The 72,089-nt window shown below is 38.3% G+C and overlaps 1 protein-coding gene across 2 annotated transcripts; it reads right to left on the bottom strand.

Annotated features, from left to right (window-relative positions):
- Positions 1-25,421: 25,421 nt before the first annotated feature.
- On the bottom strand, positions 25,422-68,294 carry CHMP4C (charged multivesicular body protein 4C). 2 transcript variants are annotated; one of them, XM_043975887.1, is made up of 5 exons: positions 67,903-68,294; positions 32,688-32,865; positions 30,454-30,568; positions 26,483-26,642; positions 25,422-26,256 (listed from the first exon to the last, which is right to left on the bottom strand). In XM_043975887.1, the coding sequence occupies exons 1-5, from the start codon at positions 68,090-68,092 to the stop codon at positions 26,195-26,197; spliced, it is 705 nt and encodes a 234-aa protein (XP_043831822.1). In that variant the 5' UTR covers positions 68,093-68,294; the 3' UTR covers positions 25,422-26,194. The 2 variants fall into 2 exon arrangements, with proteins under 2 accessions (XP_043831822.1, XP_043831823.1); XM_043975888.1 differs by lacking the exon at positions 67,903-68,294 and adding an exon at positions 67,696-67,890 and having other exon boundaries at positions 32,688-32,854.
- Between the last annotated feature and the right edge of the window lie 3,795 nt (positions 68,295-72,089).

Raw genomic sequence — 72,089 nt, 5'->3', positions numbered from 1 at the left:
CATTTAACATGATGCTATCAGATGCCTATGATAAATTGCCATATTCATCTAAATCCAAGTAGACATTTGTTTCAGAAAAGCCCAGCCCCCCAAGATGCCATTTCTAACATAGTTTTCTTGGGCTGAGCCATGACACAGATACCCAACAATGTACATAAATTTTTCCTTCCTGCTTATGTTGAACCTTCACTAGGAAGATTCCCAGAGGCTTAGGCCTGTAAGGGGCTAAAATCCTAGCTAGTCTGTCTAAAAATCTAATGAGTGGTCACCAATAAACTATATAGCAAGAGTATTTAAGTGTTTAAGTATTTATTAAAGAACATTAGGATCAGAGAGAAAGGTAAAAATCTAACTATTTCTAAGAGACCCCATCATCTGACATGCCATGTTGAGGTCAGGAACCAAAAGAGGAAGAACCCCTCTGCTAGCGTCTGCTTCCTACTTCATGTTCTCCTCCCAGAAATGGGAGGTTCCTCAAGTTGATTGACTGGTAGTTTTGATAGACAGTACCCATGAGCAAATGTCACTTCCTGACACCAAGGACCTGACTGCATGGCTTGCCCTCAAACTCTTTCTCCTCATGGCTGAGCTTTCCTACAGTACCTCTCCAGCAGGTGTCGTCATCCCAATCGTTACAGGCCCTTATTCCAGATACTGAATCACCGTCCTTCTTTGTGAAGTTGGGGTATACATCTTCTGCTCCTTGCATTCTGAAAGTATAGGCTGGCATAATTTGGCAAACATTTCATGTGACCTAGAAATCGTTATACATAGCAGATAATCCTTTCACTTAATAAGAAGGAAAGTATTGGTTAAACATATTTCTCCTATTTCTCATTTAATGTTTTGCTAAATGACAGAAGCTGTGAATTCTTTATCTTGTCAACCTTTTTTTCTTCTGGGCTACATTATAATCAATATGAAACACAGGGAAGCCTATTAGCAGGCAGACAAATAACCTGCCTGTGGACATTTTATGTGGTTGCATTTCTTTTCCCTTCCTGAACATTTTCTGATTTTGATGTCTGTCAAAATGGAGAGCATTTTACTCTTTTTTCCTCTCCTTTGATGTGAATCACTAGACATCTTTCAGGTGTAACAGACCCCTTGGTTTACACTAGCAATGTACCTTAAAAGACTTTGTGCTGATAACAGCACAAAGTGCTGGGACTCAGATCAAACAGTTTAGAGATCTTCTCTAAAAAATAAAAAAAGTTTGAGGAAGACAAAGGAATATTATAAGTTCTGATCTATAAGAATACCAAGGTGTTTTCACAGAACTTTGTGGAAACAAATGGCTTCTCCCAGGCTAGAGATCCTAATACATGACCACTTTTCTGGGAACAAGATAACCTCACTATTATGCAGAAGAGATACTGAAGCTAGATGTAGAGAGAATGCTAACAGAAGTTATGCAACAACAAAGCTTGATTTTTAGTGGGTTTCCACTGAAAGTTGAGTCAATTGTCTCATCTCCCTCTTTTCCTTTACTTACTCTCTCTTTTTTTGGGTCTCACTATCTCCACATTGCCCCAAAATGGAGTAGCGAAAGTCAGTCTCTCTGAGTCAATTTCCACCACTATGGATTTGCCTTTTGGCAAATTATTGACACTTCATTGCTCATTGATTTGACAGACTCACCATAAAAAAACCAAAGAAAATATTTTCACTTATGTCTCCAAAGACACAGTTTCCTAAAGAATTGAAAGCAGGACCCAAAAGTGCATGACAGAATCTCTATACTATGGTGACAGATGCCATGGAAAAACATGGATGAGAACAGATGTTTCACTCACATAATTGGCTCTTAATTCTATAAACAATAAAATATCTCTGATGTTTGGTACTTATTTATTCTTTCCCTCTTCGGGAAACAAGAAACAGTTCAGTCATTATTTTTTATTTCAATCTAACAATGCTTACTTAATAATATTCTAAACATTACGCTGATGTTAGCCTATCAGCAACTGGCCAGGAATGGATCTAGTGGAGGAAGGGTTAATCTAGAGGTTAGGAAAGTCATGATAATCAAAGTAGCTTATAAAGTTAAAAAAAACTTTAAAATGCTAAAAGATGGGCATAAATAGGAAGTTGTTGAGATTTCCCTACTTTCTTCTTTCAAGAAAAGGATAGAATCTTGCTCAAGTGCTGTCTTGGGTAGGGATAAAGCCTATGCGGGACAGACAGTCTATTTGTATGACCATTTGCAAATCAGTAGCTTGTAACCTGTAGAGTAATTACTTAAATACATGCATGGTGATATATTGAATTACTTCATCAGGTAATATGTCATCAATAGGAACCACAAATGGATAATAAACTAGACCCAGAATTCAATTGTTGTAGTGTGGGCTAGGTTGCATCGATAAATTATATAGCTTTTTTCAATTATTTCAAACAGCTCCTTGAATTCAAAGCACATCTTTTTAACATTAATAGCTTCCCAATCTTAGAAAAATAAATGTGTTAGTGACCCGGAAGTAAGTGGTGGATATAAGTAAGCTATTAGCATATTACTTTTTTGTTGTTTGTTTTGTTTTGCGGGGCATTGGGGTTAAGTGACTTGCCCAGGGTCACACAGCTAGTAAATGTTAAGTGTTTGAGGCTGGATTTGAACTCAGGTCCTCCTGAATTCAGGGCCTGTGCTCTATCCACTGTACCACCTAGCTGCCCCTATTTGTTATATTTCACACTCATGGTCCCTTCACCTCTGCAATGGAGTAGGGAAAGTATCTTCTTATAATTCTTCTTGAAGTCCAACCTTGTTCTTTCTAATTTTGCCACATTCGGTTTTTATCATTTTGTGGTGGTTGTTCTTTCCATTTACATTGATGTAGTAGGATTCCACCAGTTGTGGATGACCATGGATCAGCACCCTGAAGAGCCACAGGCCACAGTGTGGCTGTGCAGTCTGATACAGGAGCTGCAGCTCCTGTTTCACCGAGGACATCAGAAAACTGTGCTCTCTGTTGCTGATCAGTTCCTGCATCTCATTTGTTTTTCTTCCTCTCTAGCTTGAAGGCCCATCTCAGCTGCGTGAAAGCTGCTCCTGAACTCCATCAGGCGCCGTCCTTGGCCATCTCCTCCCAGCTGCCAATGTCTATTCCCAGAGCCCTCAAGTCTCACTTGCATACATCTCTGTAGTGAAGCTGGGGCTTTGGCCTGAGGCTAACTCGCCATAGAGTAGGTCTTTAGGAATGCGCCCGTCTTGCATGCGGTGCACATGACTGAGCCAGTGCAGCCGTCTTTGTTTCAGTAGACATTGCATATTATTTCCCTGGCTCTGCTTACTTTACTTTGCATCAGTCCAGAGAAGTCTTTCCATGCATCTGCATCCATCATGTTTGCTTTTTCATGTAGCGCAATAATTATTACATTATTACATTACATTACATTCACGTACTAGAACTTGTTTAGTTGTTCCTCAATCAAAGGGCATCTGCTTCACAGTTCTTTGCTACCAAAAAAAAATTGTTGCTGTAAATATGACTGTATGGTTGTTGTTCAGTCATTTCAGTCAAGTCTGACTCATCATGACTCCATTTGGGGTTTTCTTGGCAAAGACAATGGAATGATTTTCCATTTCCTTCTCCAGCTCATTTCACAGATGAGGAAACTGAGGCCGACAGGGTTAAGTGACTTGCCATGAGTCATATAGCTTTGTGCCTGAGGCCAGATTTTAACTCAGGTCCTCCTGATTCTAGGATCAGCACTCTATCGACTGAGCCATCTCACTACTCTAGATATAGCTTGTGGCATATTACTAATTATGACTTAAATGTAAAAATAATATAAAACAACTGAAAAGGAATTTAGCCAGTCATGTGCAAGAGAAGAATAACATATGGTCAGCCCAAATGTACTGGTGTCATGTTACAGACAACATGGTCCAAAGGATTGCAGTGGTCTGACAAAGGTAGAACACTCACGACTAGCTTTGCTTTTATAGACTTTATTTAAGAGTAAAGGGAGGGGCAGCTAGGTGGTGCAGTGGATAGAGCACCAGCCCTGGAGTCAGGAGTACCTGAGTTCAAATCCGGCCTCAGACACTTAACACTTACTAGCTGTGTGACCCTGGGCAAGTCACTTAACCCCAATTGCCTCACTAAAAAAAATAACAAAAAACAAAAAACAAAAAACAAAACAAACAAAAAAAGAGTAAAGGGAATTAACAGTTAACTCTTACAAGGTGATCATACACAGCAGAAGCAGAACCATGTGGACCCTCTGAAACCACAGGGCTCTGAACCTTGAAGATACAAAGGCCTGGACCAGGAACTTGGTCAACACAAGTCAAGACTTCTGATAAAGCAAAGAGGAGCAGAGAAAAAAAGGAGTTGTGTTCAGCTGAGCTAAATACTCTAAAACAAGAATTAAGTGGGAAGTGGACTTAGCTCCAACTCAGTCCAATACTAGTGATGCCTTCCACATAGAGTGTTCCTCTACCTTGAGTTCAAGTACCTGGACTATGCCAAGGCACTGGTGATATGTGCAGGCCAAGGGAAGCCAGGATGGCATTCAGCCTACTGCTTATACCTCCATTCACCAAATATTAAGAAAAACAGAAAAACTTAAATTCATCATAGAGAATATTAACCAAACAGAAGTCATGCAATAACAGAGCTTAATTTTCAGTGGAAAAAGCATATTCCCCACACTAAACTACTTGATGATTTTGCCAGTCACCAAGATGCAGAGAAGATGTTTGCAATGATATCTCGAAAAGCACAGGTGTCAATGTTTCTCAGTTCCTGAAAAATTGAAAGCAAGACCCAGAGGTACATGGCAGAATCACTGTACTATGGTGACAGATGCCATGGAAATATATACACGAGCCCAGGTGTCTTATTCGGGTAATTGGTTTTTAATTGTATAAATTTCCAGCATGCTGCATAACAACTCTATAGAGGCTTTATACAAAAATATAAATGGGTTGGGACCTATGAGAGAATCAGAGAATCTCAGAGTTAGAAGTTGCCTAAAAGGCCATATCATCCCAATGTACTTGAACAAGAATCTCCTTTGATACAAAGTAGAATAGAAATAAGAGGACCCTTGGAGAAGTGATCACTCAATTTTAGAATCCATAATCAAGAAGGAAAAAAAAATCCTAGACTCATCTGACATGGGCCCTAAATTATGGGAGAGTAGATTTCAAAAAAAGGTTCAGAAAAACAATGGGTAGGATTCAATAAACTAAAATTTGAGAGGGGATATTGGCCTCAAAGAAGGGGGAAAACTGTTGAGAATGAAGTTTTGAAGAAAAAAGAGATGCTATTCTGATGCAAGAGAAAAAGGGAGTTGCCAAAAGTGAACTATATGAATACACAAGAAATCCTCCAAAGAACTTAAAATTTTTCAAGATTTATACAGAAAATGGAAGCAAAGGCAGGAAACTGAGAATGAATACAAAAGCATGACACATCCTGTTAGATTAGCATCAAGATTGAAAAAGCTCAGGCTGATCTGAAACTGGGAAAGAAAGCTAAGAATATCCAAAGTTATTTTTTAAGCAATAGCCAGGAAAAGAGGACTATGAAAAAAGGGATAGGAGAACAATTACCAGGTTGGTGGGATAATGATAATACATAACAGAGAAAGGGAAGAGCTATTCAACTCTAATTTTGCTTCTGTTTTCTCTACCAAGGGGAGTGATCTTTGGATTCAAAAGGATAGAAAAATAGAATGGCTAATGAAAGGAGTTGATGGCCAAGATAAGTAAAGAAGACAATAAGAGTTCCAAAATGCCTCCTGAAGAGTTACATCACCAAGCCCAAATGAACTCTATCACTGATGAGTGCCATGATCTTTGAAGCATCATGTAGAAAACAAGGAGCTTACTCAATGTCTTAAAACAAAGGTTGTGGGGCAGCTAGGTGGTGCAGTGGATAGAGCACCGGCCCTGGAGTACCTGGTACCTGAGTTCAAATCCGGCCTCAGACACTTAACACTTACTAGCTGTGTGACCCTGGGCAAGTCACTTAACCCCAATTGCCTCGCTAAAAAGAAATAAATAAATAAAACCAAAAACAAACAAACAAAAATAAAAAAACAAAGGTTGTAAGACCAATTAGGACCCCATAGCAGAAACTGCCAAGTGAAAGTGGGTGGGGAGGCTCCCCCCACCCCGCCGTCCCTGAATTACTGAAAAAATTTATATGTTCTATGTAAGTGTCCTCTATTGCCCTTCTCTTCATCTCAAAACCCCTCAATATTATCTCCCATTCTTTCCTCCTTTCCCCGTCTCTGATAATGATATGACTCTTTTCCTTGCCAAGGTCAATCCTTCTACTTGTGTACAATCCCATCCCCTTCCATCTTGTCCAGTTCATTGCCCCCACAATCATCCTCCTTTCTCTCAAATGATCCATCTTTCCCTAATAACTGGTCCATTCCCTATTACCTTCAAACATGTCCAAATCTCCCCCATTCCTAAAAAATACACTATGCCTTACAATCCCCTTTTTATAATCAAATTTCTCTTCTCTCAGCCAAACTCCATAAAAAGTTGTTTATATCATTTCTCCTTCCTTCTGTTATGGGGAAATAGGGTAGGGGGTTTGGGATAGGGATAGAGGTTGGGGTTGGGGTCCTTAGGAATTCCTCTTTAAAGAATTACACGCTTGGGGCAGCTAGGTGGCGCAGTGGATAGAGCACTGGCCCTGGAGTCAGGAAGACCTGAGTTCAAATCCAGACTCAGACACTTGACACTAGCTGTGTGACCCTGGGCAAGTCACTTAACCCTCATTGCCCCACCAAAAAAACAAAACAAAACAACAACAAAGAATTACACGTTCTTGCACACAAATTCAATAGAATAAGATAATAGTTTATTTAGGGGCTAGGGAAGGGAAACCAAAAGAGAAATCCTTTGACTTCTTCTCATGGGGAGAAGGCATGGCTCTGAGATATCTATCTCCTCAACCCGGAGACAAGCAGATACTTTTATAGAGGTCCGATGGTGGTCCAATGAAGTGATCGTCTGACTGTGGAAAATTCCCCTATTGAGGGAGGACCATTCCCCACTGCTGGTGGCCGGGGGGAAGGGGGTGGGGGGGAAGTTGGGTGAGAGGTGGCTGTCGATCTCTCAAGCCATCTCTTTCCTCCTCCTGACACAAAGGCAGCAGTCACACCTAATCTTATCTCCCCAGGGGTGGGGGAGACTGGAATGAAGGGTGATGGTCCTGGAGCTAGCTCAGTCCTGATCAGGTTCCACTTATCTTTAGGTGTGTCTGTCCTTTGGTTTAGTTTCTCAAGGAGAAGATTCTTTGATGTACCCCAGAAAACCTCTGCGGTGCTAGGCCCATAACATTCTATACCGAAATCTGCCATAGTTTCCTGCAAATAAAAGACCTGTGGACTAGATTCCTTTCCCTTAATGAAGAGGGTAAAAATATCTAGATGTAATAACTCTACACTAAACAAATGATTCCAAGATAATATAGTGATTATACAGAGTTATGGGTATTGTCCTGCTAGCATAAAAGATGTGTTCAATGAGAGAGAACAAAACCAGGTGGGGAAATTCCAATTTCCTCTTTCTAGACTCTTTTCAACAAAGGTTTTGGCATTAGGTGTAGTTACATTTTAAAAAAAATTAAAACAAGTGTTTACAGTTGAGCTTTCAAAAATGCAAGATCAAACAACAAAGGGGAGGGAAGGAGTTATTTCAAGAAGTTTAAATGTTTGCAGCTGAATATTTAATTCCTATGAATTTTTTCCTGGGGATTTTCTTCCCTTGACTTCTCACTTTCAACTGTCTCTATTGATTTAATGTTCTCTCAAAACATAAAAAGCCAATATGAAGTCAGCACTTTAACACCCTGGATGTGTTTTTAAGATACAAGATGGTCACTTTGGTTTACCATTCATTTAGTATCCCACCAATGCAATTTATTTGTCCTTTTCAAGTATGTGGGGAAAGAATACTTCAAAAACTTTGGGATTTTCTAGCCATGCATGATCTCCTAATTTTTATCAGTGCTATTAAAGATAGAGACCAGATTTATTTACACATGCACACATACTCCCCCACCACTTCTACCACCACCACCAATATAACAACAACCAAATGAATGGAATTCAATTTTGCAACATTGCCACAAGTAAGAATAGCTCCATACTTGTATAGCTGTTTTCACTCACATCTGTTCTTTTGTAGAAAAAGTCTCATCTTTCACTGTGAATAAGAAAGAAAAAATTACTTATGTCACATTTTTATATCTTTCCTTTTGCAGCATGGATTGAACCCCATGGAAGATATATGGGGATGGACCTGCAGGAATCATTCCATAGAATGTGGATTGAGTTGCCCTGGACTCAAAAACATGTGCTTCCCTATAAGGACATGGAACAAGCCCTGGGTGGTTCCTTAATCACCCCAAAGGAATGACTTTGCACCCCCCCTCCTTTCTCTCTCCCCCATCAACCCTTCAGAAGGCAATACAATGACAACTCTAGGACATCTGGTGAAAATAGAAAGGAATGGTCTTCACCCAAACAACTTGGCAAATACTTAAACGTGACAATTAAAGCAGGGGTTCAACTAGACAAGCTTAAACCTGGCTTCAGGCTATCTTCTAATTCATTTTTCTTTGTCTGATCATGGGTGACTGAAGAGCAATGACAAGATGAGTATGCCCAACCTTGGAGGCAGTCTTTCAAGTTCCAGAGGTCAGTAGATCTTGGGTCAATCAATTAATAACCAATCAATAAGTATTTTTAAGAGCCTAGTATGTGCCAGGCACTGTGATAAGAGCTGCAATACAAGTATAAAGAGTTAAACAGGACCTATTCACAAGAAGTGATATTCTAATAGGGGAAGAAAACATGTGTGTATGTGTGTATACACATATACATATATGTATGTGTAGAACACATCATAATGCGCATATACATATATTATGTATAGATTGCATAAAATAAGAGAAAAATGCAAATATATACAAAATACTTATGTTGTTTTATATGGAAGGCATATGTCATGGAGGTTCTTTCTTCTTTTTAAGATACAGCTCAAGCACTATCTTCTAATTAAGCCTTTTTTGCTTTCACCAACGAATATTGCCCTCCACGGCCTTGCCCCAACCTATTTTTCCAGGGTGAGTGTCATGTATGAGGAAGAGAAAGGAAGCCAGTTTATATGGATCTCAGAGTGAAGGAGGGGTAGTAATGTCCCCCAGGACTGGAAAAATAGGTTGGGGCAAGGCCGTGGAGGGCTTTAAAAACTAAATAGATGGGGCAGCTAGGTGGCACAGTGGATAGAGCACCAGCCCTAGAGTCAGGAGTACCTGAGTTCAAATCTGGCCTCAGACACTTAACACTTACTAGCTGTGTGACCCTGGTCAAGTCACTTAACCCCAATTGCCACACTAAAGAAAAAAAAAGTAAAAACTATATAGAAGAATTTATATTTGAGACAACAGGAAGGCACTGCAGTTGATTAAATAGGGGAGTCACATGATTAGATCTATGTATAAGGAACATTATTTTGGCAGCAATGTGAGGACGGATTGGAGTTGTGAGTCTTGAGATAGAGAGACCACTTAGAAGGCTATTGCAATAATCCAAGATGGAAGCTAATCAGGGCCTGAAGTAGCAGTGTACTGATAAATGCTTAACAACCCCATGGAATATGCATAGGGATGGGCCTCCATGGAGTAGGTTGGAGATTCAAATTTGATCTAATAGACTAGGGTCTTGCAATCTCTGATAGGCAGGTATTGCATATGAGGTTGGTTGAAACTGACCTCCCATGTCCCCTAGAATATAAACTCCTTGAGAGTAAGTATTGTTTCACTCTATGTATGTAAATTCCCATCACCTAGCATAGGGCTTGGCACATAATAAGCACTTAATAAATACTTGATTCACTGATTAGCATCTATGTACTTAATATGTGATTGTTGAATGACATAATAGGTGCTTCATGTATGAATACTTGGCTGACTAACATAGTAGGCGCATAATTGACATAATTGATGATTGACATAATAGAGTTTAATAATGCTTGCTAAAAAAATAGTCATCTATGAATCCAGAAGACCCATAAGAAAGAATGATATCTCTCCTCCCTCCTGATGTATAGAATGAGACACATTGCTGGACACTGACAATATGGGATTTAAAAATAAATTTTTTTTCCTATGTTGTAAAGGTTTGGGTTTTTGCTCTTTTTTTTTTTTTTGGTTGTTTTAATCTCCACCCCTGTTGGGGGAGATGTGAGGAAGAAAAAAAAACTCAGTGCTTGAAAATTAAAAAGAATTACAAATAAAATTAATAATAAATGTTTGTTGATGGACTGACTGATATCTTTAGGAACCATCTTCAAGGACATTGGTGACTTCTGGCATAGACTGACTCAACATCATTCCAGGGACATCTTTTTTGTCCCTGGAATCCAGCCAAGGACACTGTAGAGGTATTTTTATAATCCAGTTGGAACAAGCCCTACTCCTTCCAGTCTGTGTGTGAGGAAAGGGGGAGAAGGAACAGTGAAGATCAGAGAAAGGGTCATGGAGGGATAGACACCTGGTCAGACTAGAGAGGAAGCTAAATGATGAGGCAAGCCTTGAAGCTCACTTCCCAAAGAACCTAATGTCCCCCCTAACAACAAACACTTCCATTCCTTCCACATTCACCCCATCTCCCCTGAATTTACACTTGAGGCTTACAGAGACTCCTAAGAAATACTTGGTCCTTACCCTCAGCAGAAAGCCATACAAAGCAACAGAGGAACTAAGATAGCCATCTTCCTAGCACTTTCTGTTTCTGACCCTGGGAGAGAAGTAGCCAACCCATTCATTCCCTGTCCTATAGAAGTTCCAGGTCCCAGATACTGTGAGAAGGTTAAGGAGGATATGTAAACATTCAGATACCTATGAAAAGTAACTGACCTTAACAAAATCTGGGCATTAATACATAACTTTGTGGAACAGGGAAGATGAATTTCCTCGTCCCTTTATTACCATGCAGAGCTCTCCTCCAACTTCTGTGATGGCTAGATTTCTGACATTTGGGGGTAAATAGAGGGATATTGTACCATGAGTTGGGCAGAGTACTTTGTATAGGGAGAATTAATTTTTGAGAATTGTTTCTTGGTCACAAGGAGATGAGAAAGGCTAAATATGCTCTCATACGGAATGTTATGTTTAAAATTGTCAGAAGCTTAAAGAAACATAATTAAATGTCTAGAAGTTGCTCTCTAAGTTATTGTCAGATACTAAGAAAAACTACCCTTCATCATTCCCCTGTTTGTGTGAACCACAAATGTTACACAATTCAATTCAATTCAAAAAACTGTATTGCTCCTCTACTAGGTGCCAAGCTATGGCTAGGCCCTGGTGACACAGAGATGAATAAAAGTTAGTACCTGCATTCTTGGAGTTTGCAGTCTAGCAGGTATCACTGTAGCTGCTTCATAGGCAATGTGACTATATATATATATATATATATATATATATATATATATATATATATATATATATATACACACACACACACACATACATACTATATATATACATACATACTATATATATATACACATACTATATATATATACACATACTATATATATATATATACACAAATATATACATATATGTGATATAGATAGATATAGAAACATGATCTTCCCATACCCAAAGGATGGTAGTGACAGTCTGAAGTAGATTGTACTTTCCTTGCCTAATGGATAGCATGTAGGATGGGAGTCAGGAAGACCTGGATTCAAATCCCACCACAGAAATTTACTAGCTATGTAACCCTAGGCAAACCATAACCTACTTATGCTTGTTTCCTCATCTGTAAAGTTCAGATAGCACTATCTTCCAGGATTTCTGGGAAAGATCAAATGAAATAATGTACATAATGTGCTATATAATCTTATGCCTTCAAACTTTGAAGTCTGAAGGTGAAAGTGCTATATAAATGTGACTTTACAGGAATTACTGTTCTCAGGACAAATTTTATTGAGCAGGAAAGGGTAGAGGGAGGAGGGTATGTATTTGACCACTCCTGTCAGGTAGACTGGAGAGAGAGGTCATGGGAATTAAAAAGTCTGAAGGTCAAAGAGCCAAGGGTGTTAGAAGAGGATAAGATTTGGGGTGGAGAAAACTGTGAGCCAGTACTGAATTTATTGGTGAGAAGGACAAGTGACCTAAGGTTCATAGTTGATAGTAACAAGAATTTGGGAAAAATGGAGTGAATATTTAAGGAAGAAATGATTGTTGACAGGTGACAGAAAGTGGCAGTGGGTAGCAAGGAGTTGGCATGTTCCCTTGCTGGATGGTCCTGGCCTTCACAGCACGTGACAGAAGGAGCAGGCAGCTTTGGAGAGTCTTCAGTGTTAGTGGGTAGCAGAGGATAGAAAGAAGGTGAGAAGGAGAGATATAGGATAAAGAGCAGTTTGTTAACAACAAAAGAGGAAAAAAAACAGAAGAGGACTCGAACTAGGCTTGAATTTACTATGGTAGGATTAAGAAAGTACCACCCACCCCACATACACCCCACCCCAACCCCTCCCATGACTGAAAAGGTGCTCACCTTGCCCAGAGTTGGCACCTAGAGCAAAGTCCTAGCTTGCCATGCCAGTTCTGGCTCAGCTTCCCAGTTAGTCCCACTTACTCATCCCCAGCTTAGTAAAAATTAACATAACATATGCCAGGGATGCTTTCTTATGTTGAAGTTAGTTAGAGAAATACTATATAACAACCAGGCAGGCATGCAAATACTCACCATTTGTCTTGTCCATGGCTGAATAACTGATTATTTAGTCATGCTTCTTCAAGGAAAACTTGAAACACTGCATTCGTCCAAATGAGCCCTAAGCTGGGCTAAATGTTTGGAGTGGATGATAATGGGGAAAAATGCTAGGTGTACCCTACTTACTGAAGTCCCATACCACTAGTACTCCATCAGGATGGTATTGAGGGTGAGAGAATCCCCAGGATCTTATTTAAATACATTTCTGCATCCTTGCAACCTGGCTTGCTAGTGCCATGGTGCATGAGCATGGCTTTTTGAGGTAAAAACCAGCCTTCCACATCCTGGACTGTTTCAGGCTCGGTTAAGCCTGGCAGTCCGTCTTGTTCCCTCAGTTTGTGTTCCTTGATAAAATACCATTTTCACTACTAAGGTTTTCAATTAATGAGACTCCAACTGCTATCAATTTCTCTTTAAAAAGTGCAGTTTACAACACAGATTTTAGTCAGCTTGCTTTCTTTTTTGATACACTCACTATATAGTGAGTTCAGAGCCCCACCTAGAGGGCAATGGGGTCCCTTTACACTTGCAGACTTCTTTCTAAAAAATGTGGAGAAAAATACCCAGAGATGTCAGATGTAACAAACTTAAGGTCCCCAAACCTGAGCTGTTATCATTTATATTTTATAGGTTTGGCTGACCTAAGCTGACTTTATTCCAAGGAGGCTTATCTTAAAGAGCTATTTTACTGCAGAATATTTGCTCCCTGAAGTGAGATGGATCCATGTGTTCCTCTGTACTATTTATCTCCCAAATGAATATTTCTTAAATGGTTTTCTGCTCCCCCCGCTCCCTCCCCTGCCCCCAGTTACTCACAGGATATCTTTGAGAATTTATTTCCTTTGCATCTTTAGGGAAGGAACGGGAAATAGGTTCTTGCCATATTGAGCAAGTATAGTGGCTTGAATCACTTGAGAGTCAAAAGAATCATGGGATTTTAGAAAAAGAGAACCTTAGCAATTATTTTAGCCAACTCATTCATTTTAAAAATGAGGAAACTAGGGGCAGCTATGTGGCGCAGTGGATAGAGCACCAGCCCTGGATTCAGGAGAACCTGGGTTCAAATCTGACCTCAGACACTTAACACTTACTAGCTGTGTGACCCTGGGCAAGTCACTTAACCCCAACTGCCACACCAAAAAAAAAAAATGAGGAAACTGAGGCCCAGAGAGATTAAGTGACTTGCCAAAGGCCATGCAGGTAATAAGTAGCAGAACTGTAATTGGAACTCATGACTTTCAACTCTGAATTCTTTGATTTAACTGCTCAAAAGAGAAGCAAATTAACACAAGGGAAAGGTGCTGGTTATAGAGTGCAAATCTCAGTAATATTACTAGTTAGTATGAGTGGTTTCTTTTTTTTTTTTTTAATCTTAAGAAAGTCATTTAATGTCTTTGGGCCTTAGTTTTCTTCTCTGTAAATTGAGGATGTTGGACTATATGGTCCCTTCCAGATATAACTACCATTTGTCTATATTTAAAATTTTTATAAGCTTTTCAGTCTGTTGCTAAACAATTGTCTTTTGGATTGTTTTTACTTTCACTTCTGTACTTAGATTTTACTCATTTTTGTGTTAGTTGAGGGATCCGTCAATGCAAGCCCAGCCCTTATGAGCATGGGCAGTGTGCTTAGCCTGATATAATCCCCCACAGAGCTTTTGCTTGAGCTGGATGGGGTGCACATTTAACTCAAAAGGGCACTGCTAGGTCATAGAAGCCCTCTCTCCTGCCTGACAACATTCAAGTGAGGAGTCAATAACTGCGGTAAGCCTCAAGATGGGGATACTCCTTATGAATGCTTTCATTAGCCAGTCCCCTAATTATATTAAAATAAACAGATTTGAACTAGATAAAATTTAAGTTGCCTACCTTCTCCATGATTCCATCTCATGACAATTTTCTTAAGAGAAATGAGTCTAGGGGCAGCTAGGTGGCACAGTGGATAAAGCAAGGCCCTGGAGGACCTAGAATAATGTTTTAAAATTCATTTTAAAGGAATTATTTTTAAATAAAGTTACAAAGATATTTTTAAAATAAGTTCACAGACTCTAATAAGTTTAACTGCCCAATTAAGTTTAAAATAAGTTCACAGACCCTAGGTTAAGAATCTCTGGTCTAGAGTAAGTTTAATGGGGTATGGGCAGCTAGGTGGCACAGTGGATAGAGCACTGGTCCTGAAGTTGGGAGGATCTGAGTTCAAATCTCATCTCAGACACTTATTAGCTGTATGGCCTTGGCCAAATCACTTAACCCCAATTGCCTTAAACATCTGGGGCCATCTCCAGTCATCCTATGTATCTCGCCACTGGATCCAAATGGCTCTGGAGGAAAGAATAAAGTTGGTGACCTTGCACAGCTCTCCCCCACTTCAATCCAATTCACTGAAAGTCATGACATCCCCCCCCACCCCAAAGTCATGGCCCTCTTCAAGAATGAAGGACAAACAACAACAATGGGATCCTTGACTAATAGAAAAAGGAAGGTTGTGTAAAGTTGTAAAAAGATGCTGCAGTTTTCCATATCATATAACCATTTTAGTGGAATGGAACTAATAGGTGTTCCAGCAGACAGAGTACTGGGCCTGAAATCAGGAAGACTCATCTTCCTGAGTTCAAACCTGGTCTCAGATACTTACTAGCTGTGTGACTCTCACCCCGTTTGCCTCAGTTTTCTCATTTGTAAAATGAGCCAGAGAAGGAAATGGCAAACCACTCTAGTATCTTTGGTAAGAAAACCCCAAATGGGGTCATGAAGAGTTGGACACATCTGAAAAACAACCAGGGCTAATAAGGTTTTCTGGCTTCTCACTTACTAAGAGCTACTCCAATAGTCCCTCCCTACTTCTCACCCAGCCCATACTAATCCTCCCCCCGTGCCCACCCCCAGCTATAAAATATGAATATTCTTCTGAAAGGGTTTGACGTGCATTGGATGGCACAAGGGAGCAGTGCCCCTCATGATTTCTGTGCTCTTGGTTATTCTGGGTTTGGCTGGGTGTGTGAGTAGAAAAAACAAGAAGAGAAACTTCCCTTAACAAGCCCTAAATATAATACAAATGCCCAAAGGAAAATAAGTAAGGTTGTTGAGGCTGCCAACAGTCCAGCCAGCCGGGAGCAATCTTTTGCTTTCTTGCTCACCCAACCTCACTTTGATCTCTTCTTTCTTCACCCTTTAACCTTCAGCCTATCCACATTCTAAATGAAGTTTTGGTCCACTGCAGTGGCATGGCCACACACACACACACACACACACACACACACACACACACACACACACACACACACCTTCCACTCCCCAAAGGTAGTTTGGTGGGGAGAGAGCAGAGCTCCTGTGTAACCTTTCCTCACCATTTGGAAATATGCTCCATCTGGGGGGAGGATTGTGAGGTGAGGGAGGGGGTATACTTCCCTCCTCTTCTTTGCTGATTGGCTTTGTCAAAACTCTATTTACTCAAATTGTCTGTTATGTATCTGTGATCTCAAAGCATCTGTGTCTCCGTATCTCTGTTATCTGTAATCTTAGTGATTTGGATTCCCCTCCAAGGATGCAGATTATAATCCATCTATGCCTGACCATCCTATGCAATTCTTTGTGTGTGTGTGTGTGTGTGTGTGTGTGTGTGTGTGTGTGTGTGTGTTTTAAGCGAGGCAATTGGGGTTAAGTGACTTGCCCAGGGTCACACAGCTAGTAAGTGTTAAGTGTCTGAGGCCGGATTTGAACTCAGGTACTCCTGACTCCAGGATTGGTGCTCTATCCATTGCGCCACCTAGCTGCCCCCATCCTATGCAATTCTTGACCCCATTTCCCAAAACTTTACCACATAATGTGCTTGATGCTTTCCTTGATTTCTCCTGACATTGGGAGGGTGACAGTGGATCTCTTAGACTATCCCCCTTTCACTCCTTGCTCCCACAATAGGAACATCTCATCTTCTTTTCTGGTCAAACATTTATTTGATGTAATCCTTTATTCTAGTTCTTTCAAATCCCCTGTTTGTTAGATGTTGGAGTCTGCTCACACCCATCATGTGTTGCTCCATTTCACTTTATGTGATACTCATTTTTAATTCTTCAGATATTGTAGTATTCCTTGACTTGCAACCATATAGCAATACAAACAGAATATTGTTATTAAAAAGATGAGCCTTTTTTTTCTGGAAGAAGTTTGAAACCATTAGAGGAGCTTTACCATTTCCTGGAGGCAATTCTCCTGTTTAATTCTGGGTCCAACTCACTGGTTACATGTACTGTATCTGTCTAAGATATATTAGGTATCCCAAAAGTCCTAAGACTTAATGCACTAAGATTTTTGGGACACCTTATATAAACCGGTAGGCAAACTCTATAAATTGCCCATCTAATTGCATGTCACAATCTGGACCACAGATAATTTTCATCCCCTTGTCTTTTTCTTGTACGGACTGCTATGCAAAATTCTTTTGAGAAGTTATGGATCAGTTTTAGGAGGCTATTCAATGTTCCATGGTTTTAGTCAACCTAAATAATATTCACTTACAAACACAAGCACCTGGAAGCAGTGACACTCCTCCATCACAAGAAGTCAATACTTTTGCCCCGCTGTTTTATACCCCACCTCATATTTAAGATCATAAGACTGACAAATAAGTTTCTCTCCGTGGTAAAATCTTTTAAGGAACCTTAAATGTTTCTGATGTATGAATGGAAAGCACCTTGTTGCAAGGTAGCATTTTTTTCTATCAAATAAAATACTTTTTAAAATAATCAACAAACAATAAGTATAGTGGGATTTTTGTGTTCTCTACATCAGCAGTATCAAACTGAAATACAAACAGGCTCATATGAACCCCTGTTGGCTGCCTTTGACTTAGAAAACCATATATACATTAATTTTATTCTATTGTATTTTATTTATGAGGTTAAATATTTCCCAATTACAACTTAATCTAACTCCTGAGGCACTCAAGGAACTGTCTTGATGACAGCAGATTTGACATCTCTGCTTTCTGTATTTAGTTAATAGTGAAATGGTAGACATAGTCTACTACTTTATACCATTGGAAAAAAACCTGCTGATTCTGTATTAGCATCCTCATCAAGGATAGTGTAGAGAATACTCTTATTAAAATGTCATAGGGGCAGCTAGGTGGCACAGTGGATAGAGCACCAGCCCTGGAGTCAGGAGTACCTAAGTTCAAATCCGGTTTCAGACACTTAACACTTGCTAGCTGTGTGACCCTGGGCAAGTCACTTAACCCCAATTGCCTCACCAAAAAAAAATGTCATATAAATGGAAAAGCAGGCATATATTCTGTAATTGCTGATATTCTTTGAAAGAAGGATACCTTTTCACTATTAACATGGTCAGAGATTTTTTTCTTTACTTTTGATAAGTTCCCATCCTACAAATTCCTTTTGAATTGGTCCCTCAGTGTCACCTCCAACACAGACCTTTTCTAATTGGGCCTTTTGTCCCATCTCTGTTCTTTTTAGTGCCTCTATAACCAACCATGTGTGGGACAGTGCAGTGACTCTACTGTCTTTGAAGGTGAAAGAGTTCTAACAATCTTTGCAAATGTCCTTAACTTTTCTTGTTTGATTTCTTCCTTCCATTTTCATTCTAAGACTCCCTCAAAATGTTTTAGATTAGTTGGGTCTCTGGCCATGCTTTCTATAAACTGACTTTACCCTTCAGTGCCTATTTATTATGCAATACTGCTCATACTTTTCATTTTTTAATAAGATTTTACAAATAAGTTTATGTAGTTCATAACTTCTAGACTTGCTTTTTCAACCCATACTCACACTAGTAGGTAGGGTTTCTGGAGTAAGACTATGCTCCTTCCTCAGAGTTACAGGGACAGCATAGAGGAGTTAAGCATTTTTTTCTAGTACAGTTTCTCATAAGTCCCACCCCCATCCAATGTGTTAGCCCTGTGGGGACCAATTTTTAATTGGGGAGTGCTAGCTAAGCAGCTTGCCACAATATTGGGGCAAGGAAGGAAACCGGCAGCCTCTCTCAAAACAGAACAAGATTTATTTTAACAAGAATGAACTTAAAAAACAAACAAACCACAAACAGGATCAGTAGGATCAAGGGAAAGGAAATAAAATGGGGAAAGGGAAATTATAATACCTGAAAAATACACAGCAGAACACCTGTCGCTTTCCAGCTTCTACCTAGAATGCCCAATTCTCCTCCTCCAAACCTAGAAACACCCCACACAGTCCCAGCCAATGGGATGGCCACTCTGACAGTCACATGACTGCCCTCACTAGGCTTCCAATCATAATTTTGCCAGGCCCATGTAGGCGTCAGTGGGTGGTGATGACGTGAGGTGCCCAGAGCCCTGGCAACGGCTACAACCAGTGGGTGGAGCACTGTGCTGTTTGCGGAGCCCCAGGCCAGTGCACACTGAGGCATAAAAACCTCAAATAACAATTAATTCTTTACAGCCTAATATGAATCACCAGTTACTATTTCTCCAAGACTATTGTTTTCCAATTAGTATAAATTAGCTTTTGCAAAGAGATATTTTCCTTAAAAGTATAGGAAGAACTGAAGCATAATAATTCCCCAAACTAGGAGCTATGTCCTCATCTCATTAAATCTGGGCATGAAATAGTAATCAACAACCATTAGATTTTTAGTTGATATTAATAGCTTAACTACACAAGTGCTTACATTTTCAGAGGCATATTATTTACCAAATATTGAATTATCACGTGGTTAAATCTTGTATTTGCCATAGGGGTTTATTCTCTTCAGTTGCAAAAAGAAGAGATTTTTCTTCCTGAAGATCCATTCTGGTGGAAAATAAATAACAATAATATCTAATATTTATATGGTACTTACTATGTGCCAGACATTTTTAAAATATTACCTCCTTTAATTCTCACAACAACTTGGAGAGGTAGGTGCAATTATTGTCCCCATCTTATGGAAAAAGGAACAGACAGAGGTTAAGTGACTTCCCCAAAGTTACACAGCTAGCAATTGTCTGAGCCCAAATTTGAACACAGGTCTTCTTGATTCCAGGTGCAGAGTTCTACCCACTGCACCACTTAGCTGCTTCATAAATACACATAGGTATATGTATGCATGCAGATCTGTATATGTATGCATGCAGATCTGTATATGTGTGCACAGATAACAGAAAGGGTGTTAGGCTAAGAGGAGAAAAAGGAATTTGGAAGAATCTATAAAGCAATAGATGGGGTAATGGTCCTCAAAATTCATGGTTATTAAAAAAAATGTTATCCAGTAGTATTTGAGGCTATGAGTACACAAATCATCCATGGTAGAACAGATGGCTTTTGTGTTTCATACCTTCAAAGCCACGTCTGTTATCCTAGTGGCACAAACATTTCAGGGGACACAGAGTCCTAATTTAGCAGGCTCTAAGTGCTTGGTTGAGGAGAGTTTGGAAGAGTCATTCGTAAGCAGGTACTTATTCCCTATAGAACATCTGTAAAGGCCTCTCCCAAATAACAGCTGGATTATGCTACCAATGAACTTACTAGAACAAAGTTGCTCTCTGTGCTAAATAAAGGGAGGGAGGATGATGTTGGGAGAGGAAATACTGACACTTCATCAGACACTGAATCAATTTCTTCCCCAGGGCGATGATGTACTGAAATGATGGGAGCCTGATTAAGCGCAGCTTTCTATGGGCTATTTTTTAAATGGCAGCTTTCTTGCAAGGACGGCTAACTCTAACACATTCATCCAATTTGTTTTAATGGAGCACATACCCTTGTCCAGTCTAAAACATTTGCCGCTTTAATTTCCCATAATTAAGAGCCAAACTGTCTCAGCTCCAGCTCTTATCAGGATTAGAGAACTTGTGTCTGAATGTCACCCTGACTGTCAGAAGCCAGCATGTCACATTGCAAAGCACCTATTTTAAAATAAACTGACTGACAAACCACAGTCTTCTTTTATCTAGTATCATCTAGCAAGGAGCTTTTCCAGCTATGAAATGGAAAACTTTAAGGTAATTATATTGATATCATTTAAAAAAAAAAACAAATGTATCAGGATCTATACCTAAAAGTGAGATTTTTTTCTTCTCCTTTAAACTTAAATACACTTATTACAAGGATGCTGCCTCTGCTCAAAGCATTTTGGGAATTCTTTGTAAAGGCTCTGGAGCTGAACCTTAGGAAAATAGAATCCTAGATTTAGAACTATAAGGGACCTGGAAGGTCATCAAGTCCAAACCCCTCTTTTACAAATAAAGAAACTGAGGGGCAGCTAGGTGGTGCAGTGGATAAAGCACCATTCCTGGATTCAGGAGTACCTGAGTTCAAATCCAGCCTCAGACACTTGACACTTACTAGCTGTGTGACCCTGGGCAAGTCACTTAACCCCCATCGCCCCACAAAACAAACAAAATAACAAAGAAACTGGGGCCTAGAGTATAAGTGGCTTACCCAGAGTCACATAGTCAATATTTTGCTAGTTTTAGACCAGTTTCTCTTTGGATCCAATCTAAGAACTTTGCCTTCAGCAACAGGACTTTCACTTTTCATTAATTTTGAAAGTACCTTTATCACTAAACTTTAATCAAGCCATCAAGCCTCTGAACAATACGGGTTCTCAAGTCCTGTTACTATCTTGGGCTCTAAGACCTACACCCACTCAATTCCTAATTACCTTTCCCTTTTGCTTGCTATTGTTGCTGTACCCAAAACTGGTTGACCAATCCTGACATCTAGTCTCTCTTTTCCTCTCCTATACCTTTCCCCACATTATCCAGACTGCAAGAGTTGTGGGGTTTTTTTTAGTCAATCAATAAATATTTATTAAGCACCTACTATGTACCAAGCATTGGGGATACAAATATGAAAAAGAAAGACAATCCCTGCCCTGAAAGAGCCTACAATCTAATGGGGGAAGACAACACACAAAAGGGATAGTTGAGTCTCCCCATGACTTCAGAGAACTTACTAGCATTGGAGAGAGGGCCAAATGTACTAAATGTACCCCAGCTGACTTGATGAGAACAGCAAAGATTTAACTGGGGAAGTAAGAAAAGCTATTGACCATTTACAGAGCTGCTCCCAGTCAATGCCAGACTCTAACACTTTAAGGACGATGAAACAATCCCCTTATTAGTCACTGAGCTGAGTCAGTGAGTCTTTTTCTTTTCTCTTTCTAGCTTTTCATTTTAAGTCTCTACACTAAAGTACATTTTGTCATAATACCTGAAAGAAAAATTACAAGACACAGTTGCTAGTATACAGATTTTTTTTAACTTGCAATGCAAAGGAGCTACACACAGAGAAGTCAATTGCCTTGATTTTCCTGGAGAACTTTTATGCAGAAAAGACATAAAATCAATGAAAATGCTGACTGTATTCCGACTAGCTACACTAACAAGGTACAAGGATAAATTAAAATGAATTCCATTAAGAAACATCTGCTTTAAAAGACATAGGTGGTATATGGTATTCACAATTTGAACATGGTATAGATTGTATATAGTAAAGGCAATTGACTATAAAAGAAAACATTTGTTCTGTAACCAGGGTTAAGCCTGGAACATTTGCACAATATTCTCCTTATTGGTGGAGAGAATAATCACTCCATGGTGCATCCGCGCAGGGCAAAGTTGGTGAGAGTTTGGGAGAAGAAAGGTATTTTTTTTTTTTTTTGCTTCTAACTTTTAGAGAGAACTTACTTGGTTCGATTCTCTTCAGAAAGAGTAGCCTGAAGGGAAAGACAGACTCTGGGAGAAAGCCAACATACTTTCAACACCTCAATATGTCCCTGATTTACAGCTTGCCTCCCTAGATACTGAGGGAAATTTCCTGTTGGATGAGGTCAGGAACTCTCTCAGTTTCAGCTGAGATATCTTGCTCCAAAGGGAGACCTCATTCACTCTGAGTATTATCTGGTATTTTCTAATCCATATAACATCGTTGATTTCTGTTTCTTATTGCTTTTTATATATGGGCTTATTCTCTATTAACTGCTCACAAAAAGTCTTAACATAAATAGCATTTGGTGAGAAAGGAGTCAAGCCTTCAAATCTTCTCTGTTAAATGATACAAACCAAGAAAGTGACTTGAACCTAAAAATCATTTCTCCTGGACTAGCAATATTTCATGGAACAATTATACATAATTCTAACCTCCTATTCCCTCTCTATGGAGCAGCGTTATGGCCACAATCTCCTGCTACTTACTAGTCAGGAGTCAAAGACTTCCTTGGAGTAGGATAAGTGAGCTTCCAGAAATACTTCTCTACACATCCCTGCAAGTCACATTTAGACAAATCTATGTGGACATACACATGACCTATCTGGGCAACACATCCATACAGTTCAAAAAGTATATAAAATATAGGGAAATTTGGGGGGGGGTTTTACATCCTATTATAATTTTTTTTTGCATTCTAATCAAACTCTAGGAGTCTTATGACTTCTTAAAAACCAAAATAGAATTACTTGGGTTAAAATTTAGTTAAACTTTATTTCAGTTTCTAGAGACTATAAATGATGGAAATGAGATTATGCAAATTCAGAAATAATATATCATGATAAAAAAAAAGAAGTGCAAATAAAACTACTCAAGTCCAGACTAGATTGTACTTCCTGCCTATTCTATCCACCGTTTCATGTCTGGGTCTCACTTCATCCATGATACCCTATAGCTGTGGTGAGGTGTGATTTTCTTAAGACCTCAAAATATGGCTTCATTTTCTACCTCAAAATGTCCCTTTACTTTGAGGTTTTCCTTCCTCATTTAGTCATTCTACAAATCCAGATTCACTCTCTACCTAAAAGGAATGCTCTTGATCTCATGGGGCTCCACTCATATTATTGCTCAGATAACTAAAAATGTCTTTGTCCCTCCACCTCAAAGAAAAGGAGCTAAAAACATCTTTCACATATATTTAGTTCTTCTCACCTCAAAATAGAATGCACTACTACTCCAAAAGTACAGAAGGATGAATCTGTCAGGTTATAATTTCCATCAGAGCCCATGACAATCTCTGAATTTCCTCACTGATAGCAAACTTTCATTCTTTGAGAGAAGATTTTATTGTTGAGACTTTTCTTTTGTTACCCTCCTTGTTTTTAGCTACTATTTTTTGTCACCATCAGTGTGCTTGCTTTGACCAATGACCCCTCCTTTATAATTTCTAATATTCAATGAGTTGGAAAGACACATTACTAGACTCGTTAGCATTGTGTATCAAGTGAGAGTAAACAAATATTGAGTAAATGCCTGAGGGACTCTCCTAAAACTAAAGTTTATGGGCCTCCTGAGAGCTATTTCAGTTGCTGAAAAGTCGTTATTTCTAGATGGCTATATTCTAGTTGATTGAGGTTGCTTGATCCAAGCTATATATTCATATTCATATCTATATTAATATTAATATACATATAGATACATATATTTTAATCAGTTACAGTTTATAGCCATGTTTCCACATAATCCATATGCATTCCACAATATTACATTTTCCTAACTTTCACTTTTAAGTGAAAAATATTTGCAGGAATTTTCTTTTATCTTCAAAATATTCTCTAATTCCCCCACTCCAAATACACACCCCTGCCACAACTGCCAAATCAGAAGAGCAGCTGGACTACAAGGGCCTTCGAGAGACTACATTACCCAGAAATGGGAAATCAAGGGCTCAGAACAGTGAGATACTTGAAGTGGAAAGGCAATAGGCTTCCTCACCTGGGCTTCTCTCTCATGAGGTGCATCTGGGTGCTCCACGAGCAATAAGCCAGCCACAGCAACATACAGAAGTCCGCTTTCTCCACAGAGACTTCCTTGATCGCTCTGGTCAGTCAGCAACTTTCTCCTCTTTCAGGACTTACACAGACCTTTGTTTTCATACCCCTGTATGTATCTAATGCATTTAATCATACAGTATTCTGTATTATACTTCTTCCTCTCTGTGTTGTTTCCATTTTGTTGTTCTTCAATCACTTCCATAGTGTCCAACTCTTTATGACCCCATTTAAGGTTTTCTTGGCAAAGATACTGGAGTGGCTTGCCATTTCCTTCACTAGCTTATTTTACAGATGAGGAAACTGAGGCACACAGGGTTAAGTGACTTGCTCAGAGTCACACAGTTAGGAAGTGTCTGAGGCTGGATTTGAACTCAGGAAGATAAGCCTTCCTGACTTCAGTCCTGGCACTCTATCCACTGTACCACCTAGCCCCCTCATCTCTACTCACTAGACTAAATTCCATGAGCTCGGGGCCACATTTTATTTCACTTTTGTACATCCCCATCTCCTTACATGATGTTCTATATGTAGTAAGTGTTTATTAAAAAAAAATTTAAATGAAGCATAGTTGAAGGTTTCTAACTAATATACTAAAAAGATCTTTGTGTATTGTGAAATTTTTGTGAGTGAGGCTATGATTTAAACCAAAGAATATCTACTTACGTGCTATTGGGAGTAAAAGGAAGGAGAAGAGGGAATATAGCTTTCATTTTTCCAATCTTTTTGAGTACAAATTAACTCATTGTTGTTATACAAATATGAGGGAATACTGCTAGACAAATTCTAACAATGATACAACCACATCTAGAAAGACATTACTTACTATGTTGTCTGTAACACATTAATAATTTTTATAAATAAAAAATATAGTCTAATATATTATTTTTACAAATAATTTTTATTTCTATAGATTTTCCCTTTCATATATTTACAAATACTATGCTATAAATCTGAAACAAATTTACAAGCATGAACCAAATGGAACCAAATAGAAAAGAATAAGAGTCACTAAACTGAGTACAGTACACTGAAACATTAATGGTGTTCAAATGGACTGCAAACATTAATATAGCTACCCAAGTACTTAAATCACATACATGAGAACCTGGCCCAGTAGTATTCACAATTAGTGGTATAGGCCACTGCAAATGTATCTGTTGCCTAATTTCAAACCTAAATGACATATTAAAAGTCAATCTGAAGAATCTTTTAAGTTTCCAAACTGAAAAACTCAAGCATAACTAGTATATGTACAGTCTATATTGGAATTGCATCTAGGAGATACACACTAGTGCTCCTAATGATTACCATGTTCCAGACCTCTTATAGCAGACACCTCATATAAAGACATATGTGTGTGTTGACAAGTGTCACGCACATATAGCCAGGCCCATACACAAACAGAATAGTGGGAAATGCAATAATTTCCCTTGCAGTCCTTGCTACATTACTCTTAAGCCACTTGCAAACTGGTCAATGACATAACATTTCCACTCCTCATTTGAAGTATGTGGATTCCTGCATGTCAGAGGTTCATGAACAGAATTTTAATCAAACATGGCCTAAAACATTGAAAGGCAATCTACCTATGTTTTCCCAAATGGGGCCTCAGTAAGTGTATATGAATGAACTCTACTCAAAACATTTTATACATGTCCCATAGCTATAGGCTGATGATAATTGTAGTTTGGCCTTAAGAAGCCCAAGCTGCCAGTTGTTTTATGTCATCTTCATCTTCTTTCCTCCTAGAAGATGCTGTAGTTTAAAAAAAGGATGCAAATCAGTGATTGATGAGCTGCTTCAAGAATCAAAAATCACATATGTTCAAAAAAAAAACTTATTAGGTATTTAAGTACTTAACAACATTGAGGTAATCTCCAAGTCCTTTGCATTGGAATACGTTTAGTATAGGTAGGAGATGGAAAAGTTGGCTATTTACTAGGGAACCAATTAATTCTCAAGAGCTTAGCTGGAAGCTCACCTGCTCGGGATCGGGATCGATGTGAGGTGGATGGTACACTTGGCAGCCTACCAGGGTGGGCTGGCAGTGAGGTACAGGGTACATTTGGAAGTCTGATATTTGTCATCTTCTTATTTAATTCCTCCTGCTCCAATTCTTCAAGTTCTGACATCAACTCATCCTGAGCACAAGTTAAACAAAGAATGGCAGATTTAATGTCTCAAGACATGGGTTGGCTCGTACACAATAACAGGAACATCTGCTTTCTAAATTGATATGTGAAAATTCAATGAGATGGAATTTTTATTTTAAAACTAAACTCTTCTTACAACACTGAGCAATAATTAAAAATGAATATTTGGGGATTTTGCAAATTTGATGCAGTTAATCTTATGATACTTCAGTAAACAGCCATTCAAATCATTCATACTGGGGAAACACATAACCTCCCTAGTTTCTGAAAGGAGTTTGCACCTGACAGTTAATTTGTTCAATGGACCACTCCAATGCTATTTAGAAGAAAAAATGGAAAGTCAAGTCAAATATACAAGAATTTATTAAGCACCTACTGTGCTAAGTACTAGAGATACAAAGAAAGGGAAAAGGCAGTTTCTCTTCTCAAGGAGCTCACAACTTAAAATAATAAGACTCGTGTTCAAATCTTGTCTCTGACACAGCAATGTGACTAAGTGATAACTCCTCTCTGAACCTCAGTTTCTTTACTTGAAAAAATGGAGCTAATAATGTTTTCCCTGACCATTTCATAAGGTTGATATAAGGATTAAAGGAGATAACATATGAGTTCTATGAAAGTGACCTAATATCTTCTAAAACTAATGACATTTCTGTCCTCATCACAATGTATGTAACAATATTTTTATTCTGGGTGAGTCTGTTGATTTAAACCATAGCACCTAGAGCAAAGGGTAATAGTACAAAATATTACATGTCTAGAAAAAAATGTCCAACTAGCTTTGTCTCCAAAGTTAATGTAGTTCTAGCCCTGGACGTCAGCTCAATACAGTTTAGTCCAGAGCTTGTTTCTTCTAGTACTGGTCAAGATAATGTAAAGTAGTCCTAATGCACTCTGAGAGAGAGTTAACTCTTAGGTAAATGTGTCCCTCTATTGAAGGCTTCAGATGGCCTAGGGACTGTCAGACTTAAATGGACACTGTTAGCCTCAATTCCTTAATGAGCATTGCTTCAGGCAAACTGAGACCTTTGGAAGGCCTTAGTCTAAAAGGTCAAGGTCTCCCACTGCATTAGGGGCCATCTCCAGTTGTCCTGATGTAAATCTTACCACTGGACCTGGATGGCTTAGGTGAGTGAGGCTGGTGACTTTGTAAAACCCTTCCTCACTTAAATTGAATTCACTGTAAGCCATGACATCACCTCCCAATTGTCATGATCCTCTTCAAGAACAAGCAACAAACAACAAAAATAATAACAATTTATCCTGGACTTTTGAAACAGTATAATATAGACATACACATGTGTGTACACACATGCATACATATGCATGCATGCATACATATATATGGCAGCTAGTAGATAGAGTGCTGAGCCTGGAGTGAGAAATACTCCTCTTCCTGAGTTCAAATCTAACCTCAGACACCCACTAGCTGTGTGATCCTGGGCAAGTCACTTAACCCTGTTTGCCTCAGTTTCCTCATCTATAAAATGAGCTGGAAAAGGAAATGTCAATATACTCTAGTATCTTTGCCAAGAAAACTCCAAATGGGGTCCCAAAGAGTCAGACACAACTGAGACCAAAATGAGTGCAAAGGAAGAAAAAATATATATACATGTATGTATGTATGTATGTATTTGTATCTGTATGTGTATATATACATACATACATACACACACACAAGCTACATAAAAGGAGTTCATTCCATTTTGGGATACCTTGAATTGCTAAGAAGTTTCTCCTTTTTCTGCTCTCTGAAGAAAAATAGAAGTCTAATCCTTCTTCCACATGACAGCCCTTCAATTTTTTCAAGACAACTATCCTGTCCCATTGGGTCTTCTCTCCTCTATAATAAATATGCCTGGTTCTTTCAACTGATTCTTGTATGATAAAACTCTTAGGAATAAATAAAGAAATAAGAGAACATATCACGGTCTCAGGTTGTATGAATTCCCATAGTTGCGAATAATGCTTGATTATTTTTCATAGTAAATGAAAGAAATTATCATTATGCTATTGACAAATGTCACCTTTAAAATTCTATTCTGATGTCTCATCATGGCATAGTGACATTGGGTTCTTAAAAATTATGCTAGAGAAACCTAAGCTCTTATAGGCCCTTCAAAGTTGGAAAGGCTTCAACTAAGGACCCAGTGATATACTGTATGTTTGTTGTCTGAAGACCAACCTAGCTCCATGAAGAAGATCAAACCTAAGATGATAAATCTAGGGGTTAGATATGGAGATTCATCAACTTATAAAAATTGTTTCCTAAAATTTGAAGGATGTGCTATATACATCAGTGGAGGGAATTACCAGATCAATGAAATCACATATCTTTGAAGTACTGAGGAAGAATTATGAAACCTAATAGAGCAAAAAATACACACACACACACACACACATATACAAACATATGTATATGATCTATCATGTAGTTCAACACTTTATTTTATAGATAAGGAAACAGAGACTCAGAGAGGTTAAGTGATTTTTTTGAAGTCACACAGCTAACTAGTGGCAGAACTGGATCCTGGACCCAGATCCTGGACCCTGACTGCCATTTCACTTTTCTCTCCATCCAGCCACACTGACAGTCATTAGATGACTATTAGTCTACATAGTCTATTAAAGTCATTAGTACCCATTTCTTTCTCTCCTGGTTTCTATGGATATTATTTCTTGGGAGTTGGATTGTTCTTTTTGACTATGACATTATTTTTACTAATAATCATTTGAATATAATGTGGTTCCAGAAGGCATGTTGATTTTTTGTTGTGTTCTCACAGTCAGACTTTTTTTCAAACCTTGTACATATACTATGATATATACATGTACTTGTGATTAGTTTTAATGGGACTAGTTTTTTAATAATGCCACTCCACATTTATTTTTTTTCATTGTCTAAGAAATAGTCAGCTTAACCTTCTCATTTACTATGCTCTTTAGCGCTTAAGTTCTCTTCCTTGCACAGTGACACAATCTGTATTATGTTTTGCCCAGATGTGAAAGCAGTCTTTTCCTCTTAATGGAGCTATTTAGGTTTCAATCACTAAAAGTCCTTAACTTATTTACATAATTACATCCTGATTTGTCCTTATTTTAAGAGTCAAAAACTTAATTGGCAGGCTGTTTGCCAAAATGTATTTTTCTTTCCTTTAAATAAAACACTCCCTGGACTCTGTTTTCTTTCTTACTTACAAAAATAAATCTATAAGAAATATGTTGATAGAAAGTAGTATGTCATAAAAGACAAAGATTTGACCTCAGTGTCATTAATAACTGGGTTCAACATCTGCCTTTGCCATATATACCGGCTGTGTGGGCAAGTCATGTCACTTAACATCACTGACCATGGGCAAACAAGTTACTTAAGGAGGTCCTTTACAGATACTGATTGCTCTGGGACCTTGATTAATTGTGTAGACCTCTCAGTAGTCACTAATGCCAATGGCAAGTTAATGATGAATGCTATAGAGGCCAGCTTTAGATCCCTGATCCTGAAATCTGATAATCTGATCTCTGAGTGATCTCACTTTAGGAAACTCTCTTAGACTGTAAATTGCAAAGCAGGTCCCAATCTGCATTAGTAGAGGGAGTTTTCTTACTGAGAAATTTTTATACCAATAAAATCCCAAGTCTAAACCAAAAAAGAAAAAAAAATGTTAAATTGATAAATACTTTAAATAAGAAATCATTTGCATACTCTGAATGGTGAGAAGGTTTCAGATGATAGAATTTCTGAAGACACTGACATTTACAGTGGACTAGGCTCTAATTTCCACTTTGTTGTGTTACTAACCTCATCAAAATCATCAATGAATCCAACTCGCTGAGAAAATGCTTCTGAGATTTCCTGGGCGATATCTTGCTGTTCTGTAATCTCTTGCATCAGATCATCTATTTTGTTAATGTCCCTAGGGAAATAATTTTTATTGAGATATTTTGAGTTTTCAGCTTAAAATCATGAATTTAAACATAACTCCACATGAAAAATGAACCCATTTACTGTAAAGTATGCTAATTCACCAATCCCCTGCAGAGAAGAGCATATAAATAATGCTGATTTTTATAAAATCAACTTTTTAAATATTTGGATTATAAAAGAAAAACTTTGCCTGCACAAGTATAAATACTACCCAAATGGCCTCTGCATTTGGGGAATAGAGTCATATAGGGATTGAAGAAAGAAAAAAAGATTCTTCTGATAAAGATCAATTTATTTTGTAGTTAACACAAAGCAAGACATCCTTTCTATAGTTTGATTGGGGAGGCAAAGGGGGGAAATTTTAAATATGAACCATTTATGACAAGATATCATTTTGATAACTCCCAGAAGAATCCAGCTTTTTGTTGGATTGTTGCTATAGGTTAGCAGGTACCATTCCATTTAAGTGACATCATAAGTAGCAGTTCTTGATACTCATTACCAGAAATCGGCCACTAATAGAAACATATGGGACAAGTGTAAGCGTGTCCTTTACAGATACTGATTGCTCTGGGACCTTGGTTAATTGTGTAGGCCTCTAAGTAGTCACTTATGCCAGTGGCAAGTTAATGATGAATGCTATAGAGGCCAGCTTTAGATCCATGATCCTGAAATCTGATGATCTGATCTCTGAAGGACCTCAGAATTTATAATACAAGCATTCAAAGGCCCAGAGTGCTAGGGTTTATAGTGGATCGGGACACATAATATGGTAAGGGCTCTCCAGTACCAAGGAGATTGGCAACCTGAAGCCTGACACTCATCTAAATTCTATGGATCCCAAATTAATTCGGCACAACCCTTGATGTGAGTCATGTAGTTGGCAAACCTAAGCCAGTCTAGGAGTTAGATGATTTTTTAAAAATCAACTAATTGTATGTAAAAGGGAAGTGATTAATCTTCTCATCCAATAGTTCTTAGTAAGCTTACCCCAGGAGTACTGTTGTGCTCAGATATATTAACAGATACTGCCCCAAATTCCTAATGTAAAAATTAATTGCAATAGTCCCAGTTTCTGGGGTTGTTATAAAAATGTTTGGGAATAACCATGGGGAGAGCGTGGGAAGTGGAGACAGGAAGGGGATAACATTTGACTCAGGAGATGAATTAAAATACAGAGGGCAATGGGGCAACTAGGTGGCACAGTAGATAGAGCACTGGCCCTGGAGTCAGGAAGGCCTGAGTTCAAATCCAGCCCTAGACACTTAACACTTACTAGCTGTGTGAACCTGGGCAAGTCACTTAACCCCAATTGCCTCACCAAAAAAAATAGAGGGCAATCTGGGGCAATACTAAGTTTGGGCGTTGTCAGGGAAGAAGTGGAAGCTAGTTGTCATCTGTAATTGCAATATTTCTAATTATAGGATCTATTTTAGAATACAGGCAGGATGTACAAGTGTCATTAGGAGAGTCTCACTTTGACAAGTAGAATGTTCTCTCCCTGGTTTTCAAAATGGCAAGTCAAACTGATTGATAAGGAAGTTACCATGTCTAACCATGGGTAGATCCCAAACTTCCCTTTTCTCTGCCCTTCCCCGACTTTGTGGTACCAAAAGTACTTTCTCTCAGGTAGCCAATTCTCTGGACTCTCTCCAGCCTGCCTCACCATCAAAATATGCTCTGAAAAAAAGGAAGGATTTAACTCACATCCCAGTATGAATTTAAATGAATGTGCTACTTCTTTCAATATTTAGATTTTAAAGTTTATCTGTAATTACAAAAATTTTCCCCATTGGTCAAAGTCATTTCAGCAAAGCGAAGCAGAGTAGAATAATCCTGGCCTCTGAAATCATACCATATAATAGGAAACTTTCTAATCCACCCAGGCATGATAGGAGCCCCGAAAGCTGTTATTCCCCTCAACACCCACCCCTGCCCCAATAGAGTATCCAATTCAGGATATACTACACTGGATTTATTGGAGAACACACCAGATCATCACAGCACAAACGAAACTCATTCTGCTTCAAGTCAGCCACTTGTTTCTTCCTAAGAATACTTTCCAGAGGAGGAATTGCTGACTGAGAAAGAAAACCAAAACCACTCACATATTTTCATGAACTGCTTTCATGGCTTTTGCAGCTAAGCCCATGTTCTTTAACACTTCTGTGTTGGTATGGGAATTTTCCAGGGCTTCTCTCTGGAACTCAATGGTGGAAAGTGTGCCATCAATCTGAGTCAACTGTTTCTCAAACCTCTTCTTTCTCTTTAGTGCCTGTAATGCCGCTAGGCAAATAAGAAGTCAAGTTTAGAAAGCCAGAGGCCAATTCATCCATTCAACAACTATGTATTGGGTGCTTACTCAGTGCTCAGCGTGGTGGATTCAGCAACTGGAAGATAAAAACATTTGAAAATAAAACTTGTCTTTTCTACCATATCTTTCATTCCAAAGGGATAGAGACTGGAACCTTTAATTTTATCAGTAGAAGAAAGTCTCAGATGAGGAAATTCACTCTATCAATGCAGGTTTCAAAGACAGGACTTGGGTCATGTCTTTCTGGTTCTGAGAGTGGCTCTCCATATGCCTTTCATAGGATTCATCCATTTTATAGTATTGTAGACTTAGAGTTGGAAAGGGACATCTAGTTCTATTCATTAATTTTTTAGGTGAGGAAACTGAGGTCCAGGGAGGCTAAGTGACTTGCCCCATATCACACAGGGAGTAGGTGGTATCGCTAAGGTTCAAACTCATGCTCCATGACTTCAGATCCAGGATTCTCTGCACCACACTATGCTTCCTCTTTCTCCTCTGCCTTTATTCACACTATTCTTGCAAAGAACAAGCAAATAAAAACAAAAGACAAGGAAGCAAGCTTCTTTTCCCATTAAAGACACAAAGGAAAGCAAACTGCATAGCCCATAGACTTTATCATGGTTCCATCAATGCAGATATTCCCTCCACTAATGCATATCACAACCCTTCTTTGCCTTGGTAGACCATCTTTCTTGACTTTCTGTAACCAAAAAATGTTAACACCTGATGACCAACAATCAGCTCCTCTGAAATTGGCTAAGCTAGTAGCCAACATTAGACTATAGACATACTTATAGACTTGAAATCTATAGATACTTAAAGACTTGAAGCCTATAGATAAGAGCTTTCCAGCAGGTGAGGCCTACCAAACTTGCGCTCTCTGGGCATAGTTTTTGAGAACCCAAGATCACCACTACTCTATGAAATTCGTGAAAGATTTCATTTTATACTGAAATATTTCTAATTGCTGCCCTTTCCTAGAATAGTTAGAGCTATTCATAGAGAGTGGATTGTGGAAGAATATAAGTATGAAAACAACTGGAAAGTAATAACAGACTGTTGTGAATCCCATAATGGACTTGTTTTGTTAAATTGTGTGGTTTCACTGCTAGCTCTGTAAAATAATTCCAATGGAAAGATATTTGACTGACCACTGGAGAAGGATGATAAATGAATGAATGAGAATTTAAGGGACAGAAATGAAGATAAGAGTATAGAGTGTGTGCTAGATAAGAAGAATTCCCTTTCTATATCCAATTAAATTTTTTTTTTTTGGTGGGGCAATGAGGGTCAAGTGGCTTTCCCAGGGTCACACAGCTAGTGTTAAGTGGCTGAGGCTGGATTTGCACTCAGGTCCTCCTGACTCCAGGGCCGGTGCTCTATCTACTGTGCCACCTAGCTGCTCTGAATTAATTTTTTTTAATCCTCTGTATTTTATTTTATTTTAGGCAGGGCAATGGAGGTTAAGTGACTTTCTCAGGGTCACACTACTAGTAAGTGTCAAGTGTCTGAGGCCAAATTTGAACTCAGGTCCTCCTGAATCCAGGGCTGGTGCTTTATCCACTGCACCACCTAGAGCCCCCCAATTAATTTTTTTAAATCCTTAGACCTTCTCAAGTTTTCTAAGTACATGATACACATCTAGAGTCCTGTAAAGAATTTGGAGAAAATGTGGCCAGAACTGGAAATGTAACGGAATAAATGTTGGGAGGAAAAGGATAGAAATTACTACAATGTGTCCCAGATCAGTCAGTCAACAATCATTTATTAAATGTTTACTTTGTGTAAGGCACTAGAGATAAAAAGAAAGGCTAAAATATAGATCCTGATCCCAAGGAGCAGCCATTCTCTTGAGGGAGAGAGCATGTAAACAACTATGTACATACAAGGCACACATAGTATAAAATGGGAAGCAGTTTCATAGGTGAGGCTTTGGGTAAAGGAGTTGGGGAGAAAGGATAACCTTCTTGAAGAAGACAGGATTTCAAGTGAGTCTTGAAGGAAATCAGAGGAAAGAGATACAGTGAAGAAACAGGAAAAAAGATAGCTACTGCAATCCATCTAAGATTTAATGAGACTTCACAGAAGAATGAGACCTGCCATTCTATGATGAAACCAAGTTCTTCCTGATTCTGAGGCCTGTCCTCTATCCACTATTTCCTTAAATGTACCAAATAAAAGTCTTTTGTTTTCATCACAGAATGCCTCAGACGTCTTAGTGATCCCAGGCCACTATATAAGATGAAAAGTTTGCTGAACAGTTGTCATATTTGTTGGGAGGAATTTCTTCACTAGGACTTCCCTAAACTAAAGAAATCAGTCTTGATTATTTTATGGAAGATTATGTGGTTTAAGTGGATATATCCAAGACTAGGAACATGGAGAAGGATCAAAGAATCATAGATTTAGATCTGTAAGGGATATTAATGGTCATGAAGTCCAATCCCCTCATTTTACACATGAGGAAACTGAGGCACAGCAAGACTAAATGTGCTTAGTCTTGTGACCTGTCCAGGCAGGGTCACACTGACTTAGGCAGAATTTGAGTGTTGGTATTTTGGATTTTAAGTGCAATGTCTTATTTACTACCTTATAATATAATAATCATAGCATATAACATAAATAAAATAATATAATAATAGCACTTATTTAAGGTTTACAGAGTGTTTTACAAATTCATGTCTCATTTTATCTTCACAACTGCCCTAGGAGATAGGTGCTATTATTATTATTCCCATTGTATAGGTGAGAAAACTGGGGCAGGCAGAAGTTGTGACTTGCCCAGGGTCATAGAGTTAGTGGGGATCTGAGGCTGGCTTTGAAGTCAGGACTTCCTGACTCCAGCCCTCTCTCATTGTGCCATCTAGGTGCTATCACAAGAAGGACACTGGGACAGCAGCTGACACATACAAAACTGCAACAGGGAAGAACTACAACTAGGGATGGTCAATGGTCCTGTAAGAGTGAAGTTTATGCATCATTACACCAAGTTCTTGCCATCCCTCCCAAATTATTAATCCATATAACAGAGCAATTAAGGAATGCTGAAGACCCAAATGCATTTTGGGGTCTCCTTCATGGATGATTGCTCTTCTACTTCTGATGTCAGGCACAAGGCATTAAGTGATCCTGGTTGGAAGATAAAAGTTGCTTGCATGGAAGTTTCCAGGCAAAGGAGTTTCCAGCAAATTGAGATGGTGCCAGCAGGAGAAAGGGAGATGTCTAAAGCAGAGATAGCTTGTTGTAAGAAAAACTAGGCCTCCAGAATCAGAGGTTTTAAGATGACCATGTTGACCTTGGTAAGAAATATTAATATTGTCTTAAAAACAAAAGGAAAAGATGCACCCCCTCTACCATCCCAAAAAAGAAAAAAAATCTTTCTAGAATGTGTTCTGGATTCCATTCAGACAAAACCCAGACTCCTAGGTCTTCTATATATTTATATACAATAATATATTAAGTCAATATTCTAGAATAGATATTAAAAGAGATAAAATATAAATGAATATATTTATATAGATATTAAGGATATTTATATAAATAAAAATATAAATCAGAAAATGGTTACATACAGTCATAAGATCTTAGCATTAGAAAGGATCTTAGAGGTCATCTAATTATCTAGACTAACCTTCCACCCCATGCAAGAATTTCCTCTACAGTATCTGACAGATGATCATCTATCTTTTGACTGAAACTAATAAGGCTCCACATAATATAGATGGAACCAGGAGCCTGTGGTAAAACATATGGAGTTGAAAAAGTCAGTCTTTTATTTATTTATTTATTCATTCATTCATTCATTCATTTATTCATTTATTTATTTATTTTGCAGGGCAATGAGTATTAAGTGACTGGCCCAGGGTCACACAGCTAGTAAGTGTCAAGTGTCTGAAGCCAGATTTTAACTCAGGTCCTCCTGAATCTAGGGCCAGTGCTTTATCCACTGGGCCACCTAGCTGCCCCCAAAAAGTCTGTCTTTAAATGTCTGCCATTTTTCTTTTCACCCTTCCTAACTCCCACTTCCTTAAAGCCCTAAAGCTGAGCCCTGGCTCCTCAGGGGCCCCCACTCTCTTGAGATCTGCCCTCCCTAATATTGGGAATGTCCAATGCCCAGAATCCTTTTGGACCCCTCCTTGTCCTATGAAAATTTAGCTGTATTGTGTTCTATTACCTCCAAACCTTGTTTCTGCTAGTCATCAGCTGGTCAATTAATAAAATATTAAAAGTTTAAGGTGGTTTGATGCATTAAACCCTTCAAATAATTAGTTAGGAAGGCAGTATTATATGGTGGAAGTCAGAGACCTGACTTTCAATCCTGCTTCTACCACATACAATCTGTTTTAACTTTGGCCAAAGTATTTAACTTCTTAGTCTCAGTTTCCTCATCTGTAATAATATACTACTTACCTCATAGATTTTCTGTGAGGATCAAATGAAATACTATATGTGTGTAATACACTCTATAACAGTTAACTATTATTTAATATTTACATTTTAGAAAAGGCTACAGTGTTTTAACTAAAAATAATCAAATCAGTAATTCAAAGATTTTAAGCAAAGGAAGAAAGATAATAGGATAAATATTCTGAGATAAGTGGGCCTTTCCCAGAATTCTTCATATCAGCTTACAGAAGCAGTTGCCTGTGCATCAAGAAAGCCCTAGGTAACCATTTATATAAACAAGAAACTATCTTTGACCTAACCTATAGCAAAATGTAATTTGGAAACATACTACTTTGAGACTTCCCTGCACAGCACAAAGAAGCTGTCAATCTAAAATATAAAGCCAGTAATATAAAATAAACTGTAACTTCAGAAATTGCAATAATCTACAAAAGGATAATCTTCTGTAAACAGAAAAGTGACTGATAGTCATGAATGAATCTAGAAAACAGAGAACTGGATTGTTTAAGAGCATGTCAGTTTATATTCACCACTCTCTAGCAGAGAAAGAGAACGTACTGGGATGACACAAAAATTCTGATTTGCTGCAAAGATATACTCTATTATCAGAAACTACTAGAGCTTGAATGAGCTTAAAACCATTTCATTTTCCTTTCTTCGTGAACATTTACCAAAGAACATTTTTATTGTTCATTAAATTTCTCTATCTGCACCTCTGATATTTTGTGTCACGTGACCGTTGGTACTCAGCAGTGATGGCACTGAAGTGTAAATACAGTAGTCCATATCTATAAGCATCTTTCCTTAGGCTTACATTCCCAAAGTCACTGTAACAATTATCTAGAAAAGGAATGCAATGTCTGCATCACCCACCAGGTGGTGCTCTATATGAGTTTGTGACTATTGATCCACAATCCCAAACCTAAAGTGACAGCAACAGGATCTTGCTGCCCCTGTCACAGCTTCATGACAAGGAAGTCAGAAATATCAAGGGCAACAGGAGGAAACTAGGGATTCTAAGAGGTCCAGCTGAGGAGGAAGAGAGCCTTAGAAGAATGGTGCACAACCTGTACAAAGACATGAAAGAAGAAAAATGGAGAAGATTCTGGTAAATGGTGGAATAAAACAGAAAATACTGGGCTCTCCAAATTTCTCTGACAAACAAGATAAAATATTGCTGCAAAGTAAACTGTAAGCAGCAGAAATGATTAAAAGCTTGGGTAGGGGAGCAGCTAGGTGGCGCAGTGGATAAAGCACTGGCCCTGGAGTCAGAAGGACCTGAGTTCAAATCCGGCCTCAGACACTTGACACTTACAAGTCACTTAACCCCCATTGCCCCACAAAAAAAAAAAAAAAAGCTGGGGGTAAAGCAGTTGTCCTCCTAAGACAATTTGAGGTTTGGCCTAAATGAAGTGAAAACTTCCACAGGAGACTTTGCTAAATCTACAAACACAAGCCCTGGTTGGGAGACAGACCCACCTTACAGACAGTGTGGGAATCAAACAGCTGAGTAGAGATAGACTAAAGTACTCTCTGCTGTTGTGGGATGCCAGGCCCATGTGTGCTGACTGGATGCAATTCAAGGGGAGGAGGAATGAGTACATACCCAGTGAGTGCAGTAGCAGAGGGGAGGTGACCCTGCTGACTATAAACACTTGCAGGAGAATGGAGTCCCTGGTTTCAGTTCCAGGGCAGAAGGGAGAGCTGAAGTTCACAGCCACAAGAGTGATTACAGGGAACAAAAGCATTTGCAGTGACAACACAGCTTGGAACCCTAGCCTTGGCTCAAGGACAGGGAGGAGTGCCCATGGTTGAGCCCCTAGACAATGCCTAGAAAATAACTGTATGAAAAAATTGAAGCCTGAGGTATCACCCCCCACACCTCAGGACTAAAACCTGACTAAAACAATAAAAAATGATGAGTAAGCAAAGGAGAAAGAACCCAACCATAGATAGCTACCATAGGGATAGAGAAGATCTGGGTTCATACTCAGAAAAAAATAGTGAAATTTTAAAAAGTCACTTCTACTTCAAAGTAAAATAGTGAATGGTCACAAGCCCAAGAAGCATTTCTAGAAGAGATTTAAAAGGATTTTAAAAATCAAATAGGGAAGGTTGAGGGAAAATTAGGGAAAAGATAAGAGCAATCCAAGAAAATTATCATGTCAAACAATTGGAAAAAAGAGGTCCAAAAACTTAAGGAAGAAAATAACTCCTTAAAAACATAATTGAACAAGGGGAAACTAACAACACTATGAGACACAAAGAAATAATAAAACAAAATCCAAAGAAGAAAAATTGAAAAGAATATGAAACATCTCATTAGAAAAACAACTAATCCAAAGAAAAGACTGAAGAGAGAAAATACAAGAAAAAAGAGTGAAGGGCTTGAAACATTCTAAGAGCAAAGGATTTGCAAACAAGAATAACTTCTTACTCAGCAAAACTGAGTATAATCCTAAATGGAAAAAGAAAATGGACATTTAATGAATTGAAAGACTTTCAAGTATTTGTAACAAAAAGACCATCATAACTCAATGGATCCAAGAAAAACATATGGTCAACATTAAAGACCAATTATAAGGGACTGAAAAAGGTCAAACTGTTTTCTTCTTATGGGGAAAATGTTATTTATGCTCTTAAGAATGCTATCATTACTTTGGTAGTTTGAAAAAGCATATATAGAAGGCATGGGGTTGAGATGAGTATGACGGGATGATTCTTAAAATAGAATTGGGTACAGAGAGGTAAAATGGAGCAATTATCTCATACAAGCAAGGCATTAATGGAAGAACTATTGTAGTGGAAGCAAGTGGGGGTGGAGGGCTAGTATTTCTGGAAGCTTATTCTCATCAGACCTTAATTGAAGAGAGAAAAACATGTACATCTAAAAGGGTACAAAGTTCTAATGATTCTTTTTTTTTTTTTTGGTGGGGGAATGAGGGTTAAGTGACTTGCCCAGGGTCACACAGCTAGTAAAATGTCAACTGTCTGAGGCCAGATTTAAACTCAGGTCCTCCTGAATCCAGGGCTGGTGCTTTATCCACTGCACCACCTAGCTACCCTCCAAATATCCTTCCTAAAAGGAGTACAAAACAATTAGGAATATCTGTCACCACCCAAAAATACAATCAAGTGGAATGTCCAAATCCTTGCTCCTCCCAGTCTTGTCAAACTGGTTAAGGGACTATAGAAGTTCTGAGCCCAATTGTTATTCATTAACTAAAAGTTATTATAATTGTGTTCTAATTTCTTTTCAGCACTGTTTTCAAAAGCATGTGGTATTTTCTAGGAAGGGAACTAAAATTGTTTTCTTAACTTTAATTCTAAGTACTTTGCAAACTATGTCACATTTAAGTGTATGTATTAGTAGACAACATGCATCTTGAAACTTAAACCATGAGAGGAAAAGGTGAAAAAGTAATACCTAAGAATAGTTCCAACTTATATCACAATTCCTACAAAAAACAAATGATGTAGTACATATCATTTAAAACAATTGAGAAGCCAAACCTGCTCCCTAACAAACACTGAAATACAGGTGGACTATGCAAATATACCTGGTGTGGTTTTATAGAGATTTGGTCTGAGGACAATGTAATAGCTGGATGAGCAGAGCTGCTTTTCTGAGATTTAACTCTAGTCTGAGAATAGTGCTCTGTACATAATGGGTACTTAAGAAATCACTGAAACAACAAATGACACTGTTATTAAAAGGGAAAGAGAATAATATGTGTACCATAAATGAGGTAAGAAATATAATGCCTCCGGGGCAGCTAGGTGGCACAATGGATAGAGCACTGGCCCGGGAGTCAGGAGGACCTGAGTTCAAATCTGACCTCAGACTCTTAACACTTACTAGCTGTGTGACCCTGGGCAAGTCACTTAACTCCAATTGCCTTAAAAATATATATATAATGCCTCCTAGAGGCAAAGGCCAGGATGATAAGATTAGAAAATTGGGAAGATATTCTTGTAGGCAACAACAATTAACGACATTTATGCTCATATACAAGCAGGCTTAGAAAAATCAAAGTACAGTTGCTTAGAAGTTAAAACTAGAAATATGAACACAAATCTCTTTATTTGAACCAATCCCTAGTTCCCACTATGTGACAGGCTCCATGCTAAGTGCCAGGGTTACAAAGACAAAAGCAAAGCAGTCCTTGCCTGCCCTCAAGAAGCTGTCTTTACTAAAGACAACCTATACATATGAAGAAATATATAGAAAATACAAAAAAAGCAGATATTAATCTTGGAGGGGATGGCATCAGAAGGTGGGTGGGCTAGAAAATGGAATAAGGTGGAATTTTGCCTACATCTTGAAGTAAGCCAGGGTTTCCATGAGGAACAGTTGAGGGAGGAGAGAGAATTGCAAGTATGGGGCAAAACCAAACCAAACCAAACAAACAAACAAAAAAACCAACCAAGCATGGGGCACAACCAATACAAAGGCATGAAAAGAAATAGAGTATTGTGTGTGAGGAAAACTGAGTAGGCCTGTATACGTAGAGGTCCAGATTGTGAAGAGCTTCAAATTTCAAAAAGAGTAGTTTGCATTTGATCCTAGAAGTAATAGCGAACTACCAGATTTTAGTAAGTAATAGTGAATCCTTTAGGTGTCTCTGGGGAGGAGGGATTGAGGCAAGCATAGACTTGAGGTAGGAAGAACAAACAGGAGACTATTATAATAGTCCAAGGTGAGAAATGATGAGGGCCTGACCTAATATGATGAATGTTTGGGTGGCAAGAAGAAATACTGTGGAAATGGATGCAATAGTATGGCAATTGATTGTCTTTGTAGGGTAAGTAACAATGAGGATGACTCTAAGGTCACAAGCCGGGGTAACTAGGAATATGCTCTCTACACCAAAGCTTCTTAAACTGTGGGCTATGACCTCATATGGGATCGAGTAACTGAATGTGGGTGTCACGAAAAGTTTGGCAACAGTAAAAGGCTATGTATACCTATTTTATATGCCTATGTACCCAGAGTCATGTAAAATTTCTCAGGAGAAAAGGGATCGCGAGTAGAAAAAGTTTAAGAAACCCTGCTCTATAGCAACAAAGAAGTTTGAGAAAGACAGGTGGGTTTTAGGGGAAAGGTTGTTATTGTTGTTCAGTTGTGTCAGGACTTCCTGTAACTCCATTTTGGAGTTTTCTTGGCAAAGATACTGGAGTCGTTTGTTGTTTCCTTCTCCAGTTCATTTTACAGATGAGGAAACTGAGGTAAGCAGGGTCAAGGCACAGAGCTAGTAAGTTCCTGAGGTCAGATTTGAACTCATGAAGCTTAATCTCCTTGATTCCAAGCCCAGTGCTCTTATCTACCTCACTACCTAGCTGCCTCATAGGGAAAAAACACTGAGTTCAGTTTTGGAAAGGTTGAGTTTTAGATGACTTATAGCACTTCCAGTTTGAAATGTCTAAGTGTAGTGAATTCAGTTTTGTTTATGGATCAATCCCTCTTTGAGGAGAGGGTAATGGAATTAGGACAGTGAATATCACTCTCTATGTGCTACTGAATTTGGATGTACAGAACTGACTTTATTCAGGACCAGTCTTCTGCTGGCCACTTTGGTAGGTGAAGGCTACTCTACAACTTTATCTAAAAGTCTACAACTTTATCTAAAGTCTACAACTTTATCTAAGTACAATGTACTCCTTGGCCTGGATAGAGCCATTTGTTCCTTAATAGCTGTTTGCTTGGAGAGAGATCAGAAATGAGATTAATTGCTCCTAGGCTACAACTTACCTAAGTTTTGGAAATATTTGCTGCACCTGTTCAGACCTAGAGGAGTGATTTGTGACCATAGGACCTGGTTTCCTGATGAAACAATGACCAGCAATAGGAATTTTGTGTTATTTATCTTTTCAATTCCCCCAGTATCTAGACTGGACAGTGTTGTGAACATACAATTCAATTCATCCAACATTTACAAAGTGCTTGATGCTTTGTGTGTGTGTGTGTGTGTGTGTGTGTGTGTGTGTGTGTGTGTGTGTGTGTGTGTGTAGACCCCTGTGTTAGGTGCTATGAAAAAAAAAAGATTTAAAAAAAACAGTACCTGATCTCAATGGGTTTATATTATAATAAGGGAGGATGCAGCTTATAAACAGATAATTATAGTACAAGGTGGGGCATTATAAGAAAAATGAAGAGATCCTGACATAGTACTCTGGAAAAATTTGAGGAATTTGAGGAATCAAGGAAGATTTTATGTAGTAAGTTCTACCTGATGATACCATAGCCAAATTAGGAGAGGAGGGAATAGTTTACCTGTCAGATCTGTGGAGAGGGGAAGAATTTATGACAAAACATGAAATAGAGATCATTATGGAATGAAAAATGGATAATTTTGATTACATTAAATTAAAAAGGGGTTGCAGAAACAAGATCAATGGAATGAAGATTAGAAGGAAAGCAGAAAGTTGGAAAACAATTTTTGCAGCCAGTATTTCTGATAAAGGCCTCATATCTAAAATATAGAGAGACCTGAATCAAATTTATAAGAATACATGTCATTTCCCAATTAATAAATGGTCAAAGGATATAAACAGGCATTTTTCAGATGAAGAAATTAAGGTTATCAATAGTCACATGAAAAAATGTTCTAAATCACTATTGATTACAAAAATGTAAATTAAAACAACTTCGAGGTACCACATCATACCTATCAGATTGACTAACATGACAAAAAAGGAAAATGATAAATGTTGGAGATGTGGGAAAATTGGAATACTAATGCATTGTTGGTGGAGTTGTTACTGATCCAACCATTCTGGAGAGCAATTTGGAACTATAGCCAAAAGGCTATATAACTGTGCATACCCTTTGACCCAGCAAACCATTCCTAGGTCTGTATCCCAAAGAAATCATAAAAAGGGGGAAAGGACCCACATGTACAAAAATATTTAGAGCAAATTTTTTTTTTTTTAGTGAGGCAATTGGGGTTAAGTGACTTGCCCAGGGTCACACAGGTAGTAAGGGTTAAGTGTCTGAGGCTGGATTTGAACTCAGGTCCTCCTAACTCCAGGGCCGGTGCTCTATCCACTGCACCACCTATCTGCCCCTAGCAACTCTTTTTGTGCTGGCAAAGAATTAGAAATTGAGGGGATACTCATCAATTCAGGAATGGCTGAACAAGTTGTGGTATGTGAATGTAATGTGTAACGATTGGAATGATGCCACCTGCTGGAGACTTACTGTAGAAGAGTTCCGCCCATGAAACGAAGGTCTTTGAGGGCAAGACCAGGAGTCTTTTCTTTGGCGTCAGGAAGTGACGCGGACTAGTGGGAGGAGGAAGGAAGAGACTGGCACTCACTCTTGCGCTCTTTCCTTTGGACTCTGGTGGAGAGCGGAGCTAGAAATGTGCTCTCCCTTTAAAAGATAGGAATCTAGGCCTTTCTCTCTCTCTTTATCAAATTCTTATTCTCCTTAATAAACGCTTAAAAGTCTAACTCTTGCTAAAGCTTATAATTTATTGGCGACCACTCATTAGATATTTTAGACAGACTAGCTAGAATTTTAGCCCTTAACAAATGGAATACTACTGTGTTATAAGAAATGATGAGCAGGTGGATTTCAGAAAAACCTGGAAAGACTTACATGAATTGATGCTGAGTGAAGTGAGCAGAACTAGGAGAACTTTATACACAGTAACAACAACATTGTGTGATAATGAACTTATGATAGACTTAGCTCTTCTCAGTAATACACAGAGACAGAAACAGACAGAGAGACAGAGATAGAGATAGAGAGAGAGAGAGAGAGAGAGCGCCCCAAGGGGAAATTACCTGAAGTCTCTACTGTTGTAAAATGAGGGTAGAGATGAGATTGAGGTGTCAAATAGTCTGTATATCAGCTTCTTCTCAGAATATTTCTCTCCCTTAAGTGATACAGTTATCCAAGACAATTACAAATGACTCATGATAGAAAATGCTATCCACATACAGAGAAAGAAGTATGGAATAAATGAAGATTGAGGCATACCATTTACACTTTATTGTTGTTATTTGTTTTTTCTTTCTTGTAGTTTTTCCCTCTTGCTCTGATTTTTTTTCACAACCTGAATAATGTGGCAATATGTTTAACATGATTGTACTATATAACTTAGATAGCTTGCTATCTTGGGTTGGGGAGGGGTGAGGGGAGAGAGAGAAAAATTTAGAACGCAAAATCTTACAAAAATAAATTTTGAAAATCATCTTTACATGTAATAGGGGAAAAAATAAAATACTATTAAGTGTTGGGGCAGGGAGAAGTTCCATTTGAGCTTTGCAAAGAAAGAAGAAAAAAATGTCAACAGGTGGAAATGTAGAGGGAGGCTGGTAGGCAACCTGTATGAATGCACAGATATGACAAAGGCAGGAGGCCTTTTAGTAGCAGTCCAGGGGACTACTATAAAATGAAAGAGAATCATACAAAATCAAATTGGAAAGGTAGGTTTAAGATAATTGAATACAATTTTCAAAAATGGGCTTTTGGAATTTGTATTTTATCTTTTGGGAAATAGAGAGCCATTGAAGTTTTGAGGGTTTTTTAAAGAGGGGAATGGAATTATCAAACATGTGCAATAGAAGGCTTATTTTGGAACTGTCTGAAGAATAAAGTGAAGACTAGAGACAGGAAGACCACTTAGGAAACTAATACAAAAATAAATAAATAAATAAATAAATAAATAAATAGAACAGGTGACAAATGATAAGGACTTGAATGAAGATGGTAAAAGTGTAAGTGGACAGGAGAAAAAGGACATGAACAATAACGTAGAGGTAAAATATAAAGAACTTGGGAACTGATTTGGAAGTAACATTTTGACAAATGTCAAAGCTAACTGTCAAAATTTTGAACCTTGGTGACTGAGGGGACAATAGTATCATCAACAGAAAAAGGGAGAAGCAAGGATTGGGAGAAGCAAGATTAGGAAATGAGAAGGGAGGATCAGTTTTGGACATGTTGAGTTTGTGGCGTTTCTGGGACATACAAGTAGAGATGTCTATTAGGCCATTGGAAATATTCAATAGGAAGACTGGAGTTGTTGGGACTGAATTGGGAATCCTGATTAGGGATTTGTCTATCTAAAGGTCATATTGAACCCAGTAATACCACTACTGGGTCTGTGTCTCAAAGAGAACATAAAAAAGGGAAATACAAAAAAATTTATACAAAACTATTATACAAAAATATTTAAAGCAACTCTCTTTGTGGTGGTAAAGAATTGGAAATCAAGGGAATGACCATCAAATGGGGAATGGTTGAACAAATTGTGGTACATGAGTGTAATGGAATACTATTGTGCTATTAAGAAATGATGAGCAGGCAAATTTCAGAAAAACCTGGAAAGAATTAAGTGGACTGATGCTGAGTGAAGGGAGCAGAACCAGAAGAACAATGTGTACAGTAACAACAATGTGTGATGATCAACTGCGATAGATTTAGCTCTTCTCAGCAATGCAATGATCCAAGACAACTCCAAAGGACTCATGATAGAAAATGCTCTTCAGGGGCAGTTAGATGGCGCAGTGGATAAGCACCGGCCCTGGATTCAGGAGTACCTGAGTTCAAATCCGGCCTCAGACACTTACTAGCTGTGTGACCCTAGGCAAGTCACTTGACCCCAATTGCCTCACAAAAAAAAAAAAGAAAAAAAAAAAGAAAATGCTCTTCACATCCAGTAAAAACGAACTGTGGAATCTGAATGCAGATTGAATCATACTCTTTCTGCTTTTGTTTTGGTTTTTGGGTTTTGAGGTTTTTCCCTTTTCTTCTGATTCTTCTTTCACAACATGACTAATGCAGAAATGTTTAATATGATTCTACAAATATAACCTGTATCAGATTGCTTTCTGTCTTGGGGATGGAGAGGGAAGGGAGGAAGGGAGAAAAATTTGGAACTCAAAATCTTGGAGGAACAAAAGTTGAAAACTATCTTTACATGTAACTGGAAAATAATAAAATATTTTTATGATAAAAAAAGAAATAAAGGTCATATTGAATCCATGGGAGTAGATAAAGTTATCAGGTGAGAGAATATAAAGGGCAAGGGGCAAAGGGCAAAAGAAATACACACTTGAAAAGTGGGAAGGTAACAATGAATCTAAACATGATTGAGGGGCAGTCAAACAAACAAAAGGACTATAAGGGAATGGTGGCATGGAAGTCAAGACAAGAGACTCTGTGAGGTAGAAGTGGGTAATTAATAGTGTTAACTGCTATTTACAAATGGGAGACCTGGGTTTAAATCCTATTTACTATGTATGTAACCTAAGTAGGAAGTCACTTAATCTCTCAGGGTTTTGTCATTTTAAAAATTAGGACATTAAACAAGGTAATCACTAAGATCCCTTCAAGCTCTAAATCCAGTCATCTGGTTACTCTATCATTTAGTAATTAATTGGTGATTCTGTTATTTCAGAGCATTGTGACCTTTGAGAGAGAGGTTTCAGTAGAGCAGTGGAGTTGGAAATAAGACTACATAGGTAAATAAATGGCTACTTAGGAAGTGTATTTTTTGAGCACTGACTACTCTTTTTTTAGAAGTTTAGCTGTAAATATTCATTAGATTGTAAACTCTTAGAGTAGCAAGGACTATCTTTTTGCCTCTTTTTGTATTTTCAGCACTTAGCACAGTGACTGACACATAGTAGGTAGGCACTTAATAAATGTTTATTGATTGGTTTAAAAAGAGAAGAGATATAGGATAAAAGCTTGAGGAGGTTGCAAGATCATGGGAAGGTTTGTTTGTTTTGTTTTGTTTAGGATTTGGGAGATCTAACCATGTTTATAGGCAGTAGGAAAGGATCCAGATGAGAGAATAAAGATGATATATGGAGAGAGAATGATTTGGTGGAGCAAAGTTGATAGGTGCATATAGTATCAAGGGCATAAATAAAGGGGTTTACCAACTCAAGGAGGAAGACCAGTTCATTTTATGAAATTGTAGCAAAGAAAGAGAGAATAAGTGAGAACTTAAAGAGATTTTGAGGTATGGAGTGTGGGAGATGAGAGAATTCATGATAGATGGTCTTAATCCTCTCAGTAAAAAAAGAAAAAGGAAGGGTGTTGTCTACTTAGAGAGGGTTGGTAGTGGGCATGAAGGCTTAATAATATATTTTTTTTTTTAGTGAGGCAATTGGGGTTAAGTGACTTGCCCAGCCAGGGTCACACAACTAGTAAGTGTTAAGTGTCTGAGGTCGGACTGTCAAAGGGGGCAGCTAGGTGGCACAGTGGATAGAGCACCGGCCCTGGAGTCAGGAGGACCTGAGTTCGAATCCGACCTCAGACACTTAACACTTACTAGCTGTGTGACCCTGGCTGGGCAAGTCACTTAACCCCAATTGCCTCACTAAAAAAAAAAAAAGACTGTCAAAGATGAAGGAAAAGATCAATGGATAGCAGTGAGATTCCAGTTGAGTTTAGATAGCATAAATTTGTAGTTTATGTAATCTGAAGAGTTTATGGTTTCCCCTATATTTGAAGGTTCAGGACTAGAAACACAAAGACAATGGTTAGAGTGACCTGAGGATGGGAATTCACAGGATGAGAAGAGTAAAAGGATGAGGGAGCATGGAATTCAAAGAAAAGACAGCTCAATGAAAGGTAAGATTCTTTAAGGCAAGAACTTTTCCATTTCTGTCCTTGTATGCCAAAGCCCTCAGTATTTTTTTACAAGACACATAATTTGTCAATGTGGGGAGTTTTCTGAGGACCTTCTTCCCCCCAACATAGATTGTCACTTTCTTAGCAATTCCTGCTGGAGATGTGTAAAACACACAGTCCACAACACTTTCATGTGCTTCTGGGGCCAAATTAAAATGTAACTGGGAAATATTTAACACAATAAATAAAACATAAAATTACATAATGTTAATATTTAGGGCACCTACGTGGCCCTAAGTTCAAATCTGGCCACAGACATTTACTAGCTATCTGACCCTGGGGAAGTCACATTATCCTGTTTGCCTCAGTTTCCTCACCTATAAAGTGAACCAGAGAAGGAAATGACAAATTACTTCAGTATCTTTGCCAAAGAAAACCCCAAATGGGATCATAATGAACTGGACACAATTGAAAAAAACAACTTAACATCAACAACAACGTTAATATGTGATTTTCTAAGTCAATATGTCATGCACAGGGATCCTTATGTACAGTTTTGTGGCTCCCTTGTCCATTTGAGTTTGACACCACTGACCTGGTGGACTGAGTGGATTAGGGACTTGCTCACGATTATTAAACTTGTGCTAAAGTCAGGACTTGAACCCAATCTTTATTGACTCCAATGCCAGCTAGCTCTCTTTCCTCCATGCCATGATGCTTCTTACCTGTTATATAATGGAGGGTTAAGAAATGTTTGTTGATTGATTAACATTTTTGTAGAAGTAGTTATCTATAGAATCAAGACTGTGAAGAAAAGAAAATTAAGATGGAAAATGGGTGAGATTGAGATAAGTGTGTGTGATACAGGGACTAATATTTGCAATGAGGGGCATGGCAAGGTTCAGGAGAAGTGAGGTAGAAAGATAAATAGAAGAACAGAAGATTTTGAACAGAAAAGTAAATTTCAGAGTTATTTCAAAGTTCAGAGTCTTGGAAGTTTCAGACAATGGTTATATCTATGGATGGTTAAGGAAGAGTGATGATGACAATCAGTGGAGTTAAGGAAATTGATGAACTAGGAGTTCAGGGTATCAAAAGAGTTATTGATGAAAGGACTGAAGGCATCAAAGATAAGGACACGGGTTGGAGGAAAGGAAGACTGTGAGTCAGAAGCTGAAATCATTAACAAAGATGGGAAGATCAGTAAATGTCAAAGACAGGGGTATAAACAGAATAACATAATTGGATGACATGAACTTGAAAAGGGTAAAGGCTGCTAAGTGATGGTGGCAGAGCAAGGATCTGGAAGGGAAACAAGAAAAATATTGACTCCTTGCCCCTATAAGTTGAGGTGGGGACATGAGACAAAGCATAGCCAGTATTTAAAGAGGGTGGCAAGGAATGTTCATTTAATTGAATTATTAAAGTGAATGTGATGTCTTCAGGGTAGAGCCACATTTCAGGTAATAATTGCTGGTGAATGAATAAAACTGAATGACTGAGTGAGCATATGAGAATGGTGTGCCGTCTTCCATGTATGAAGCTGATAATACTGACCCATCAGCAGTATGACACATACTTTGAATTGTTTTTCCAGCAGTAATGAGAAATCAACTTTAAAAGCCTTCCTGAAGCTGTGTTCATCAGAGACAACCAACCACCTAATTATGCACCTCTCTTGATGTGACGAAGAAGGAAATTTCAAAAGGGAGATGTAATCCAAGCTGTCAGCTTGGTGTACTGCAATCTTCCAGTCTCCTATCCAGGATATTTTTTAGAGTGCTATTGGTCAGAGACACGGGGTTACTTGTTTCAACAAAGGGCCTACTGTCTTAGAAAGAGTGCAGGCAAGTCTAGACTTCATGTCTCACTGTGTAACAGCAGAAGTGTGTGTGTGTGTGTGTGTGTGTGTGTGTGTGTGTTTTAACCTCTGACAATAGTTCAGAGAACAATGCCCTTTATGTACTGGTGCCACAAGAAACAAATGATTCTTTATAATGATTCACTGCAGACAGTTGCTGTAACTTAAGCTACAAAACAACATTTTAATAACAATTAAAAGAGTGCTAGGTAAATATATGTGTATTAAGGGTTGTTAGAGTGGTGAGGCTTAAAATGCTTTTAGTATACTATTCTATCATGATAGTGGAGTTATAATAAATACAAACCAAGGTCTGTAGCAAAGAGATTGTTTAAGAAGCCTGACGTTGGTTCAGGGTCCTTTGCTCATATAACAAGATTTGCTTCTCTTGGAACTCAAAGGACTTGCTGTCAATTTATTTTGCATTTGTGGTATTATGATTGTTATAAATATTAAATCCATTCATTTTCTCACAGGCAAAATATACTGGTGACCATCTTATAGCATAAGCACGGACAGAACTGTTTTTGAAATGTGAAATGCAACATATCCTTAATTACCTATGACTGTGATAATGGAATCATCTATAAAGGAAGGGGCACTTAGTTCCAGATATGCCAAAAACTAGCTGTGTGACCTTGGAATCTCTCTGAGGTTTAGTGTCATTACTTGTCCTTCTGAATTCTCTCTGAGGCAGATAAGTGGCCATATGGATAATTGTGATTAGAGTCAGGAAGCCCTGAGTTCAAATTCTGAGTCAGATACTTACTACCTGTATGACCTTGAGCAAGTCACTAGACATCATATAGTCTCAGTTTCCCTCTCTGTAAAATGAAGATCAGATATTATGAGGATCAAATGAGATAACATTTATAAAGCAAGTTGTAGACCCCAAGATGCTATATAATGCTTGTTATTATTATTTCTGTTGTCTTAGGTCTGTGACTAGATGAAATGCCAAAAAGTAAGGGTGCCAATTAGAGCCCATATAATAAGACAAGGATTAAAATGATTATATCTGTTTATTTTTCAAAAAGATCTTATCATGGCCACAACATGTCATTTAAAGATCTTTAATGCAAATTTTTACAGAATTTCTGATTTTGAAAGGGCCTTAATGCCCATTTAGTCCAATTTATACCTGAAAAGGAATCCCTAATGTAACATGACCAATATGACTTACCTATGACTGTGATAATTGAATCATCTATAAAGGAAGAGGCACTTAGTCCCAAATCTAACACAAACTAGCTGTGTAACCTTGAAACCTCTCTGAGCTTTAGTGTCAGTAACTATAAAATGGTCTTCTGAACACTCTCTGAGGAAGCTAAGTGGCACAATGAATAATTGGGATTAGAGTCAGGAAGCCCTGAATTCAAATCCTGACTCACACACAGTAATCCAGCATTGGCTCTATGGCCTTCAGTGAGAGAACCCTCTTCTTTTCATGTTGACTTAATTCAACTTTTGAATAGTTCCAATAAGGTTTTCTTGACATCAAGTCTAAATTTGCCTCTTTTAACTTCAATTTATTGTCCTGGTCCTATCTTTTCAAGGACAAAGAGAACATGTCTAATTGCTCCTCAATGTTACAGCCCTTCAAATACCTGAAAGTGACTATCATGTTCCTCCTAAGACTTCACTTTTTCTAATATCTCTATTTCCTTCAACCAATCTTCAAATGGTAGAGACTCATGTCATTCTGTTTTCCATCCTTTGTTCTTATTAAGCATCCTGTTTGCCATCTTTTTTTCTTACCCAGATCCATACTTCTATCTCCTCCCCATTACATGAGTTAAATGGCAACATGGTACAGTAGATATAGAGTACCATATAGAAGGTAGGGTTTTAAACTAGTTTAAATTAGATTAACGTCTTACTTATGACAAATACTAACTGTGTGACCATAGATAAATCACATAATCTCTCCATGCCCTCAGCTAACTCTCTAAAGTAATTGCTGCAAAGGATTTGTCGATTTCATCTCATTAGTAGAGAGAGTTTCCATACTGGGAGTCTTCACACTGATCAATTCATAAGTATGAACCACCACCACCTCCCCCCCGAAAAAAAGTAACCAGTTATAGTAGCAGCTTATTATAGTTAACTTAATCTCAGTTAACTTCTTAAATAAACAGTTTTCATTACATAAATTATAAAAAAAAATTTGCCCATGATTGTATATATTATCTCAGTGATGTTGAATGCTATAGCATTCTTAACAGTGGCATCCCTTTGCAAATTCTACATTTCCATGACATTCTTGAGTTTTTAAAAAGTTTCTTCATTTGTTCAAGTCATTCAACAAGTATGTAATGTGCTCCTAATATGGAAGTAACTTAGCATGGTGCCTCATATTCTGAAAATACAAATAAGTACCAGACTGCAGCAGCTGGTGGCATAGTGGACCTATAGTCAGGATGACCTGAATTCAAATCCAGCTTCAGATGCTTACTACCTGTGTGACCAAGCCACTTAAAGTTTTGTCTGCCTCAGTTTCCTCAACTGTAATCTGAGGACAACAATAGCACCTACCTCCTAGAGTTGTCTTGATGGCAAACATAATTTTTGTAAAGTGCTTCATGAATCTTAAAATGCTATATAACTACTAGCTCTTACTCAGGGTCCTTGGTGGCAAAAAATTTACAATCTCATTGGAAGACAAGAGATCATACAGTTAAATCATGATTCAAAACCCAAGTCTCTTATTTAGTTCTTCCATCCCCCCAAATCACTAAAAGATGATTAATGGTCTTGGTTTTATTGAGTAAACATAGTGAATTTTCCTTCTAAGCTGTTTGTACTCAGTCAATAGAGAGTAAATTCCTCAAGGTGCTAAAGGGTCTAGTAAGAATTATTAGTGGCTAGATTAATTTAATCAGTTCCATATTTTTAAAAAGTGAAATCAGTTATTTGACATCATGTAAAATGAGGAATAGTTTGAATTTTTCACTATTCAACAAGTTGGTCCACTGGTTCCTTCACACAGTTAGACCATTAATAAGGGTTTATAAACTCCGGTGGCTATCACCTCCAGGATTAAATACAAATTCCTCTCCTTCATAACTTGTCCCCTTCCGTTCCAGACTTCTTACACTTTACATCCTTTCCCACAATCACACTTACTCTCAGATCCAGTGACAATGTTTTCCTTGTTATTTCATGAACAAGATGCTTCATCTCTCAGCTCCAGCCTGTAATTCTCTTCTTCCTTATTGCCTCCTGACTGCCAAAGCTTCCTTCAAGTCCTAACTAAAATCCCATCTTCTACAAGAAGCTGTTCCCAATCCCTCTTCATTCTACTGCCTTCTCCATTAATTATTTCCTTTCTATCCTGTATATAGCACTTTTGCATAAATGTGTTTGCTTGTTGTCTCTCCTATTAGATTATGAGCTCCTTGAGGGCAGGGACCATCTTCTGCCTGTATTTATATCCCCAGTGCTTAGCACAGTGACTGGTATACAGTGAGTCCTTAACAAATGCTTACAGACTGACTGATTGATTGCCATGGCCTACAAGAAATCAACAAAAGAATCTGTTTCTCTTCCATGAAGAGCAAAGAAACACAATAGTTGTTCCTGCAAATACACCACAACACCATTAATGATTCATATCATCTTTCATATTCAAACTTCTCCACCTTTAAAATACTTTTCTTCCCATACATTATCATCATAAAACTATATATTGAGTACTGTAGTGGGAAGAACATTAAATTAGAAACTGAAGACCTGGATTCTGATGCTGATTCTGCCAAACAATTGCTGAATAACCCTGGGAAAGTCACCTAACCTTTCTAAACCTCAAGTTCTTTCCCTGTAAATTGAGAGATGTACTAGATGCCACATGAGGCCCACAATATTTCCTAATGCTTAAATTCAATTAATTAATTAATTAGAATTTAACTGGGAAACATTTAACAAGATAAGTTTAAAAAAAAACATAGATAATGTGAATGTGTTTTCTAAATATATGCACCTTCAGGGATCATTATGGGTGGCTTAGTGGCTTCCATTTCTACTTGATTTTGACACCACTGTACTAGATGATTTCTAAGATCTCCTAAAAACTCTAAAATTCAATGATTCTATAACCAATCAAGCAAAGCACTATGGTCAGATAACCATGGTAACATGGAGTCCCTGACTCCAACCAATTTTAAAAGGATCTGCAATTCTTTAAAAAAAATAATTTTAACTGGAAAAGCCTGGAGAATTATACTTGATCTGGGATTCAGAATGTGAACTGGGGCAGCTAGGTGGCACAGTGGATAGAGCACCAGCCCTGGAGTCAGGAGTACCTGAGTTCAAATCCGGCCTCAGACATTTAACACTTACTAGCTGTGTGACCCTGGGCAAGTCACTTAACCCCAATTGCCTCACCAAAAAAAAAAAAAGAATGTGAACTAAAAAATCAAAAAGAAAAAGTCTAGATGGTCTACGTGCTAAGAAATTTTAATAAAATGATAAACATTGAAAACTTGTCATGGACAAGTATGGCAAAACCTACTTGTTGTAATTAACATAAGGGCAAGCTTCATGTCAGAACTCAAAGGTATGTTGACTTAAACTGCTCAAGTATTAAATTTGTAGAAAGAGTTAAACCATAGTGTAAACATCCCAGCCCTCTGAGAAAAGCCTGGGGCAGAACTCTGCCATACTAAAAAGGAAACAGCCTCTTGAATTGGGTAGGACAAAGTACACATTTGAAGACGATTTAAATGATTTTAAAGGTGCATTTGGAAATTTGAAAAAAAATATATTAGCTAAGTCTTCATAGTAATTCAAGTTTTACTGGACTATACATTTTCCAAAGTGCCTGCCAAAGGTTTAATTGTATCATTTCACAGCTCCAGTTTTATATTGAAAACCTAACTGAAAACTTCAGTTGTTGAAATGGGAAGATGATGTTGAATTCTGTATTTTACATTAAGCCGTGAACTTTAAAAGCAGAGGTCCCCATTGTTCTCCAGAACTGCTGCTGCTTCTTTCCTTCCTTCTCTTTCTTTTCTTCTCTCTTTCCTTCCTTCTTAATTTTTCTCCTTTCTTCTTTCTTTTCTTTCTTTCCTTTCTTCCTTCCTTCATTCTTCTTCCTCCTTCTTCTCTTTTATTCCATGAGTATTACATACTTGCATTATCCCCAAACCAATAACATATTTCGAGCCCCAAAAGTTCTCCTGCTAAATTCATTTGGGAAACACTATTCTAAAAGCATTAGGATCCTAAGCTGAGATCCTAAAATCTGTACCTGATATTTTTGCCATGCATTTGAGATGAAGGTTCTATGTTCTTAGATGGAACTTATTCAAGAGAACTTTAGTCAATAAATATTTTATGGATGAATCAAGCTTGTTTTACCTCTTCTCTCCTCTTGCTTTCTTTTGGCAGAGCAGTAATTAAGGTGAGGTCTTTTGTCTCAGAATACTAATATATCCATCTCTACCCACTGACCTTGCATCCCTCCACTGTCCATACTCCATAGGGAGATAACCATCCCTACATTCCTCACCTCAGCCCTAGACAACCATTCTCAGGGTCCTGTCTCCTCTTCCAGGGCCTGCTTTGCCCCATGCCATTGTCATATCTTTCTCCATGCATGGCCTTTAGGAAGATTGGTAACCATTGGTAATAAGTTATCAATTTTGCAATGGATTTTAAAGGATGGACTTTCAAGGGGACAGACTTCCCCTTAGTTCAGTGTGATGGTGGGCTACATTCAATCAATTAATGAATCCACAAGCATTTAAAGCATCTATCATGTGGCAGGTATTGCGATAAGCACTGGGAATACAAAGACAAAAACAAATCAATCTTTACCCTTAAGGAGCTTATTGGGAGAGATGTACATATATAAGTACATAGAAAATATATAAACCATTCAATTGAATTTGCCCTAGGTGCTGGAATTCCTAGTTATAGCTCTGTTTTTGAATCCTTTTACTGCTTGTTAACACCTCCAACAGAAGATTGTAGGGAAAAGCAGATAAAATTTAAATCACTGCTATTTGCTAAAAAGATTTTGCTGAGGCAGATGTCTGAAACTGTCTATGATTGAGGGTCTTTTTAGACTTGTCTGTTTACTTCAATTATCCATGATAATTTCATCCTCCCACTGCTGTGGTTAATCAAGCTCAGGCTCATGCATGTCATGGGCATGAATATAGATGCTGATCATGAGAAGGTTGGCCATAGGGTGATTAATTTTTCAGTCACAGAAACTGAAGGAGATCATAGACACAGAGAGGGGTTGTGATTTATATCAGTAGAGGACATACCCACATTAATGAAAACAAGTATCCTTGAATTATTGAAACCACAGATATAAATGGGATCATTCTGAATGCAGTTTCTACCCCTGCCAGAGAAGTGTGATAAACTAAGAAAACACAACTCTCTTTGGTCCCTTCCCAGTCTTTTCATGGCTAGTCAAATACTTTTTTCTTTATTCTCCTGTTAATATATATCTTGCAAATGATCTGTGAAAGTAGAAGTTGCTCCTTTACAAATAATTAAACATAAAGCCATGAAGTTTTTTTGGAAAAGCACTAGCAACATTAAATCAGTCAATTAATCAATTAACAAGCATTTAATAAATGTAAATAAATGAGCTAAGCACTGGAGATACAAAGAAAAATCAACAGCCACAACATTCAAACAGTTTACATTCTAATGGAAGAGGAGGAAATAATATGTATACAAACAGGTAAATATACCATTTAGGACATATCTACATTGCTCTCATATCTGCAAAAAGGAATTTTTTTGAAATGCAAAGCATGTCAAGCTGTCCAGGTCACCTGAAATGAAATTTACACTTACATATAGATACTAAATAGAAAAATCATAGAAACTTTCCACAACTAATGAAGATGTATAGAAAAGTCTGAGGGCAGCTAGGTGGCACAGTGGATAAAGCACTGACTCTGGATTCAGGAGGACTGAGTTCAAATCCGGCCTCAGACACTGGAAACTTACTAGCTGTGTGACCCTGGGCAAGTCACTTAACCCTCATTACCCCACAAAAAAAAAAAGAAAGAAAAGAAAAGAAAGAGAAAGAAAGAGAAAGAAGGAAAGAAAGAAAGAAAGAAAGAAAGAAAGAAAGAAAGAAAGAAAGAAAGAAAGAAAGAAAGAAAGAAAGAAAGAAAGAAAGGAAGAAAGAAAGAAAAGTGAGGAAAACACAAGCTGTTGCATAGTACTCTCATTTAAATAACAACAGTGATGATGATTATGGTGATGATGATAGCTGACATTTATAGCATACTTACTGTGTGCCGGGCATTGTGCTGAGAGCTTTATAAATAGCATTTCATTTGATTCTCACAACAGCCCTGGGAGGTAGGTGCTATTATGATCCCCATTTTACAGAAGAGGAAAGTGAGGTAAATGAGGTGAAGGGACTTGCCCAGGGTCACACAGCTACTAAGTGTCTACTGCCAGATTTGTTCTTAGGTCTTCCTAACTCCAGTCTCAGTACTCCAGACAATGTGCACCTAACTGTTTCCTCAGTATTAATCCTGATTACTTTAAAAATGTAAAACACTAACACAAATCTGTGAAGAACACCTACCACTATTCAAAATCAGAATGAATATTAAGAGAAGGAAGTTACAGAAATTCTGCTTCTGAAAACATTGACCTGTCAAAAATAACACTTAAAAGAGGGCAGGAAAGAAGGAAATTCCAGAATGTTGCTGTATGTTCAATTTTATGAACACTTGAAAAAGAAATAGGTGATCACTAAGAGCCAGTATGAATTCAATGAGAAGTTAAGCCAAAGTAACTTTATTTCCTTTTCTGATAATAGCCTGGTTAGGTTGGGAGAATATCATGGACATACTGTGAAAAAATAATGGGGTTTTGGGACTCTCAGAGGCCCCCACTTGAGGGCCTAACTCTTCGGCCTTGCCTGACCTTTCTTAAGGCCAGTCCATAGTCAGGAGAATTTCAAAGGAAATGTCATTGGACCTTGGACTGTGAATAGAGGAAATACAGATTACAACCACACCTACCAGAAAGCCTTTCCCTCCAAATGGTCTGTCCTCTGGTCTCTGACCTCAGCAAGTACTGCTCATGGACCACCCTACAGTCCAGTAAACCAAGAGATTTGAATGATGCTAACCAATTAGCTTGGAGCAGTGTGGAAGGGTCACCTCTCCTCTGGACTGCAGGGAGCTTATGCTCTCTCACACTCTCACGCTCTCTCTTGGCTGGTGACTCAGAGGAGGCGGCCTCACTGAGTTCTATCTCTCCTTTCTGAGCTCTCTGAGCCACATGCTATCTCTTTACTAATATTTGATGTGCTTTAATAAATGCTTAATGCCCCAAACTAGTGCAATAGCCTCTAATTTATAAGTAACAACATATTAAAAACCCCAGCTAAACTCCCTAAAACTTGGGACAGAGATAGGCACACCCCTAAAATTTCAAAAGACACAATACTATAGCTTAATTTTTTTTCCTTTTTTTTTTTCTTTTTTTTTTTTTGCGGGGCAATGGGGGTTAAGTGACTTGCCCGGGGTCACACAGCCAGTAAGTATCAAGTGTCTGAGGCCGGATTTGAACTCAGGTACTCCTGAATCCAGGGCCGGTGCTTTATCCACTGCACCACCTAGCCGCCCCCAATACTATAGCTTAATTTTAAGAAGGTATTTAATAAATCTTCAGATAAAGTTATATATTCAGATGTTTCATCTTAGTCTGGAGATGATTCTGGATTTCTAAAATCTATGTTAGTTCAATACAAGCTCTGGCAGCTCCTACCAACCTGGAAAGGCTTTGAATATGTCTCTATATTTGTCATTTGAGTCCCACACTACTGCAGAGGAGGTTCTAATTAAAAGGCTTATTACTAATGATTTTTTTTCAGTTACAGTAATTTTTAAAAACCCATCTTTTAAGAAAAAGAGGGTTTTACAAACTATATTGCCAGAGGAAATGCCTACACCAACAAAATGATGGATCCTTGGAACAGTTGCTCTCTTCTAAGAGTTGCCTAAGAAGGGGGTAAAAACATTGCCCATGATTTTTACAATTCTTTTGGATTTTTCCTTCTTTAAGATTTCTTTAGTACCCTTAAACGTGTTATCTCATTGTTTCCTCTTTATTGTGGCAACTATTTTGTGTAGTTTTGATATCTCTAAGAAATGGTGATAGTGACAGCATCTTTAAAATATTTACCTTCTATTTTTCAGAGTTGACACCTTGTTTAAACCAATATAGCATATTCTCATCTTTATTCTTTATTCTAAAATGATATTTAATGTGCCCCTTGATCTAACTAGTCAAGCATCTGTATTTACACAGATTTTTCCTGTAAATATTTATTCAGATTACTATTAAGAATTAATAGCTTTAAATGGCACTTAGACTTTTGGAACATCTTAACATGGCACATCAGATACTGAGGTAAGATCAACAAAATGGTGGTTGCATAATAATTGCCAATGAAAATAGATCACTATAAAAATGCTGGCAGGGAGGCCAGCTAGGTGGCGCAGTGGATAGAGCACTGGCCCTGGAGTCAGGAGGACCTGAGTTCAAATCTGACCTCAGACACTTGACACTTACTAGCTGTGTGACCCTGGGCAAGTCACTTAACCCCAATTGCCTCAACCAAAAAAAAAAAATGCTGGCAGATCTGTTCCATTTTGTAAACTGCTGTCCACATTTGGGTTTCATTTATGAATATTATTGTTATAATATGACTTCACTGGATCTTGTGTGAAATTCTCTGTATGCTGATTTTCTGAACTTATTTCCTGTTTTGTGAGGAAATACTATTTGCATACTTCCATCATTGACCAATCTATTTTTTTTTTACAAGTGGGCTTATACTCCAAACTGGTGTTGCCCCCATCTATCATCCCATTGCCTAAAGATAACATTCTTTTGACTAACATCTGACAAGTCTCCCATTGCAATGTAACTTTATATTATCCCTTCCACATCCTCTTTTTACCAAAATTTCCCCAAATGCCTCCCAAATTCACTGTGCTTTCACACTTCTGAACATTTGTTCATTCTGTCCTTCCTTCTTAAAACACCTGCCTTCCCTATATATTTTGCTGAATTCCTATCCATCCTATAAACCCTAACTCAAATGCCAATTCCGCCATGATCTATAGTCTTAACAACCTATTTTCTCAGACATCATATAACATTTTGTTTCAGAACGCTCTCATGAATTTATCATGTAAGTCTATGTATGTGTCTATCTTATCGCCACCACCACCACCACCACCCCCTTGCCCAAAGAAAACAAAGATTTCATTTTGTCTAAGTATTGTATCTTCTCCAGTGCCTTGCACTGGACTCTCCACATAGCAAGTATCTTATAAATGTTTGTGGAATGAATTAATAAATTTGATTAAATGCTTGTTAGCTAAGATACTTTCTATGCTCTTTCAGGTCTCCTTATAGCAACTTTTTTGTATAGCTTTATTTCTCTAAAAAATGGCAGTAAGCCATCATCTTTAAAATACCCATCTTCCATTTCTTAGGTGACAGTTTGTTTAAGCAAATGCAGTGTCTTCTCATCTTTATCCTTTCTTCTAGTCTGGTATTTAATTTGTCCTTTGTTCTAACTAGTTAGTGAACTGAATATATAGACAGCTGATTCATAAATGACTGCTTCACTTCTATAACCAACCATATCCTCTCTTTGAAAATTAACTTGATTTTTTTGATTCAGTGTCCAGAACCTTCTGACTCTTGGTAGAAAGTATTCATGATGGAAGGATATGAGTTTTCTGAATAGTTTTTACCTTTATCTTTTTTCATTTCTTGTTTCCAAATTATATTTCCCAAAATAGATTTCACTACTCTTCCTTGGACCTATTTGTTTGTTTGGGGTTTTTTGTTTGTTTATTTGTTTTTTCGGGGCAGTGAGGGCTAAGTGACTTGCCCAGGGTCACACAGCTAGTAAGTGTCAAGTTTCTGAATCTGGATTTGAACTCAGGTCCTCCTGAATCCAGGGCCAGTGCTTTATCCACAGCACCACCTCACTGCCCCACCCCTGGGCCTATTTGAATTGGAATCACTGAGCATCCAGCTCTTTGATATATTAGTTTGGAGAATGTCAGTTTCCTTATAGAATTCCCCTGCATTTTGATACCATTCAAGAGATGTTTGTACATAAGATACTATTATTTTCATGTTGATCTGAATGTAGTTGTAAGCAGTGAAACAACAAAGTGTTGCCCATGAAATGGACCAGCATGGAATTATAGAACACTAGATTTGAGACAGAAGCTCTGATTTGACTCCTGGCTGCCTGTGTGACCTTTGACAAATTTCTTAACTTCCCTGACCTCAATCTTTTCATCTATAAAATGAAGAGGCTAGACTAGATATCCCTAAGGTGCCATTGTGCTCTAATGTTCTACAAATCTAGTCCTTGTTAACTTTGTATATATGATAAAAACAAGCAAACTTTTTTTTGTGGGGCAATGAGGGTTAAGTGACTTGCCCAGGGTCACACAGCTAGTAAGTGTCAAGTGTCTAGGGTCAGATTTGAACTCAGGTCCTCCTGAATCCAGGGCCAGTGCTTTATCCACTGTGCCACCTAGCTGCCCCAACAAGCAAACTTTTTATGTCTTATTCTCACATTTACAGTAAAAAAAAGTCAATAAATGCTTATCATTTCAGGAAGAGGGAGGGGAAGGAAGGAGGGAGAAAAATATGAAACTCAAAATCTTATAAAAATGAATACTAAAATTGTCTTTACATATAATTGGGAAAAACAAAATACTATTAAAAAAAGAAAGTCAATAAAGATGTTCAGTTCCTTCATTTGTGAAGCAACTCACTGCTCATTGCACAAAGATGACATACTAAGATCATCAACAGTTAAATTAATGTCCACAGATGATCCAATAACAATTTGGTCTTAAGAATCTCTATCCCCTTTTCTGATATTACACTAGTTTCACTGTGGAAACAAAAGAAGATTGCATAGGATTAAGGACAGTTTTATGCTTTTCTGTCAGTTTTATGGGTTGTTGTGGCCAACAAAATCATTAGCTTTTGTCTACCCATCAGCATCTAGTGATGAACCTCTCTATGCTTACCTAGACTAGCTATCACATATCACTAGACTTGTATTCAAAACACTACAACTTTGGAAGAATTTGTGAGAACAAGTGTTCTGCAGGCTTAACTTTCAAGAACCTAGGGTCACCTCCATGACTGATGATGCATAGTTTGACATAGTTGTCAAAAATAAAACTCATTCTGGGATACATAAATATAAATATTGTGTCCACATCAAGAGGAATAATAATCCCATTGTACTTTGTACTTTTCAGACCATATGTGAAATAGTCCATCCAGTTCTGGGATTCATGCTTTAAGAAGGAGAATAACAATGCAAAAATGGCCAGAATGAGAAAATTGTGGGGCTTATGTCATATGGAGATCAGTTGAAAACACTTTTTAGGAGGTGGGGTATTTGGAAAAGAAAAGATTAGGCATATCATGAGGAATTATTCAACATGTGGTTAAAAGCATACTAGACTTTGAATCAAAAAATAACTGAGTTCAAATTAATCTTTAAAATGGAGAATATTATATAGTACCCACTTCAAAGGGTAATAAGGAAAGCATTGTATAGTTACTATAATAATAATGATAGCTAACATTTATGTAGTACTCATTGCATACAGACACTGTGCTAAGTGCTTTACAATTATTATCTCATTTGCTCCTCACAATAATCCCCATTTTGCAGATGAGAAAACTGAGGCAAACAAAGGTTAAGTAACTTGCTCAGGGTCATACAGTTGGTGAGTGTCCAAGGTTAGATTTGAACACACGTCTTGGTGACTCCAGGTTCCATGCTTTATGCACTGTGTGGCCTAGCTGTCTGCTTTCAAATATTATTAATATTACTATTAATATTATTGCCACAAAACAGCACTCACTCTGGAATTAGGGGAATTAGGTACAAATCCACCCTCTTAAGGTAACTTGCCTTTTTTGCCTTTATTTATCTTCCCAGTACTCACCACAGTGCCTGGCACATAGTAAGCACTCATTAAATACTTTTTGACTGACTGAATTACTACCTGTATGCCCACAAGGAAGTCATTTAATGTCACTACATTTCAGTTTCCTCATCTATAAATGATGGGGCTAGAGAGGCTCTGAGATTCCTTCCAGCTTTAGCTCTCTGATCCTAGGAATACTAAGTACTTGAAAAGCTATTTTGTCTAAAGGAATTAGTCTGCTCAGTCCAAGAGAGCAAAACTAGACCCAATAATGGGTAGATGCTAGAGAGAGGCAGATTTTGGCTATTCATCATAAAGAGTTAACTGCCTGACAGAGACGTCCAGTAATGGACTGTTCCCTGTTACTAGAGTTGTTTAGGAAGGCACTGTGTGGTCAAGGAGATCGTTGTTTGGGGAAGTTGGACAGTGCTGTGTGACTTTGAAGAGTCTACCATTCCAAGTTTATTTCTAAGTACTCAGAGATATGACTCATAAGGGAGCATGTCCATACCCACTGTACAAAAGAAAGCACAACACATGCTGTTGTCATTGACATTTCGAATGACAATGTCCAGAAGAAGTAAAAGATTTTTTTAATACCAGAAGTTTGCCGTTGCTATAAAATAGCTGTACTAGATAAAAGGCAAGGAAGTCTCTCTTTTTTAGTATCATCTCAGGAAGAAACATTAAGGAATCTCTGACCACCTGAAATTCGTGAAAAGATTAATAAATCTTATTCCAACTTAACCATTTTCACATAGAGCAATCTTTGGAATGCAACAGGGGATAGATAGCATAGCACAGGGCATCTAGTTGATTAAATGAAAATTACATGTAATTGCCCTTTTAATGATGCTGCTGATCACAACTGTTGCTATATATGTGAGCATTTGTTGCTGACAAACAAAGAAAAATTAGTCATGATCAACAATTATCTCCATGTTTTGACCTGGTACTAAGCTCAGTCTGAACTAGGCCTTTATTCCAACAGACACTGAATTCAAGTGCATACTCAGGTTTCAGCTTCTGGAATAAAGAATGCATTTTAGCTATTCCCGATGCTCCATCTCTTCCCCAATCATCTCATCCTAGTAGACTGTCTCGCAGAGTCACTCCCTTGTTCATCATAGTAACACATACAGTTAAAGTTCCCCTGATTTGAGGCCATTGCTGTGAAGATCCTTTGCAGATACTTTGTTAGTGTGGACATGGGGCATTAGAGGCAGTGTAATACAATGAAGATTGCTGTCTCTGGGTTGGAGGACCTGGATTCAAATTCTATTTCTGATTCTTATTCTCTATGTGACTTTACTCAGATGACTTAATCTCCCAGACCCTGTTTTCCCATCCACAAAATGAGGGGATGAACTAGATGACCTCTGTGATTCCTTTCAGCTTCAGTGCCATGATTCTATGATTCTACCTGGAGAAGACTAGGATGAGTTTTCTCTAATTTTTGTCTTTCAAGAGTAAGCCTGGGGCAGCTAGGTGGTGCAGTGGATAGAGCACCGGCCCTGGAGTCAGGAGTACCTGAGTTCAAATCCGGTCTCAGACATTTGACACTTACTAGCTGTGTGACCCTGGGCAAGTCACTTAACCCCAATTGCCTCACCAAAAAAACCAAAACAAACAAACAAACAAAAAAGAGTAAGCCTGTTGGAAGCGGCTAGGTGGCACAGTGAATAAAGCACCAGCCCTGGATTCAGCCTCAGACACTTGACACTAGCTGTGTGACCCTGGGCAAGTCACTTAACCCTCATTGACCTGCCCCCCCCAAAATAGTAAGCCTTCAATTTATTACTTGAAGAAGCAAGAGAAAAATTTGGTAAATATCAAATAAAAATGGTATTTTTAGGATATATGAATATATATGAATAAATAATCTCACCATACTTGGCATTTGTCATATCACATGAGAAATATTCTGCCTAGTTCTGAGAGTAATACTTTAAGAGATAAAATGTCCAGGAAAAATGGCCAGGATGGTGACAGCTCTGGCTTTATGTCATATTTTTAAGATGAGTTGAAAGAACTTGGGGTATTTACAAAAAAAGAAGAGCACCTATTGTGATCTAGAAATGGTTTCAAAAGCCATAGTCTTTGCTTTTGAAGGCCTTACAGTCCAAGAGAGATCCCTTGCCTCTTCATCATAAAGAACTTTTTAGTAATTTAGGTGGTCAGAGATCTGTAAAGAGACAGACAAATGTGTATATGAGTGTGGAATAAGGGAGAATGGGGAATTTTAGGAACTCATCAAAGTAATATGTGTATTAATATAGGACAGCTAGGTGGTACAGTGGATAGACTGCCAGACCTAGAGTCAGGAAGACTCATCTTCCTGAGTTCAAATCTGGCTTTCAGACACTTACTAGCTATGTGACCCTGGGCAAGTCACTTAACCCTGTTTGTCTCAGTTTCTTCATCTGTAAAATGAGCTAGAGAAAGAAATGGCAAACCACTCCAGTATCTTTGCCAAGAAAACCTCAAATGGGGTCACAAAGAGTAGAACATGACTGAACAACATATTAATAGTTATTAAACGTTAAGATAATAATACATACAAAGATTGTGTAAGCACCAAGAAAATGAAGAGTAAAGCAGTAATCCCTCAGATAATCATCATCAGTTAATACTGATATATTGTGGGGGTTTTCCCAATAGGCTAAGATAGAACTCTTCCTTTTGGATTAACTGCTTTAATGCCTTTCAGTAAATATTTTCATACACAAAAATAAAATAGAAGCCAACATTACAAGTGTTAAATATGCACCATAATATTTTGACAGCATGGGAGAGTGAAACATTATGAAAAAAGTGAAGTTTGACCTTAGTACATATTCCAGTTCTTATTGCATTATAAGACGGGGTAATAGTTACACAGAAGCTTCTGGTGTGATTAGCAAATTTCAGGGAGAAGGTACAGTGTTTTCAGGTCTGACACTATGGGAAAAAACTTGTTCTCTCCCCCCCCCCCTCCCCAACAACAACAACACTTGTGTATGACTAAGGGATGCAAGCATTAATAGTTTGATGGTGAGAACAGAATGATGTATCACCAGCTCTCTTTCCAGCCCTGACAGTGTCAAAGAACAGAGATCTAGTAGTTCTAGTTCTCTCAGTATATAAAGTTATGTTTGTATATGGGTCAAGTAATTTATTTTTTCTGTGCTAGTTTGCACATCTTAAGAAGCATAAAAAATTAAAGAAGTTTTAAAAAACCAGTATTTATGTAGTCATAAAAAAACTGCTCCTGTCCCTTATAAACAGTTTAGTTTATGTGCTTTGCTACAATGTTGGTTACAAAATTATGTTTAAAAAAAGAAAATACATTTTTGTAAAAGTCCCAGCATAATTATGAGTCAAACAGTCACATGAAATTCTGCATTTTAAAAAATGTTCAGGATGAACAGAAAACATCTTTGAGTTGCTGCATTCAAGAATATACCACTTGCAAATAAAAAGCAAAAGGAAAAATCACTTGCACCTCTTAGTGAATCTTTTTACTTATCCCTAGTATTTAGCAACGTTCTTTCTATAGGTGTTGTTAAGCTCCTTTATCACAAAGCATTTATTAAGAACCTACTATGTGCCAGGCACTTACTAGATACTTGGGATACCAGGCAAGAAGTAAAACAGTCCAATGGAGGTTTGCAAAGCAAAAAAACAAATAAAACCTCAGAATATGATAGGCATACTAGGACATTATTAATTCAGAATTCCCTACAAATTATAAAGGTCAAGCAAGCATAAACATTTGAAATCCACCACTTCTTTCTTTTCTTTTTTTTTTCACTTCTTTCTGGATAAGATCTTAACTACAGAGAAGTTGGCTAAATGTGGGTGGATGAGGCACATATAGGTTTCACTAAAATATATGCAGCATGGGTTGCATGTTTGTCTACAATTCCAACTATGGCACAAATCACATACGAGCATGTACACAATTACTTACATTATAGACACACTCAGCCCCTTCTTGGCAGAAAACTGTTTTTACTGTTAGGGTAGTCGGAAGTACTAAGACAGAGGGTTTAAATGAAATCATGGCTTGCTCTGACCTTGGTTCCTGGGCTCTGGCCCCTGGCCCTTAGGGCTTGAAGTCCAGAGGCAAAGAGCTGGTTAGGAATGAGGCCACGGAGGGATGGGACTCGAGCCCTACCTCGCTTATTGTGAGTCCCGTGCTTCTTGGCCAGGGCAAGCTCCCTCTGGATCCTGGATTCCAAATACTCTTGTTTCTTGCCCAGCATCTCCTCGGTCTCCCGGAGCCGAGCCAAGGCCTCCTGGGGGCTGGGAGCGGCCTTGCTCTTGGAGGAGTTTCCCCCTTTGAAAAACTTGCCCAACTTGCTCATGGTGGCGTCTTTGGGGACCCCAAGGCATCAAAGGAGTCGGGGAGAGGAGAAAGGGAGAGACAGGTGGCAGCCCCCCGGGCCACACCTGTAGAACAGGTGATTAAGCTCAATCCTCTCCAGGCAGGCGGTGCAATCTGAGCTCCTAGAAATCAACAAGGTGTCAGGGCGAGGAGTGACACACACTCTCGGGCACTTCCTGACCATCTGGTCCTCAGCCCCGCCCAGGCCGTCCTGCCGTGCAGGCTACCTGTGCTGGGCTGGGGAGAGGGAAGGGCGAGGGAGGAGAGTTTGGGAAGTCAGAGCTGGCTCTTCCGTTTATACCCCCGCAGGAAAACAGATAATGAAGAGCCCCGAAAGAGAAGGGGGGTGGTGAAGCCGCACACTGAGAACCCTGAGCCCCCAACCTTAGAGGCGCATCCCAGAAACTGGGAAGGAATTATGCAAAAGGTACCGAAAGAGCAGTGCAGATATACATGCTTGTACATACTATTGATGTTTGGGTATGCATACATAATTGCGCCTTTCTTCTGGGAAGACATCTTATTTACATTGTGGATGACTTGTAGGTGCATAGCTGGTTGTATATAGTCTCCCTCATTAGACTATGAGCTCCTTAAAAGCAGGGGACTGTTTGTTTGTTTGTTTGTTTTTCTCCCTTTTTTTGTATCCCCAGTGCCTAGGACATAGTAAAAAATAGGTGCTTGTTGATTGACTGTCACCCCTTCCTGACTGCCGAATTAGGAGTCAGAGGACCTGGTTTCCAAAAATATATCTGAAAGCTGTGGTGTGAGGTGGGACAAGTCACTTAAACTTTCTGGGTCTCACTTCAATTAACTACAAAATGAGGGCGTTTGACTAGATCGTTTCGGGGGTGCGTCTAACCCCAAACCTATGATCTCACCTAGATCTGCAGATGCAGGTGTTTCTGTGTATTTATGAAAGCTCAGTTTTCTTCCTCTGTCTTCAGGGGTGTGTGTGTGTGTGTGTGTGTGTGTGTGTGTGTGTGTGTGTGTGTGTGTGTGTGTGTGTGTGTGTGTGTCTTACCCTGTGTGTAGAGAACCAGCACTGCTTTGCCTCAGAAACGTGAATGGGTTCCAGAAGATAACACTCAACAACATGGATTTAGAATGGGATGGCAATCTGCTTTCCAAGTGGCAGGACTTTGGGAAATGTTTAGTTGAATTCATAAGAATTCTTAAACTTTCTATGTAATCTTATCTTTAAAAAAAGGCTAGAATTCTCTTGCCAGCTGAAGTTGGGTCTATTTTCCATCTATTATATACATAGACGTATTAAGAGAGGATAGAAAATCCTAGTAAGAGAGAAACATTATTTTGTTCTTAGTCACTATCTCATTCCCATCATCTGAGCCACCAGCCATGTTTGGTGACATGAAAAGCAAATTGACATTTAAAGACAAAGAAGTGGTCTCAGAAAAGTTGACTTGTCCTTTGTCACAGAACTAAGTAGTATATGATCTGAGATTAATAGGATCCTACATGTAGCTCAGGAAAGAGCTTGAGAGGCCATTTACTACAACATTTTTGTTACAGCGTTAGTACTATTAAAGTTTAACCTGGCCAACTGACATGGGTCTTCTCCTTGAGACACACCTTGAAGCAAGAGAGATAAGCCCATTAGACTGTTACTGAGTGGGTGAGGGGGATGGAGATGGCTCATTGGAGCCACCTCTTGCCCAACTTCCCCCAGCCACCACCAGTGGGGGACGGTCCTTCCCCAATAAGAGAACTTTCCAGTCAGATGATCACCCCAACGGATGACCATCAATCCTCTATAAAAGTATTTGCCTGTCTCCTGCTCGAGGAGATAGGAATCTCAGAGAACCATGTCTCTGTGCCATGCTATCTCCCCTTGAGACTTATCTCAAGTTTTTCCTTTCTCTAGTGCCCAAATGAAATATTATTTTATTCTAATTGGATTTGTGTACAAGAGGGTGTAATTCTATAAAGAGGAATTCCTAAGGACCCCAAACCCCCCACCTATTTCCCCCATAACAATCTTCATTTTTTTTGTGGGGCAATGGGGGGTTAAGTGACTTGCCCAGGGTCACACAGCTAGTGAGTGTCAAGTGTCTGAGGTCAGATTTGAACTCAGGTACTCCTGAATCCAGGGGCGGTGCTTTATCCACTGCACCACCTAGCTGCACCCCATCCCCCACAATCTTCATTTTTAAGATAAGGAAACTGAGGCCATGGAAGGTTAAGTGATTTGCCTAAGATCACATACATAGTAAATGTCAGATATGGGATTCAAACCCAGATCCTCTGACTATCAGATAAGTGTGCTGTCCACTGCACTCTTCCTCCTCCTGCTTCCTCAAACCCAGGTCTTCTCTTTGATGCTTTATTCAATACACCATGTTGATTATGAAACAATCACAACTATCAGGAATGAATGTCCTGCCAGAACTTCAAATGTAACATTTCCAAAACTGAACCCATCACCTCCTCCCTGATCATCTCCAACCATTTCTCTGACCAACAGCTTCATTTCTGTTGAGAACACCCATATTCCCAGTCATATTCTCAGAACCATTCTTGACTCTTCACAATACCACTATATGAGTGAGGTCAAAACCACTCTTCCCATTTTAGCCATGATACCTTAAGTAGGGGAGAACATACCTCTATCAGTGACATAGGCCTTAGACTACATACCAAAACAATCTAAAAACCTTAAAACTAAAATGAAGTTGTAAAAGAAATCGTGTTCAGATAGATTAAGAAAACTTGGCCACATCCCAGGGATCATCTAAAAATTATTAATATAGTCAATTAGGGGTAGATTTCCAGAAATTGGAACAGAGGTCTTTCTTGGCCAGATCTCCTCATTCAACCTATTTTGGCTCAGGATGTATGTTGGAAGCCTTGAAGGGTCTGAAAGATTTTGAACTTCCATTTTTCATTGGTGGGCTAGTAGAATCCCAGATCAACTAAGGGCACCAAGGACAGATGAATATAGATTCACCATGTTTGAGGGGGACTTCTTGAGCACCCTACAAATAAGAGAAAAGAATTTACAGCAACCAGAAGCTATGAGTTACCTCTTTGTCCTCTCTAAGCTTGAGCCCACTTTCCCCTGGACTCTACATGTATTTATGGAACAGTATTTCACTCACTTTTGGGGGAAAATTTTTGTCTTAACAATTATTACCAGACAACTTTGGTAAATGCCCTTCTTTAAAAGCTAATTAAAGCTGGCTGATTAAAATTATTCTCAGCTAATAATATTGGAGGGGAGCAATGATAAAGAGGATCAAACCAATGGCATTAGAGAAAGCCACTCCATTTCCCTCCAGAGGGTGCACCTAGAACCCTGAGGGGGAGATAAAGCCAAGCTCTGGGGACCTGACTCATCAAAGGGATTTAGAGTGAGATAAGTCAATAGGTTAGACCAAAACTATTTAATAAGTACCTACTATGTGCCAGGCACTATGCTGCCTTAGAACTCATATGAGCCATACATGTATTTAATCAGTTCCCAAATTCTATTGATTTAACTTCTTCAATATTCCTTGCACCCATGCTCTTCTCTTCATCCCATTATAACCATGTTAGGCCCTTATCTCTTCTTACCTAGACTACTGTAGTACCCTACTAAGTATTCTTTCATACTTCATTCTATCTATCTACTATCTCCAATTCATCCTCCATGTTAACATTTCATAATCTCATGAAGATATTTTTCTAATTATATCACACTACTACGCAATGGGTTTAATTGGACAAAGTATAATCTCTAGATCCTGTCATTTAAGGCTTTCTACAATTTGCCTCTACCATTCATTTACAGTTTTATTTCACATTCCCCTTTACATATTCTGTTTCAATCAAACTGGCCTTTACTCCATTACCTTTTCTTCCCTCTTCCACTAATAGCCAGCTCTTCTTAAAATTTTCAGAAAATTTACCCTAGATCAGTCTTTTTGCACTTGTATTACTCTCCCTTACATCACAGCTATCTATTTATATGTCTT

The sequence above is a fragment of the Dromiciops gliroides genome, chromosome 1 (genome assembly GCF_019393635.1).
Source record: "Dromiciops gliroides isolate mDroGli1 chromosome 1, mDroGli1.pri, whole genome shotgun sequence".
Lineage (NCBI taxonomy): Eukaryota > Metazoa > Chordata > Mammalia > Microbiotheria > Microbiotheriidae > Dromiciops > Dromiciops gliroides.
This window is presented reverse-complemented; position numbering and strand designations above follow the sequence as displayed.

Bases quoted from the DNA above. Each gene is read 5' to 3' on its own strand.
- CHMP4C (XM_043975887.1), bottom strand. From the start codon at position 68,092: ATGAGCAAGTTGGGCAAGTTTTTCAAAGGGGGAAACTCCTCCAAGAGC. The intron at 32,866-67,902 runs GTAGGGCTCGAG...TTATTTGCCTAG, and splicing joins CGGGACTCACAATAAGCGAG to CGGCATTACAGGCACTAAAG. The intron at 30,569-32,687 runs GTGAGTGGTTTT...TTATTTCCCTAG, and splicing joins AAAGCAGTTCATGAAAATAT to GGACATTAACAAAATAGATG.